At 44.3% G+C, this 62,218-nt stretch overlaps 1 protein-coding gene across 1 annotated transcript; it reads right to left on the bottom strand.

Moving 5' to 3' along the window:
• Window positions 1-1,520: 1,520 nt before the first annotated feature.
• On the bottom strand, window positions 1,521-31,136 carry C1H22orf15 (chromosome 1 C22orf15 homolog). The gene is made up of 5 exons (XM_069745413.1): window positions 30,993-31,136; window positions 30,569-30,655; window positions 17,941-18,063; window positions 13,366-13,440; window positions 1,521-3,642 (listed from the first exon to the last, which is right to left on the bottom strand). Exons 1-5 carry the CDS (start codon window positions 31,018-31,020, stop codon window positions 3,497-3,499), a joined length of 459 nt encoding a protein of 152 aa, XP_069601514.1. The 5' UTR covers window positions 31,021-31,136; the 3' UTR covers window positions 1,521-3,496.
• Window positions 31,137-62,218: the final 31,082 nt, after the last annotated feature.

The following is a 62,218-nucleotide window of genomic DNA, read 5'->3' as shown; positions in this document are numbered from 1 at the left end:
GCTTCTGATTGGCCAAATGGAGACACAATGCTAACTGTTTAGTGCATTTAAATATGAAGTTGAACGACCAGTAATGTTCTGCTCTGGCGGAAATATCAGAATACTCCATTTACCTGTTCTGCCAGAAGAGCACACAACTTTTGTAGATTGTTCATTTTTTTCAGGCTAAAACCTTTACATACGGGCACCAAAGAGCAAAATAGCACATGTAATATACCCAAGAGTGCTGTATTAGATTTCTAAGAAATTGGAATGTTTTGTGCCTTTTCATAACTAATGTTATACAATATTCAGAATAGTTGAACTGTTAAATATTTTCATGTTCTCTAGATAATTAAAAAAATAATCTCTTAGAATAATTTTGTTTTATTTGGTATTAAAAGGTTTACTCTAGTGGATATGTTCTCTTCATATTCGTAGCATTAGTGCAGTCTCTTTCCTGGTTTCTTGCAGGGTGGCCTCTCCTCCTTGAGTGACAGCTTTGGTGAGTAGTAGAAGTGTAGTATTGCTAAATCAAGAATAGCAGCAGGAAATTCAACACAATAAAACAGTATTCATCAATCAAAGCTGACCTAGTGACCCATGGTAAGATAAGTGTTATGCCTATACCCCATAATCCAACTTAAGCATAAAAGAAAAATTGGATAATTGTACTTGTACAAGTAGAGTACAAGTACATAAAATTATGTATACAAACTGTACTATAAAGCTTTGCACATGTTCTGCTATAACCTATTCAGCTATCAGTCATTTGTTCTGAGTCTACACTATTATATCACTATATTTACAGATATAGATAACATGGCATTTGAACAAACACAGGAAAGTGAGAATCGTGGTCAGGAGATCAACTGTAAAAACCGATGATGGAGGATTGTGATTTTGCAAGATTGATAATCGCAGCTTGTCAGGAGCTGAGAGGGAGGTGGAGGTGACAGCTAACTGCTGTATAAAAATGAATGATCTGGAAAGAGGTGGCTGCGATATTACGAGTTATGCCCCCCAGGTACGTAACTATTGAGCACACTCGGCCAGGGTCTGGTCAGGTAGTGGTGGCCATGCTCCCTGGAAGCCAGATGTACACTATGAAAGATAAAATCTGTAATTGCAAGAGAATGGAAGCAGATGAAAAGGAAAGTCAATTGCAAGCCTGCTAGTTTTCATGCCTTCTAACTGACTATAGCAATGTACAGTGATAACTTGAGAACGCTCCTATAATTCAAGCTTTTTACTACAGTACATCTACTAAGAATAATCTGTAATGTATGATGTTAGCAGCCATCTGTGTTGTGAATCTGAATGATGACTATTAAAGGGCAATTCTGTTGGTAGGGTTAATATAAACCATAAATTGCACCACAATTTGCTCTGAATTTGGTGATGTTATTAAACACTTTTCAAAACTGCCTAATAAAGAACAAAAAGTGTCCAAATACTTAGCAAATCTGTTACAAGTCAAGTATTCCATTTTTTGCACATATTAAGGCAGAATTCTGGCTCATTAATTAGAAAATTTTCTCCAATGTGTACATATATACATTTAATGTCTTTTAAAACATCTTTTGTTTTTACTCACAACATTTGTAAAACTGCAACATACAGTCATGCCCAAAAGTATTGACACCCCTGCAATTCTGTCGGATAATACTCATTTTCTTCCTGAAAATGATTGCAATCACAAATTCTTTGGTATTATTATCTTCATTTAATTTGTCTTAAATGAAAAAACACAAAAAGAATTGTCCTAAAGCCAAATTGGATATAATTCCACACCAAACATAAAAAAGGGGGTGGACAAAAGTATTGACACTGTTCGAAAAATCATGTGATGCTTCTCTAATTTGTGTAATTAACAGCACCTGTAACTTACCTGTGGCACCCAACAGGTGTTGGCAATAACTAAATCACACTTGCAGCCAGTTGACATGGATTAAAGTTGACTGAACCTCTGTCCTGTGTCCTTGTGTGTACCACATTGAGCATGGAGAAAAGAAAGAAGACCAAAGAACTGTCTGAGGACTTGAGAAACCAAATTGTGAGGAAGCATGAGCAATCTCAAGGCTACAAGTCCATCTCCAAAGACCTGAATGTTCCTGTGTCTACCGTGCGCAGTGTCATCAAGAAGTTTAAAGCCCATGGCACTGTGGCTAACCTCCCTAAATGTGGACGGACAAGAAAAATTGACAAGAGATTTCAACGCAAGATTGTGTGGATGTTGGATAAAGAACCTCGACTAACATCCAAACAAGTTCAAGCTGCCCTGCAGTCCGAGGGTACAACAGTGTCAACCCGTACTATCCGTCGGCATCTGAATGAAAAGGGACTGTATGGTAGGAGACCCAGGAAGACCCCACTTCTTACCCTGAGACATCAAAAAGCCAGGCTGGAGTTTGCCAAAACTTACCTGAAAGATCCTAAAACGTTTTGGAAGAATGTTCTCTGGTCAGATGAGACAAAAGTAGAGCTTTTTGGGCAAAGGCATCAACATAGAGTTTACAGGAGAGAAAAAAAGAGGCATTCAAAGAAAAGAACACGGTCCCTACAGTCAAACATGGCGGAGGTTCCCTGATGTTTTGTGGTTGCTTTGCTGCCTCTGGCACTGGACTGCTTGACCGTGTGCACGGCATTATGAAGTCTGAAGACTACCAACAAATTTTGCAGCATAATGTAGGGCCCAGTGTGGGAAAGCTGGGTCTCCCTCAGAGATCATGGGTCTTCCAGCAGGAGAATGACCCAAAACACACTTCAAAAAACACTAGAAAATGGTTTGAGAGAAAGCACTGGAGACTTCTAAGGTGGCCAGCAATGATTCCAGACCTGAATCCCAAAGAACACCTGTGGAGAGATCTCAAAATGGCAGTTTGGAGAAGGCACCCTTCAAATATCAGTTTGCCAAAGAAGAATGGTCTAAAATTCCAGTGTAACAAACTCATTGATGGTTACCGGAAGCGGTTGGTCGCAGTTATTTTGGCTAAAGGTTGTGCAACCAAGTATTAGGCTGAGGGTGCCAATACTTTTGTCTGGCCCATTTTTGGAGTTTTGTGTGAAATGATCAATGTTTTGCTTTTTGCTTCATTCTCTTTTGTGTTTTTTCATTTAAGACAAATTAAATGAAGATAATAATACCAAAGAATTTGTGTTTGCAATCATTTTCAGGAAGAAACTGAGTATTATATGACAGAATTGCAGCGGTGTCAATACTATTGGCAATGACTGTATATAATTTATGGAAAAAAATTTTTAAATTGAAATCCAGAATTTAATACTCAGATTGGACATAGAAATTTGTTCCCAGTCATTTAACGGACTAACAAATCCTTGCTCTACTGCTTGAAGTATCCAAGTGTCCAATCTGATGGTCGTATGACGTAATGTGTTAAATACATAAATCAGCATTTCGTACCGCCAAGACTGTGGATTGTGCAGATTTGCTATGTGGGTTACTGCTGCTCTGATGTTTGTTGTTCCATATTCGCTATATTTCTGGATTAGTTCTTCAGACCATCTTGTTCTTTTGCTGAGAAGTTGCTCTTGTTTTTGATGGAGAAGAAAAAGGTGTTTCCTTGGAGGTTCGAATCTTCTTATGAACAGAATTTCGCCATTTGTCTCGTACATGCGGATTAGAAAGCTTCTGCAAACGTTCTGCATGAGAAAAGCATATTTGTTCATCTTGACATTTGCTTAAGAGTTCATTTGAATGACTTTGTTTTATGATGAACAATATGTGATTGAGCTATATGATATACAGTGTATAATGGCTTTAAAGATTTGCCAGCATCTAGACTTTCCCTAACCAATTTTTCTTTGATTTTTTTTTTTTTTTTATTGTATGCATTTAGTTTTAATAAAGCAGAAATCGTAACTAAGAAGAACCACATATGAGTGGGCAACTATAAATACAGTTTGCATGACCCTTGTTTCCACATGTTAGAGTCGTCTGGGAGATACCTGCCAGGGTAGATAGGATAGATGTTGGAGTGATGGTGGTATTGCTGCCAAAATGCCCAGTAACGAAAATACAATAAGTATTTGATACACTGCCAATTTTGCAAAGAATGGAGAGGTCTGTAATTTTTATTGTAGGTACACTTCAACTGTGAGAGACAGGATCTAAAAATAAAAACCAGAAAATCACATTGTATGATTTTTTTTTTTTTCATAATTAATTTGCAATTTATTGCATGAAATAAGTATTTCATCAATACCAACCAGCAAGAATTCTGGTTCTCACAGACCTTAGTTTTTCTTTAAGAAGCCCTCTTACTCTGCACTCATTACCTGTATTAACTGCACCTGTTTGAACTTGTTACCTGTATAATAGACACTGGTCCACACACTCAATCACACTCCAACCTCTCTATCATGGCCATGACCAAAGAGCTGTCTAAGGACACCAGGGACCAAATTGTAGACCTGCACAAGGCTGGGATGGGCTACAGGACAATAGGCAAGCAGCTTGGTGAGAAGGCAACAACTGTTGGCACAATTAATAGAAAACTGAAGAAACACATGTCTGTCAATCTTCCTTGGTCTGGGGATCCATGCAAAATCTTGCATCGTGAGATAAGAGTAATTCTAAAAAGGTCATGAATCAGCCCAGAACTACTCGGGAGGACCTGGTCAATGACCTGAAGAGAGCTGGGACCACAGTCTCAAACATTACCTTTAGTAATACATTATGCCGTCTTGGATTAAAATCCTGCAGGGCACACAAGGTTCCGCTGCTAATGTCAGCACTTATCTAGGTCCATTTGAGGTTCACCAATGACCATCTTGATGATTCAGAGAAGGCATGGGAGAAGGTCATGTGGTCAAATGAGACCAAAATAGAGCTTTTTGGTATCAACTCCACTCGCCGTGTTTGGAGGAAGACGGATGAGTACAACCTAAAGAACACTGTCCCAACCGTGAATCATGGTGGGGGAAACATCATACTTTGGGGGTGTTTTTCTGCAAAGGGGACATAATGATTGCACAATATTGAAGGAAGGATGGATGGGCTCATGTATCATGTATTGTGAGATTTTTTTCCCTCAGTAAGAGAATTGAAGATGGGTCATGACTGGGGTCATTGTCATGCTAGGAGACCCAAACACACAACCAGGGCAACCAAGGATTGGTTCTGTAGGGAGCATTTCAAGGTCCTGGAGTGACCTAGCCAGTACCTACCCAATAAAAAATCTTTGGAGGGAGCTGCAACTCACTGTTACCCAGTGACAGCCTGGATCCTGAAATATTTGGAGAAGATCTGTATGGAGGAGTGGCCAAAATCCCTGCCTCAGTGTGTGCAAACGCGGTCAAGAACTACAGGAAATGTCTTACCTCTGTAACTGCAAAGAAAGGTTTCTGTACCAAATATTAAGTTCTGTTTTTCTATAGTATCAAATACTTATTTCATTCAATAAAATGCAAATTAATTCTGTAAAAATCATACAATTATTATTATTTATTATTATAGCGCCATTTATTCTCAGGAAGTAGAAAGGGCTTGGATATGTGTTTTGAAGGAGAGATAAGTGTCAAGGATTACACGGAGGCAGTGAGCTTGTGGGACTGGGGAGAGTGAGTAGTCATTTACTGTAATGGATAGGTCTGTTGAGGGAGTCAAGTGGTATGGGGGAAAGATGATGAATTCTGTTTTGTTCTGTTTGTTCATATTAAGTTTTAGAAGTCTAGCAGAGAAGAAGGATGAAATAGACAGACATTGTGGGATTCTGGTTAGTAGGGTGGTGATATCTGGTCCAGAAATGTAGATCTGTGTGTCGTCAGCATAGAGATGATACTGAAAGCCGTGAGATTCTACTGTATGAGCTGTCCCAGGCCAAAGGTGTAAATGGAGAAGAGCAGGGGCCCTAGAACTGAACCTTGTGGGACTCCGACAGATAGGGGGCGAGGTGAGGAGGTGGTGTGTGAGTGGGAGACCCTGAATGTCCAGTCTGTTGGGTATGACGAGATCCAGGATAGGGCCAAGTCTGTGATGCCAAGGGATGAGAGGGTCTGTAGTAATAGGGAATGGTCCACTGTGTCAAAGGCAGAGGACAGGTCCAAGAGGAGGACGACAGAGTAGTGTAGCTTGGCCTTGGCGGTTAATACGTCATTGGTGACCTTAGTTAGGGCAGTTTCAGTGGAGTGGTGTGACCGGAAGCCAGATTGTAAGCGGTTGAAGAGGGACAAGAAGAGAGGTGGGAGGACAGTTCAAGATGGATGTGTTGTTCCAGTAGTTTTGAGGCATAGGGGATAAGTGGGGCGATAGCTAGACACAGAGGATGGGTCAAGAGAGGGCTTTTTGAGGATAAGTGTGATTGAGGCATGTTTAAAGCTTGAGGAAAAGACACCAGTTGTTAGTGATAGGTTGAAGAGATGGGTTAGGGTTGGGATGAAGACTGTGGTGAGGTTTGGGATGATGTGGGTTGGGATCGGGTCAAGTGCACAGGTGGTGAGATGTGATCTTGGGAGTGGAGAGTCGATCTTCTGTAATGGTGGAGAAGTTGGTTTTGGAGGAGGAGGCTGGGCAGTTAGGAGAAAAGGCTCTGGGGGTTGTTGACCAAAACTCTCTCTGATATCAATCTTCTGCTTGCAAAAATGAGGCAAAGTCTTCGGCTGAGATGAGTGGAGAGGGAGGGGGTGCAGTGGGACAGAGGAGAGAATTGAAAGTGATTGAATGTGATTTTCTGGATTTTTTAAGATTCTGTCACTCACAGTTGGTGTGCCGACAATATAAATAACAGACCTCTCCATTCTTTGTAAGTGGGCAAACTTGCAAAATCAGCAGCGTATCAAATACTTATCTTCCCCATTGTATGTGCAATGCTTTGTATTGTGGCAAACACATGACTAGAATTACACACTCTTACAGATAAAGAGGATTTGCGGATAATCTCTTAAAGTGAACATGATTAAAGGTACCGTCACACTAAACGATATCGCTAGCGATCCGTGACGTTGCAGCGTCCTGGCTAGCGATATCGTTCAGTTTGACACAGCAGCGATCAGAATCCTGCTGTGCCATCGTTGGTCGGAGCAGAAAGTCCAGCACTTTATTTCGTCGCTGGACTTCCTGCTGACATCGCTGAATCGGCGTGTGTGACGCCGATTCAGCGATGTCTTCGCTGGTAACCAGGGTAAACATCGGGTTACTAAGCGCAGGGCCGCGCTTAGTAACCCGATGTTTACCCTGGTTACCATCCTAAAAGTAAAAAAAACCAAACACTTCATACTTACCTTCCGGTGTCTGTCCTCTGGTGCTGTGCTTTCCTGCACTCACTGTGAGCACAGCGGCCGGAAAGCAGAGCGGTGACGTCACCGCTCTGCTTTCCGGCCGCTGTGCTCACAGCCAGTACAGAGAAGCACAGCGCCAAGGACAGACAGCGGAAGGTAAGTATGAAGCGTTTGTTTTTTTTAACTTTTAGGATGGTAACCAGGGTAAACATTGGGTTACTAAGCGCGGCCCTGCGCTTAGTAACCCGATGTTTACCCTGGTTACCGGTATCGTTGGTCGCTGGAGAGCGGTCTGTGCGACAGCTCTCCAGCGACCAAACAGCGATCGTTGTCGGTATCGCTGCAGCGTCGCTTAGTGTGACGGTACCTTAGGTGTCTTAAAATTGCTAGAGCAAGTCTTCTATTTGTCCTCTTGGTTACTGATGTTAGAGATTGACAGCATGCTGAACACGGTGGTAGCGTGAATAATTATTGGAAGACATAATGCCTCTTTTGGCAACAATGCAGAAAGGTAAAAAAAATCTGTCCATGTTTGGAATTTAGGAAGTACTTTTTTCCAGGAACCATTACACTCCTGAGTTGTATCTCGTATTTAGATATGTTCACACTGAGGGTTTTTTGTGGATCTTGAAGCAGATCTGCTTCATAATCCACAATAAAGAGTATTTGAAACAGTTTTTGATTTGTATTTTTAAGCGCATCTCCTTCAAAACCTTCGTAAAAAACCCTAATTGTGAATATTCCATTATTGATTGTTTTCATTCAGATGATTTAGGTTGAGCTGCTATATAGGCATCGACAGACCCACAACCTTAATGAAAATTACATCATTGAATTTTCTCAGAGTCTGGCATTCTGAGGATGTCATCCATCGGCCTAGTCAGATTTCATTATGCCAAGGCCTGAACATATTTAGCTGGCTGCTCATAGAACGCTATTTATAAAATATATATTTATTTCATTCTATCACAAAATAAAACAACCAATCATTCATTCAGATAGTCAAAATAGTTTTATCTGTCATCCCTTTTCAGCTTTATGCGTGTTTTATGGGCCTGGCATTTCTGGTATATAAATGAATAACATTTGTTTCCCTATTATGACTATACCATTTGGTTATTACCACTGCAAAGGATGTTCATCATCAATATTTTAGGCAGTTTTTTGCAGCACTATTTGTCAAAACCAGGGTTGGATCAACAGTATGGCAAAGGTACAAATTATTATTATTATAGCGCCATTTATTCCATGGAGCTTTACATGTGAGGAGGGGTATACATAATAGGGTATACATAATAACAACAAGTACAATAATCTTAAACAATACAAGTCATAACTGGTACAGGAGAAGAGAGGACCCTGCCCGCGAGGGCTCACAATCTACAAGGGATGGGTGAAGATACAGTAGGCGAGGGTAGAGCTGGTCGTGCAGCGGTTTGGTCGATCGGTGGTTACTGCAGGTTGTCAATTCTACTTTTTTTTCTCTTTTAAGTTTTTTTTTTTGCTTACACATACTGATGCAAAATACTCACCAGAATACTTTCATGTGATAGTGTCTGGAAAAAAACTGAGGAGGAACGCTCATTGTCCCAGCTACTTCATCCTGGCACCATTAGTACACCCAAGACTATAATCACACAGCAGTGTTTTATATACGTGTTCTATACATATTTTTTTTCTGATATTAACCCCTTAGCGACCGCCGATACGCCTTTTAACGGCAACCGCTAAGGGTACTTAAACCACAGCGCCGTTAACGGCGCTGTGGAAAAAGTAAATAGCGCCCCCCAGAGTCGGATGTTCTCCGGGGTCTCGGCTGCCGGGGGTAGCCGAGACCCCAGAGAACATGATTCGGGTTTTTTTTTACCGACCCCGCATTTGCGATCGCCGGTAATTAACTGTTTACAGACGATCGCAAAAAAAAAAAAAAAAAAACGCGATCTCTTTTTAATTTCTCTGTCCTCCGATGTGATCGCACATCAGAGGACAGAGAAAAGGGGTCCCAGATAGCCCCCCGATACTCACCTATCTCCCCCGGTGCTCCTCATGGCTCCCGGTGGGCGCCGCCATCTTCAAAATGGCGGGCGCAGTGCGCCCGCCGGCCGGCACCGGGTGAATCTTTGGGGACTCGGCTGCCGGGGGTAGCCGAGACCCCAAAGAACATGATCTGGGTCGGTTTTACCGACCCCTGTTTTGCCATCGCCGGTAATTAACTGTTTACCGGCGACCGCAAAAAAAAAAGAAAAAAAATCAAAGTGTAATTCTCTGTCCTCTGATGTGATCGCACATCAGAGGACAGAGAAATAGGGGGATTTGGGGACCCTATTATACTTACCGGTGTCCCTGGATCCTCCTGCTGCTCCTCTTGGCTGCCGGGGAAAAGAAAATGGCGGGAGCATGCGCAGTGCGCCCGCCATCTATCGCCATCTGCCGGCCTACAGGAGAAGAGCAGTTGGGGCTAAAATTAGGGTTAGGGCTAGGGTTAGAGCTAGGGTTAGGGCTAGGGTTAGGGTTGGGGCTAAATTTAGGGTTGGGGCTAAATTCAGGGTTAGGGTTCTTTCACACTTACGTCGGTACGGGGTCGTCGCAATGCGTCGGCCCGACATACCGACGCACGTTGTGAAAATTGTGCACAACGTGGGCAGCGGATGTAGTTTTTCAACGCATCCGCTGCCCAATCTATGTCCTGGGGAGGAGGGGGCGGAGTTACGGCCACGCATGCGCGGTCAGAAATGGCGGACGCGACGTACAAAAAAACGTTACATTGAACGTTTTTTGTGCCGACGGTCTGCTAAAACACAACTGATCCAGTGCACGACGGACGCGACGTGTGGCCATCCGTCACGATCCGTCGGCAATACAAGTCTATGGGAAAAAAAACGCATCCTGCGGGCACATTTGGAGGATCCGTTTTTTGTCCAAAACGACGGATTGCGACGGATGCCAAACGACGCAAGTGTGAAAGTAGCCTTAGGGTTAGGGTTGGGGCTAAAGTTAGGGCTAGGGTTGGGGCTAAAGTTAGGGTTAGATTTGGGGTTAGGGTTTGGATTAGAGTTGGTATTAGGGTTAGGGTTGGCATTAGGGTTACGCTTGGGATTAGAGTTAGGTTTGGGATTAGGGTTAAGGTTAGGGTTGTGATTAGGGGTGTATTGGGATTAGGGTTAGGTTTGAGGTTAGGGTTGAGATTAGGATTAGGGGTGTGTTGGATTTAGGGTTTTGATTAGGGTTATGGTTAGGGTTGACATTAGGGTTGTTTTGGGGTAAGGGTTGTGATTATCGTTAGGGTTAGTGATTAGGATTATGGATCGGGTTGGGATTAGGGTTAGGGGTGTGTTGGGGTTAGGGTTGGAGCTAGAATTGGGGGGTTTCCACTGTTTAGTTACATCAGGGGGTCTCCAAACATGACAGCCAATTTTGCGCTCAAAAAGTCAAATGGTGCTTCCTCCCTTCTGAGCTCTGCCGTGCGCCCAAACAGTGGGTTACCCCCACATATGGGGCATCAGCGTACTCGGGATAAATTGGACAACAACTTTTGGGGTCCAATTTTTCCTGTTACCCTTGTGAAAATAAGAACTTGGGGGCTACAAAATCTTTTTTGTGGAAAAAAAAATATTTTTTTATTTTCACGACTCTGCATTCTAAACTTCTGTGAAGCACTTGGGCATTCAAAGTTCTCACCATACATCTAGATAAGTTCCTTGGGGGGTCTAGTTTCCAAAATGGGGTCACTTGTGGGGGGTTACTACTGTTTAGGTACATCAGGGGCTCTGCAAACGCTCAGGGGCTCTGCAAACGCAACATAATGCCCACAGACCATTCTATCAAAGTCTGCATTCCAAAACAGCGCTCCTTCCCTTCCGAGCTCTACCGTGCGCCCAAACAGTGGTTTACCCCCACATATGGCACATCAGTGTACTCGGGATAAATTGGACAACAACTATTGTGGTCCAATTTCTCCTGTTACCCTTGTGAAAATAAAAACTTGGGGGCTACAATATCTTTTTTGTGGAAAAAAAATATATTTTATTTTCACGACTCTGCATTCTAAACTTCTGTGAAGCACTTGGGCATTCAAAGTTCTCACCAAACATCTAGATAAGTTCCATGGGGGGTCTAGTTTCCAAAATGGGGTCACTTGTGGGGGTTTCCACTGTTTAGGCACATTAGGGGCTCTCCAAATGCGACATGGCGTCCAATCTCAATTCCAGACAATTCTACATTGAAAAAGTAAAACGGCACTCCTTCTCTTCCAAGCTCTGCGGTGCGCCCAAACAGTGGTTTACCCCCACATATTGGGTATCGACGTACTCAGGAGAAATTGCACTACAACTTTTGTGGTCTAATTTCTCCTGTTACCCTTGTGAAAATAAAAATTTGTGGGCAAAAAGATCATTTTTGTAGAAAAAATGCGATTTTTTTTTTTTATTTTTTTTTTTTATTTTCACGGCTTAACGTTATAAACTTCTGTGAAGCACATGGGGGTTCAAAGTGCTCACCACACATCTAGATAAGTTCCTTAAGGGGTCTAGTTTCCAAAATGGTGTCACTTGTGGGGGGTTTCCACTGTTTAGGCACATCAGGGGCTCTCCAAACGCGACATGGCGTCCGATCTCAATTCCAGACAATTCTACATTGAAAAAGTAAAACGGCACTCCTTCTCTTCCAAGCTCTGTGGTGCGCCCAAACAGTGGTTTACCCCCACATATGGGGTATCGACGTATTCAGGAGAAATCGCACAACAACTTTTGTGGTCTCATTTCTCCTGTTCCCCTTGTGAAAATAAGGATTTGTGGGCGAAAAGATCATTTTTGTGTAAACAAATGCGATTTTTTTATTTTTTTATTTTCACGTCTCTTTGTTATAAACTTCTGTGAAGCACATGGGGGTTCAAAGTGCTCACCACACATCTAGATAAGTTCCTTAAGGGGTCTAGTTTCCAAAATGGTGTCACTTGTGGGGAGTTTCCACTGTTTAGGCACATCAGAGGCTCTCTAAACGTGACATGGCGTCCGATCTCAATTCCAGCCAATTCTGCATTGAAAAAGTCAAACGGCACTCCTGCACTTCTAAGTTCTGTGGTGCGCCCAAACAGTGGTTTACCCCCACATATGGGGTATTGGCGTATTCAGGAGAAATTGCATAACAAAATTTATGGTTACATTTCTGTTTTTACACTTGTGAAAATAAAAAAAATGGTTCTGAATTTAGATGTTTGCAAAAAAAAGTTAAATGTTCATTTTTTCCTTCCACATTGTTTCAGTTCCTGTGAAGCACGTAAAGGGTTAATAAACTTCTTGAATGTGGTTTTGAGCACCTTGAGGGGTGTAGTTTTTAGAATGGTGTCACACTTCATTATTTTCTATCATATAGACCCCTCAAAATGACTTCAAATGTGATGTGGTCCCTAAAAAAAATGGTGTTGTAAAAATGAGAAATTGCTGGTCAACTTTTAACCCTTATAACTCCCTAACAAAAAAAAATTTTGTTTCCAAAATTGTGCTGATGTAAAGTAGACATGTGGGAAATGTTATTTATTTACTATTTTTTGTGACATATCTCTCTGATTTAAGGGCATAAAAATACAAAGTTTGAAAATTGCAAAATTTTAAAAATTTTCGCCATATTTCCATTTTTTTCATAAATAATCGCAAGTAATATCGAAGAAATGTTACCACTATCATGAAGTACAATATGTCACGAAAAAACAATCTCAGAATCAGCGGGATCCGTTGAAGCGTTCCAGAGTTATAACCTCATAAAGTGACAGTGGTCAGAATTGCAAAAATTGGCTCGGTCATTAAGTACCAAATTGGCTCTGTCACTAAGGGGTTAAATATACCCTCTACGGGCATGTTACGTTTTTTGTTGTTGACTGATTGTTTCTTTAAAAAAAAGATAAAAAAACTGAGACATCTGATTTGTGGACCAAAATCACTCATTCAAGTCAATTTGTCTGTAAAAAAAAAAAAAATATCAGCACATTGATGACATTAGTTACTAGAAAACCAGATGTCACATTGAAGTTAAAAATAAACAGAGATGAAAACTCGGCATGAAAAACTGCTGAAAGTCAATTTGTTTTCCTCCTATAAAATAACAAGCTAAAGATATATAAATACCGTAAGTCTTAAGAAATTGAACTCTTACCTGCTAACTCTGGATGACGTTTCCACAGGTTCTCCAGCAAAGACTCATAGCGGGCTGGCTCAGATCCTTCACCCCCTACAAGTTTAGAGAATTTAAGGGAATATGTCATCAGGTTTTCTTCACCTAACCGGAGAGCAGCATAATATAGACACAGAGACCCTGATTCCAGTAATGTCACTTATTGGGCTGCTTGCTGTAGTTTTGATAAAATCAGCAGTAGATTATCACTAGAGGACTAGTAAACCTGTAGTCCTCCATATTCATGAGCGCTGTATAACCCCGCAGCTTTCTGTGGTGTGTGGCACCCTTGTCTCCTGGCCCAGTAAGGTGCTGTTCCGATATCTCTTCATTCCGTTTGCCCTGCCTGAGCTAATAATGCCTCAACGATCCTGTTGTCATATAGTAACATAGTAACATAGTTAGTAAGGCCGAAAAAAGACATTTGTCCATCCAGTTCAGCCTATATTCCATTATAATAAATACCCAGATCTACGTCCTTCTACAGAACCTAATAATTGTATGATACAATATTGTTCTGCTCCAGGAAGACATCCAGGCCTCTCTTGAACCCCTCGACTGAGTTCGCCATCACCACCTCCTCAGGCAAGCAATTCCAGATTCTCACTGCCCTAACAGTAAAGAATCCTCTTCTATGTTGGTGGAAAAACCTTCTCTCCTCCAGACGCAAAGAATGCCCCCTTGTGCCCGTCACCTTCCTTGGTATAAACAGATCCTCAGCGAGATATTTGTATTGTCCCCTTATATACTTATACATGGTTATTAGATCGCCCCTCAGTCGTCTTTTTTCTAGACTAAATAATCCTAATTTCGCTAATCTATCTGGGTATTGTAGTTCTCCCATCCCCTTTATTAATTTTGTTGCCCTCCTTTGTACTCTCTCTAGTTCCATTATATCCTTCCTGAGCACCGGTGCCCAAAACTGGACACAGTACTCCATGTGCGGTCTAACTAGGGATTTGTACAGAGGCAGTATAATGCTCTCATCATGTGTATCCAGACCTCTTTTAATGCACCCCATGATCCTGTTTGCCTTGGCAGCTGCTGCCTGGCACTGGCTGCTCCAGGTAAGTTTATCATTAACTAGGATCCCCAAGTCCTTCTCCCTGTCAGATTTACCCAGTGGTTTCCCATTCAGTGTGTAATGGTGATATTGATTCCCTCTTCCCATGTGTATAACCTTACATTTATCATTGTTAAACCTCATCTGCCACCTTTCAGCCCAAGTTTCCAACTTATCCAGATCCATCTGTAGCAGAATACTATCTTCTCTTGTATTAACTGCTTTACATAGTTTTGTATCATCTGCAAATATCGATATTTTACTGTGTAAACCTTCTACCAGATCATTAATGAATATGTTGAAGAGAACAGGTCCCAATACTGACCCCTGCGGTACCCCACTGGTCACAGCGACCCAGTTAGAGACTATACCATTTATAACCACCCTCTGCTTTCTATCACTAAGCCAGTTACTAACCCATTTACACACATTTTCCCCCAGACCAAGCATTCTCATTTTGTGTACCAACCTCTTGTGCGGCACGGTATCAAACGCTTTGGAAAAATCGAGATATACCACGTCCAATGACTCACCGTGGTCCAGCCTATAGCTTACCTCTTCATAAAAACTGATTAGATTGGTTTGACAGGAGCGATTTCTCATAAACCCATGCTGATATGGAGTTAAACAGTTATTCTCATTGAGATAATCCAGAATAACATCCCTCAGAAACCCTTCAAATATTTTACCAACAATAGAGGTTAGACTTACTGGCCTATAATTTCCAGGTTCACTTTTAGAGCCCTTTTTGAATATTGGCACCACATTTGCTATGCGCCAGTCCTGCGGAACAGACCCTGTCGCTATAGAGTCACTAAAAATAAGAAATAATGGTTTATCTATTACATTACTTAGTTCTCTTAGTACTCGTGGGTGTATGCCATCCGGACCCGGAGATTTATCTATTTTAATCTTATTTAGCCGGTTTCGCACCTCTTCTTGGGTTAGATTGGTGACCCTTAATATAGGGTTTTCATTGTTTCTTGGGATTTCACCTAGCATTTCATTTTCCACCGTGAATACCGTGGAGAAGAAGATGTTTAATATGTTAGCTTTTTCCTCGTCATCTACAACCATTCTTTCCTCACTATTTTTTAAGGGGCCTACATTTTCAGTTTTTATTCTTTTACTATTGATATAGTTGAAGAACAGTTTGGGATTAGTTTTACTCTCCTTAGCAATGTGCTTCTCTGTTTCCTTTTTGGCAGCTTTAATTAGTTTTTTAGATAAAGTATTTTTCTCCCTATAGTTTTTTAGAGCTTCAATGGTGCCATCCTGCTTTAGTAGTGCAAATGCTTTCTTTTTACTGTTAATTGCCTGTCTTACTTCTTTGTTTAGCCACATTGGGTTTTTCCTATTTCTAGTCCTTTTATTCCCACAAGGTATAAACCGCTTACACTGCCTATTTAGGATGTTCTTAAACATTTCCCATTTATTATCTGTATTCTCATTTCTGAGGATATTGTCCCAGTCTACCAGATTAAGGGCATCTCTAAGCTGGTCAAACTTTGCCTTCCTAAAGTTCAATGTTTTTGTGACTCCCTGACAAGTCCCCCTAGTGAAAGACAGGTGAAACTGCACAATATTGTGGTCGCTATTTCCTAAATGCCCAACCATATCAGAAATATCTATTTCTGATATGCGGTACCTATTTTTGACAAGCTTTTTGACTGGGCTTTCTATCATTATATATCAGTTCTGTACGGTTATGCTAATTGAGAGAGATATATACATTTTCTAGGGCCATGTTTCTGGTAATATTTTTGCTATCTGGCTTTTTTCTGCGTATCTAATTTCTATATATTTATATGAATAGCATAGCTTTGATGTCATTTGTTTTGCCAGCTGATATCACTATCTTAGGGCAATTATTTTGTATTTACTTTGCTACTACACTTATTTGTCTGGCATCTGTCCACGCATGTTACCATACTGTATATAACCTGTCTTTTATATATCTTATTAGCCCTGTGTCTGACTATCCTTGGTATCTGGCGCCCCCTTGTGAAGTCTTATTGTGATGCTATCATCCAATACTTTCTTGCAGAATATCTGACATTAGTTATCTTTACCATCTATCTTTATTCTTTTCCCACCTTATCCTTTATATGCACACTGATGCTGTTTGATATTATTAGACATTTGATACATTTTTAGACAATTTGTGTCCCACCTTTTGTCATTATCTATATACCTTTATCTACACATGTTTGTATATAGTGCATGGTCTCACTATTATTATTTTATTTTTACCTTTAGTAGTTGTCCTTTTTTGTGGTCCAGTGTGGGTTTTATTTTCACATTTATCCAATTTATGTGTACATATTGACCTGTTTCATTGTAGTATCGCCACTCGTTTTCTAAAGTGCCAGCATCCAACCAATTGTCTTTGGTTTTTCACTTCAGACTTTATCTTGCCTTGATCTTGCTTTATGACCACATGGTCGGTGTTCTCTCTTTTGCTTTTTCTATGCAACATGTACACAGACATATGCCGATCGGTGGTATGGGCAGGGTTATATAGCGCTCAGCATTCAGAGGTGATTTTATAAAAATTTAACAAACCGCTCAGTAATTGATACATTGCCGGAATCAGGGTCTCTGACCCTACATCATGCTCCTCTCAGAAGGGGTAGTTAAAACTTTCTGACAGATTCTCTTTAAAGTAAGTTAGAATGTGAGTTGCTATGTGAGCAGATTGATCAGTGCTTCCGTTCTGTAGTCATGCAGTAAGTATAGTAGAGTAGGAAGGGACCTCATGGGTCATCTGGTCCAACCCCCTGCTTAGTGAGTCCTACATTGAGCAGGAGATTGGACCAGATGACCCAGGAGGTCCCTTCCAACTCCACCATTCTATGACTATTGTCCTACTTGTTACAGCATTTTTACAAAATAAATATTACAAAGATGAAATTCTGGATTCTTTTGTCTTTCCACGCCTCCAAGACAGGAGGAATCTACATATAGTTCACTGGTGATATTCTGAAAGCTTATGTAAGCTTCAGCAAGTGGAAAATGAAATGGAGAATAAAGTATTGCGTAGATTCTTCTTCGTTCCTTTCGTCAGATAATCTAAAACCTTTTTAACATCATGTGCCATATGATCATGCCATTATATTCTGTGGTGAACCCTGACTACATGATACTGTAGGTTGCACTGGTTTATTCAGGTAGATAATCGTTATCTTTATTTTTTATATAGCGCTAACATATTCCGCAGCGCTTTACAGTTTGCACACATTAACATCGCTGTCCCCAATGGGGCTCACAATCTAAATTCCCTATCAGTATGTCTTTGGAATGTGGGAGGAAACCGGAGTACCCGGAGGAAACCCACGCAAACACGGAGAGAACATACAAACTCTTTGCAGATGTTGTCCATGGTGGAGTTTGAACCCAGGACTCCAGCGCTGCAAGGCTGCAGTGCTATCCACTGAGCCACCGTGCTGCCAGAATGTATGACATGATATGGAAATCTGGATATTTCTACTTACGGATAATCTTAACCAGAACATAGGTCTGTCGTTCCTTCAGGTAGTTAGTAGCATTGTCTTGAGATCCTTCAAAATCGCTAAGATTTATTAGATTTCCAGACTCGTCAAGGAGATCAATAGCAACTAAAAATAAGCAAAATATGAATGTTGTGTGCCTACCTATATAAAATAACAGTGCAATAATGACATCAGTTACTGTCTGATAATGCTTGATGATATAAAAGTTACAAAAATAAAAAACTGACTGTTACTTCCAAACAGAACTCAGGTGTGTACAGGTGCTTACTTAATATATAACTAACAAATAAAGTGGCACTCTGTAGCGCTATAGCATGCAAGCATCAAATATCTGAAATTTTAATTGCATTACTGCACTAGAAAATATGAAAAATTTGAGAATATTTAACGCATAAATTGTCCAATTCATGTGTACCCGGCAGCCGCGATAAGGCGATTCTGGTTGCTGGGACCTATCCTATTGAGACTCCTCTCATTGGCTAATATATAGCCTACATTTATATGGGAAGGTGCAGCAGAACAGGGGAGTGTGAGGGGAGGCACAGTATAGAGACTGGACAGTACAAGTAGAACACAGTGTGAGGGGACAGTATGTGAAGAGGGGCCAGTATGAAAAGGTAAGGATCATGCAAGGTTATGTATCATAAAAGGGACAGTGTAGGGTTCATATTTTATGCTGGGAGCACAGTGAGCACCAACTATTTATTCAGGAGCACAGCATATGGGAGGTTAAATATTTTTCGGACTATAAAATGCACTTTATTCCCACATTTTTCCGGACGCCACCGCATCGCAGTAATGGATGTGCGTGGAGCCCCCCACACCACAGAGGACCTCCGAAAATGTCACACCAGCCTGGGATGGAATTTCCTGGAGGCCACCACATCACAGCAATGGATGTGCGGGGGCTCCGGGCTTTCAGAAAATGTTGGCGAGCCCCCGCACCACGGGCACCGCCGAACCTGCAGCACCAGTCTGGGATGGGAGTCATATCACCAGAAAACCGAACACCCCCTGTGACCACGCTCCACCAGCTTTTCCGATCCCCCCCGGTAAGCTGAATCCAGACTGTAAGATGGACCACCATTTGACACATTAATTTTTTTCCATGTTTTCTGTCTGAAAATTTGGGGTGCGTCTTATGGTCCGGTGCGTCTTAGAGTCCAAAAAATATGGTATTTTCATTCAGGAGCATTATAATTACGCTGTAATTTGTAAGGTCACCGCCCCGGATGTGCTGCAGAAGACCGGAGAAGATGGAAGTCTGCAGAGACCAGCTTTCGATCTGAAAAGTCATCATAGAGTCTGAATAAGATGGAGAAGAAAAGAAAGCGATTTGCTCCAATCAGGAAAAATGTCATCTATACGGTACCTAGATGTAAATGTTTATTTGTAGTACTGCCTGCTTCCCATTATTACTGTGTTTCTTGTATGTTCCGCACTTTGACGATTGATAACAGCTCCCAGTATCTCCTTACCATTGGAAAGGACATAATGGGAATTTCAGGTTTACACAATACAATTGTATATGGCCAAAACCTAAAACAGAAACAAAAAAGGAACATATACCCTGCTGTAAGTAAATAAATAAAAGCAACAGTGCATATAAATAACACAGAATACTTAGTAAACACATTTTTTGATCAAAAAAAGCGTAAAACCCTTCCCACCAACATCAAGGTGTACCCAAATCGGGATGATCCTAACCTGTAGTATTAAAACCTCACTATGTGTCAAAGTGACATCAATATGAATAAGGGCCGAGCAGGACCAGGTCCCGAATATGGATACACAGCAAATGGGAATCTATATAAATGCAATGTGCAGCTCAAAGAAAAGGAAGCACACCCCCACTTGCACTAGTGCAGAAGCCTGAAATTAAACTGAAAAAAAAAAAATGAACTGGAGTATAAGGAGCTGAGGTATATTGGCCTGACTTGACATTATAATTGATCACATTACTAAGTTTGGTGATGTATTCATGTACTAATGGTGGTTCCCTGGTGATGTATTTTATACTGATGGTGGTTCTGGTGCTGCATTTCTGTACCGATAGTTCTGGTGATGTATTTATGTACTGTTGGTGGTTTTGGTGCTCGATTTCTGTATTATTCTTGGTTGTGGTGATGTAATTCTGTACTGATGGTAGTTTTGGTGCTGCTTCCCTGTACTTATATTGGTTTTGATCCTCCATGAATGTAACAATTGTAAAAAAGCAAGAAGTAAGGTCTTGGATGATAGATATGTTCCACTGAGATGGTTGGCCTCAGTAATGTAAAAGCTGTATCAGTAACACTAGTTAACTGAGAGAGTAAATTTGACTAGATTTTGGGTCCGGGATTTAGGAGCAGCCAAAAGAGTCCGGGTGAAAAAGTGTGTTCCTATAATCCAGTCTAGGGCTTACAGGCTAAATAACAAGCAGCTGGGTTAGCTCAGCAGTGTGTAGTTTGGACTGGAGCTGAACAGAGTTGTGTTTGTCAGCTGAATGCGTTTGAACAGAGGTTGGTGAGGCTGCTATATTTACCTTGTTTCATTGTGCCTGAAGGAAGGACTGTTTATGTTACTCACTTTTACTGGAGAAAGATGGACGAATTTATTAAGCAATTACTCAAGAGCAATCTGCAGCAGCAATTTCAGCAGCAACAGCATCAGCAGCAGATGACTATCTTGTCAGAAATTGTCCAGGCCAGAGAGACGTCACCTCCCGCAAACCGAAGTGATGGTACCCGTGTGAGGTTAACTGTATGGGAGGCCTTGCAGAAAATCACTCTGGAGGATGACGCTGAGGCTTTCCTGACTTTCTTTGAGAGGGTGGTAGACCAGGAGAAACTGTCCCTGGCATAGGTCCATGCTCCATATCTTACTGGGGAACTGCAGAAAGCATACTACAATCTTGCCCTGCAGGATGTCAAGGAGTACGGTAAGTTGAAGGTAGAGATTATGGTCCGTTTGGGTGTAACACTGGCAATGAACATGCAAAAATGGCTGCAGCCTGAGACCTGCTCTTCGGCACAGATGGAAAGAGTGGTAGTGGACTGATTTATCCACTCACTACCTAAGTCTATGCAAAGCTTGGTGGCCCAAGGAAATCCTCAGAATGTGGACTGCCTTGTGAGCCTCTTGGAAAGACACTTGATTGTGGAGTACTCCCATAAAAATCAATGAAGCCTCAGGTCACCTTTTTGGGATACCCAAAAGAGGGGGTCCAAGTACACTTCTGAGGTGCGCACAAAGACCCAGAAGGGTCAGAGCCGGTTTCAAGGGCTGCATCTTGTACCATCATCTGCTGGAGGTGTCAGGCCCCGGGCTATAACGCAGCCTGTTGTCTTTTGGTTCAAGACCCAATGGACTGCTTTGTAGGCAGAAACTTCTTATTTTTGCACATCCCATCTGCAGGGCCATATCTCACCCTGGTCAGGGACCTCAGCTTTGCCAGGTGACGGTGAACGGTGTTATTGTGATCAGACATCTACACTTCAGCATCTGCTAGTCCCTGGGAAGGAGGTGGGGTAAGGTGGATATGCCAAGAACTATCTTATGGCCCAGGTCGACATATGCACAGATATATTCAAGACTTTGTGGTTCAGAATTCTATGTTAGAACCAAGAATTCCTATTCCTGATTTGTTTTTTGGAGATAGAACTAAATTTCTGAGTTTCAAAAATAATTGTAAACTATTTCTGGCTTTGAAACCTCGCTCCTCTGGTGACCCAGTTCAACAAGTTAGGATCATTATTTCTTTTTTACGTGGCGACCCTCAGGACTGGGCATTTTCTCAGGAGATCCTGCATTAAGTAATATCGATGCGTTTTTTCCTGGCGCTCGGATTGCTGTACGTTGAACCTAATTCAGTGGATCAGGCAGAGAAAAATTTGCTGGCTCTGTGTCAGGGTCTGGATGAGATAGAGGTATATTGTCAGAAATTTAGAAAGTGGTCCGTACTCACTCAATGGAATGAAGGTGCGCTCGCAGCTATTTTCAGAAAGGGTCTCTCTGAAGCCCTTAAAGATGTCATGGTGGGATTTCCTATGCCTGCTGGTCTGAATGAGTCTATGTCTTTGGCCATTCAGATCGGTTGACGCTTGCGTGAGCGTAAATCTGTGCACCATTTGGCGGTATTATCTGAGCATAAACCTGAGCTTATGCAGTGCGATAGGACTTTGACCAGAGTTGAACGTCAAAAACACAGACGTCTGAATGGGCTGTGTTTCTACTGTGGTGATTCCACTCATGCTATCTCTGATTGTCCTAAGCGCACCAAGCGGTTCGCCAGGTCTGTCACCATTGGTACGGTACAGTCAAAATTTCTTTTGTCCGTTACCTTGATCTGCTCTTTGTCATCCTATTCTGTCATGGCATTTGTGGATTCAGGCGCTGCCCTGAATTTGATGGACTTGGAGTATGCTAGGCGTTGTGGGTTTTTCTTGGAGCCCTTGCAGTGTCCTATTCCATTGAGAGTAATTGATGCTACGCCTTTGGCCAAGAATAAGCCTCAGTACTGGACCCAGCTGACCATGTGCATGGCTCCTGCACATCAGGAGGTTATTCGCTTTCTGGTGTTGCATAATCTGCATGATGTGGTCGTGTTGGGGTTGCCATGGCTACAAGTCCATAATCCAGTATTAGATTGGAAATCCATGTCTGTGTCCAGCTGGGGTTGTCAGGGGGTACATGGTGATGTCCCATTTCTGTCTATTTCGTCATCCACCCCTTCTGAGGTTCCAGAGTTCTTGTCTGATTACCGGGATGTATTTGATGAGCCCAAGACCGATACCCTACCTCCGCATAGGGATTGTGATTGTGCTATCGATTTGATTCCTGGTAGTAAATTCCCAAAGGGTCGACTGTTTAATTTATCTGTGCCTGAGCACGCCGCTATGCGGAGTTACGTGAAGGAGTCCTTGGAGAAGGGGCATATTCGCCCGTCATCGTCACCATTAGGAGCAGGGTTCTTTTTTGTGGCCAAGAAGGATGGTTCGCTGAGACCTTGTATAGATTACCGCCTTCTAAATAAGATCACGGTTAAATTTCAGTACCCCTTGCCGTTGTTATCTGATTTGTTTGCTCGGATTAAGGGGGCTAGTTGGTTCACAAAGATAGATCTTCGTGGTGCGTATAATCTTGTGCGTATTAAGCGAGGCGATGAATGGAAAACTGCATTTAATACGCCCGAGGGCCATTTTGAGTATCTAGTAATGCCATTCAGACTTGCCAATGCTCCATCAGTGTTTCAGTCCTTTATGCATGACATCTTCCGAGAGTACCTGGATAAATTCCTGATTGTGTACTTGGATGACATTTTGATCTTCTCGGATGATTGGGAGTCTCATGTGAAGCAGGTCAGAACTGTGTTTCAGGTCCTGCGTGCTAATTGTTTGTGAAGGGATCAAAGTGTCTCTTTGGTGTTCAGAAGGTTTCATTTTTGGGGTTCATCTTTTCCCCTTCTACTATCGAGATGGACCCTGTTAAGGTCCAAGCCATCCATGATTGCACTCAGCCGACATCTCTGAAAAGTCTGCAAAAGTTCCTGGGCTTTGCTAATTTTTATCGTCGCTTCATCTGCAATTTTTCTAGTATTGCTAAACCATTGACCGATTTGACCAAGAAGGGTGCTGATGTGGTCAATTGTGTTGTGAATTCTGTGGCAGAGTTCACTCCTGTGGTCACAAGTGGTACTTCGGCTGATTCTCTCTGGGATCTTCCGTTTGTGGAGGAAAGTGGTACTGCAGCTTCTGAGTTTCCTCCCTCAGGTGATCTGGTGAGCTCGTTAGCTTCTTCTCTACTTAACTCCACCTGATGCTTTGATCCATGCTTCCTGTCAATGTTCCAGTGTTGGACTTGTTTTTTCCCTGGATCATTCCTGTGGCCTGCTGCTCTGCAAAGCTAAGTTTTGCTTATGTTATTTTGTTGCTATTTTTCAGTCCAGCTTGCTTTATTGGTTTTTCTCGCCTGCTGGAAGCTCTGAGACGCAGAGGGACCACCTCCGTACCGTTAGTCGGTGCGGAGGGTCTTTTTGTCCCCTCTGCGTGGTTATTTATAGGTTTTTGTGCTGACCGCAAAGTTATCTTCCCTATCCTCGTTCTGTTCAGCTAGTCGGGCCTCACTTTGCTAAATCTGTTTCATCTCTATGTTTGTGTTTTCATCTTACTCACAGTCATTATATGTGGGGGGCTGCCTTTTCCTTTGGGGAATTTCTCTGAGGCAAGGTAGGCTTATTTTTCTATCTTCAGGACTAGCTAGTTTCTCAGGCTGTGACGAGGCGCCTAGGTTCTGGTCAGGAGCGCTCCACGGCTACCTTTAGTGTGGTTTGATAGGATTAGGGATTGCGGTCTGCAGAGCTCCCACGTCTCAGAGCTCGTTCTATTATTTTGGGTTATTGTCAGATCACTGTATGTGCTCTGACCTCTATGTCCATTGTGATTCTGAATTGCCTTTCATAACAGTACAGGAAGCCAAAAGTGCTAATGATTCTCAATAGAGGGAAAAAAGAAGTTCTGAGACCATTTTTTTTTCTTTGCAGTGTGTTTTGTCTTTTTTTTCCGCTAGACATTTGGGTGGTTCAGGACACAGGTGTAGCAATGGACATTAAAGGTCTGTCTTCATGTGTGGATCAGCTCACGGCAAGAGTTCAAAATATTCAAGATTTTGTGGTTCAGAATTCTTTGCTAGAACCGAGAATTCCTATTCCAGATTTGTTTTTTGGAGATAGAACTAAATTTCTGAGTTTCAAAAATAATTGTAAACTATTTCTGGCTTTGAAACCTCGCTCTTCTGGTGACCCAATTCAACAGGTTAGGATCGTCATTTCTTTTTTGCGCGGCGACCCTCAGGACTGGGCATTTTCTCTTGCGTCAGGAGATCCTGCGTTGAGTAATATCGATGCGTTTTTCCTGGCGCTTGGGTTGCTGTACGATGAGCCTAATTCAGTGGATCAGGCAGAGAAAAATTTGCTGGCTCTTTGTCAGGCTCAGGATGAGATAGAGGTATATTGTCAGAAATTTAGAAAGTGGTCAGTGCTCACTCATTGGAATGAATCTGCGCTGGCAGCAATATTCAGAAAGGGTCTCTCTGAAGCCCTTAAGGATGTCATGGTGGGATTTCCTATGCCTGCTGGTTTGAATGAGTCTATGTCTTTGGCCATTCAGATCGGTCGACGCTTGCGTGAGCGTAAATCTGTGCACCATTTGGCGGTATTACCTGAGCTTAAACCTGAGCCTATGCAGTGTGATAGGACCTTGACCAGAGTTGAACGGAAAGAACATAGACGTCTGAATGGTCTGTGTTTCTACTGTTGTGATTCCACTCATGCCATCTCTGATTGTCCTAAGCGCACTAAGCGGTTCGCTAGGTCTGCCACCATTGGTACTGTACAGTCAAAATTTCTTCTGTCTGTTACCTTGATCTGCTCTTTGTCATCGTATTCTGTCATGGCATTTGTGGATTCAGGCGCTGCCCTGAATTTGATGGACTTGGAATATGCTAAGCGTTGTGGGTTTTTCTTGGAGCCCTTGCAGTGTCCTATTCCATTGAGAGGAATTGATGCTACGCCTTTGGCTAAGAATAAGCCTCAATACTGGACCCAGCTGACCATGTGCATGGCTCCTGCACATCAGGAGGTTATTCGCTTTCTGGTGTTGCATAATCTGCATGATGTAGTCGTGTTGGGGTTGCCATGGCTACAAGCCCATAATCCAGTATTAGATTGGAAATCCATGTCGGTGTCCAGCTGGGGTTGTCAGGGGGTACATGGTGATGTTCCATTTCTGTCAATTTCGTCATCCACCCCTTCTGAGGTCCCAGAGTTCTTGTCTGATTACCGGGATGTATTTGATGAGCCCAAGTCCAATACCCTACCTCCGCATAGGGATTGTGATTGTGCTATCAATTTGATTCCTGGTAGTAAATTCCCAAAAGGTCGATTGTTTAATTTGTCCGTGCCTGAGCACACCGCTATGCGCAGTTATGTGAAGGAATCCCTGGAGAAGGGGCATATTCGCCCGTCATCGTCGCCATTAGGAGCAGGGTTCTTTTTTGTAGCCAAGAAGGATGGTTCGCTGAGACCTTGTATAGATTACCGCCTTCTTAATAAGATCACGGTTAAATTTCAGTACCCCTTGCCATTGTTATCTGATCTGTTTGCTCGGATTAAGGGGGCTAGTTGGTTCACAAAGATAGATCTTCGTGGTGCGTATAATCTGGTGCGAATTAAGCAAGGCGATGAATGGAAAACTGCATTTAATACGCCCGAGGGTCATTTTGAGTATCTAGTGATGCCATTCGGACTTGCCAATGCTCCATCAGTGTTTCAGTCCTTTATGCATGACATCTTCCGAGAGTACCTGGATAAATTCCTGATTGTGTACTTGGATGACATTTTGATCTTCTCGGATGATTGGGAGTCTCATGTGAAGCAGGTCAGAACGGTTTTTCAGGTCCTGCGTGCTAATTATTTGTTTGTGAAGGGATCAAAGTGTCTCTTTGGTGTGCAGAAGGTTTCATTTTTGGGGTTCATCTTTTCCCCTTCTACTATCGAGATGGATCCTGTTAAGGTCCAAGCCATCCATGATTGGACTCAGCCGACATCTCTGAAAAGTCTGCAAAAGTTCCTGGGCTTTGCTAATTTTTATCGTCGCTTCATCTGCAATTTTTCTAGTATTGCTAAACCATTGACCGATTTGACCAAGAAGGGTGCTGATGTGGTCAATTGGTCTTCTGCTGCTGTGGAAGCTTTTCAAGAGTTGAAGCGTCGTTTTTCTTCTGCCCCTGTGCTGTGTCAACCAGATGTTTCGCTTCCATTCCAGGTCGAGGTTGATGCTTCTGAGATTGGAGCAGGGGCTGTTTTGTCGCAGAGAAGTTCTGATTGCTCGGTGATGAAACCATGCGCCTTCTTTTCCAGGAAGTTTTCGCCTGCTGAGCGAAATTATGATGTGGGAAATCGAGAGTTGCTGGCCATGAAGTGGGCATTCGAGGAGTGGCGTCATTGGCTTGAAGGAGCTAAGCATCGCGTGGTGGTCTTGACTGATCATAAGAACTTGACTTATCTCGAGTTTGCCAAGCGGTTGAATCCTAGACAGGCTCGTTGGTCGCTGTTTTTTGCCCGTTTTGACTTTGTGATTTCGTACCTTCCGGGCTCTAAAAATGTGAAGGCGGATGCTCTGTCTAGGAGTTTTGTGCCCGACTCTCCGGGTTTATCTGAGCCGGCGGGTATTCTCAAAGAGGGAGTAATTGTGTCTGCCATCTCCCCTGATTTGCGGCGGGTGCTGCAAAAATTTCAGGCTAATAAACCTGATTGTTGCCCAGCGGAGAAACTGTTTGTCCCTGATAGGTGGACGAATAGGGTTATCTCTGAGGTTCATTGTTCGGTGTTGGCTGGTCATCCTGGAATCTTTGGTACCAGAGAGTTAGTGGCTAGATCCTTTTGGTGGCCATCTCTGTCGCGGGATGTGCGTACTTTTGTGCAGTCCTGTGGGATTTGTGCTCGGGCTAAGCCCTGCTGTTCTCGTGCCAGTGGGTTGCTTTTGCCCTTGCCGGTCCCGAAGAGGCCTTGGACACACATCTCTATGGATTTTATTTCAGATCTTCCCGTCTCTCAAAAAATGTCAGTCATTTGGGTGGTTTGTGATTGCTTCTCTAAGATGGTCCATTTGGTACCCTTGTCTAAATTACCTTCCTCCTCTGATTTGGTGCCGTTGTTCTTCCAGCATGTGGTTCGTTTACATGGCATTCCAGAGAATATCGTTTCTGACAGAGGTTCCTAGTTTGTTTCGAGGTTTGGGCGAGCCTTTTGTGCTAGGATGGGCATTGACTTGTCTTTTTCCTCGGCTTTCCATCCTCAGACTAATGGCCAGACCGAACGAACCAATCAGACCTTGGAAACATATCTGAGATGCTTTGTTTCTGCTGATCAGGATGACTGGGTGTCCTTTTTGCCTTTGGCTGAGTTCGCCCTTAATAATCGGGCCAGCTCGGCTACCTTGGTTTCGACGTTTTTCTGCAACTCTGGGTTCCATCCTCGTTTCTCTTCAGGGCAGGTTGAGTCTTCGGACTGTCCTGGTGTGGATACTGTGGTGGACAGGTTGCAGCAGATTTGGACTCATGTAGTGGACAATTTGACCTTGTCCCAGGAGAAGGCTCAACGTTTCGCTAATCGCAGACGCTGTGTGGGTCCCCGACTTCGTGTTGGGGATTTGGTTTGGTTATCTTCTCGTCATATTCCTATGAAGGTTTCCTCTCCTAAGTTTAAACCTCGTTTCATTGGTCCGTATAGGATTTCTGAGGTTCTTAATCCTGTGTCTTTTCGTCTGACCCTTCCAGATTCTTTTTCCATTCATAACGTATTCCATAGGTCATTGTTGCGGAGATACGTGGCACCTATGGTTCCATCTGTTGATCCTCCTGCCCCGGTTTTGGTGGAGGGGGAGTTGGAGTATATTGTGGAGAAGATTTTGGATTCTCGTGTTTCAAGACGGAAACTCCAGTATCTGGTTAAGTGGAAGGGTTATGCTCAGGAAGATAATTCCTGGGTCTTTGCTTCTGATGTCCATGCTCCCGATCTTGTTCGTGCCTTTCATATGGCTCATCCTGGTCGTCCTGGGGGCTCTGGTGAGGGTTCGGTGACCCCTCCTCAAGGGGGGGTACTGTTGTGAATTCTGTGGCAGAGCTCCCTCCTGTGGTCACAAGTGGTACTTCAGCTGATTCTCTCTGTGAGCTTCCGTTGGTGGAGGAGAGTGGTACTGCGGCTTTTGAGTTTCCTTCCTCAGGTGATGTGGTGAAGTCGTTAGGTGCTGCTCTATTTAACTCCACCTAGTGCTTTGATCCTGGCCTCCAGTCAATGTTCTAGTATTGGACCTGTTTCCTCCTGGATCGTTCCTGTGGCCTGCTGCTCTGCATAGCTAAGTTCCGCTTTTGCTATTTGTTTGCTGTTTTTTTCTGTCCAGCTTGCTTTTTTGTTTTTTCTTGCTTGCTGGAAGCTCTGGGACGCAGAGGGTGTACCTCCGTGCCGTTAGTTCGGTACGGAGGGTCTTTTTGCCCCCTTTGCGTGGTTGTTTGTAGGGTTTTGTGTTGACCGCAAAGTTACCTTTCCTATCCTCGCTCTGTTCAGAAAGTCGGGCCTCACTTTGCTAAATCTATTTCATCTCTACGTTTGTCTTTTCATCTTAACTCACAGTCATTATATGTGGGGGCTGCCTTTTCCTTTGGGGTATTTCTCTGAGGCAAGGTAGGCTTATTTTCTATCTTCAGGCTAGCTAGTTTCTCAGGCTGTGCCGAGTTGCATAGGGAGCGTTAGGCGCAATCCACGGCTGCCTCTAGTGTGTTGGAGAGGATTAGGGATTGCGGTCAGCAGAGTTCCCACGTCTCAGAGCTCGTTCTATGTTTTTGGGTTATTGTCAGGTCACTGTATGTGCTCTGACTTCTATGTCCATTGTGGTACTGAATTACCAGATCATAACACTAGGCCACTCCAAGACCTTCATATGCTTCTTACAACGCCACTCCTTTATTGCCCTGGCGGTGTGCTTGGGATCATTATCATGCCAAAAGACCCATCCATGTTTCATCTTCAATGCCCTTGCTGATGGAAGGAGGTTTGCACTCAAAATCTCAAGATACAGCGCCCCATTCATTCTTTCATGTTCACGGATCAGTCGTCCTGGTCCCTTTGCAGAGAAACAGCCCCAAAGCATGATGTTGCCACCCTCATGCTTCACAGTAGGTATGGTGTTCTTAAAGAAGAAGTTACAGGTCTGCGAGAGCCAAAAATCTTGCATGTTTTTAGGTGACCAATTAATTATTTTCCACCATTTTGCAAAACAAATCTTGCCAAATCAGACAAGGCGATTTTCTGGATTTGTTTTTTTCATTTTGACTCTCATAGTTGTGGTCTACCTATGATGTCAATTACAGGCCTCTCTCATCTTTTTAAGTGGGAGAACAGGGTCCCTGACTAAATACTTTTTTTCCCCACTGTAAGCCTATTCCTTTCCAACCTATGGTATTAAAGAGTTCCTAGTCACAGCATTTTAATTTCACGACTGAGAGCCTTTTAATATGATACATTTGAAATGCATAGTGTTATACGGCTATATATTTTTTTAACTTTGATTATGTGCAATTTTTTATCATATTGGATTTTAATATCATGGAATAAAGAATCAAAGTTTTTTAACCTAGAAGATGAGTGCTGGAACTACGTTTTATTGCTTTCTACAACTGGTATGCAGTACCCACTATCTCGGTGGGACATGTTAATCTGCACTGTCGAGAAACCAAAATGTTACATGAACTGTCTTCAAAATATCTACTTTTAAAAAGGTGAGCAGAGAAATAATATTTTTCTTTTTTACACTTTAAATAAGACCTTTGAGATGACAATGGTTGTCAAGGACTAAAAAGTGGTCAGCTATTACCAGAAATGGTGCCATATATGTCCATGGCCAGTCTCCAGTTATGCAGCTCACCATCTATAAGTCAATAGTGCTGAGCAATATGTGGCTTTTTATGGATAATAAAGCTGTTTTTTCCCTAATCCTGAACGACTAATTTATATACGATATTTGAGTTAATTGATAACCATGCAGTTTTCCTCCAAATCAACAGTAACATTACTCACCCTCAGGTCCACATTGGCATCTTTCTCTTAAACTTTCCGTTAAATTGATAGCTTTGCAGTTTGGATTTAATAAAATCTGATGATCATCTGAAAAACACATCTTACAGTTAGAACGTGGTAAGGTAAAGAGCGGCTGTGTTTTATAAATTGATCTAGAATGTCAGCGGAAGATTTGCTTTAGGTAATAATAATTAATGACTGAATTGCTAACATTGTGATGCCTTAATATAAGATCCAAAAGACGAGCTTCAGCAGAAAGCCTGTAACACAAGATTTTAGACATTTCACTCAACAATTTCTCACTATTTGCTTTGATTCTCTCTGAAGCCCCCACAGTCTGCCATGTACCTTGTGTGCATTGTGCTCAGTTAGTAACACAGCACTTATGGAAAGAGCTGAAATGAAATACAATCTCTTACTTTACCTCCAAATTTCACGGTGACAAACATCATCCACACTGTTGTGGTCTTCACGGAGAAGAGTTTTATATACGTGATGTGTTTCTATTACTAAAATCTCCTGTAACTAAGGAAGGACTTCTAGGGTCCAGGACTGTTAACAGCTCAGCGAAGAGTTGATCCTTTTGTCTTGGTATCTAAGAGGCAGCAAAAGCTTGTGCCAAGAGGCATATAATTAGCCCCTATGGAAGCTTACAATGACACACTGGGCGGAAGATGTCACACTAGTCATTAAATCACAACTCACCAGACGTGTAAGTGATGGAATGTCGGCAACTGAGATGACAACACTTGTCCTTTTATTCTGACAATATAACACTAGTTGTGTAATGGAGAAGGAGGAAACACAACTTGCTGTATTATTCTATTATTCTACGTTACATAATTGTGATATGGAACAGGTTTCTTTACCTTCTTTTACACAAAGTTCAGTAGCGCTGCTTTAAACCTGTATTTAAAGGGAACCTGTCACCCTAAATATGAAGTCCAATTTGCAGGTGCCTTGATATAGAGCGGGAGGAGCTGAGCAGATTGATATATAGTTTTGTGGTAGAAGATTCAGTATAAGGCCACGTTCACACATTCAGTATTTGGTCAGTTTTTTACCTCAGTATTTGGTAAGTCAAAACCCGTAGTGGAACAATCAGAGGAAAAGTATAATAGAAACACCTCACCACTTCTGTATTTATTTTCCATTTCTGGTTTTGGATTACAAATACTGATGTGAAATACTGACCAAATACTGAACATGTGAACGTGGCCTAACGTGTTTTACTCATTTAAACCTTTGCTGTTTTGGGAGTTTTCGGTTGACCTGTTCTGAGGTTTTGTTTCTGATATTGTCCTGATTGCTCTGGTCGCTTCCTCTCCCATAACATTTTAGTCCTTCATGTGGCCGGGAATGATCTCTGCTCTTTCCACCTAGCCAAGCTCCTCAGTATAATGCGTACAGACGTGAATAAATTTCATGGCTTCTTCACAGAACTAACCTTGGTCTGGCCAATTACATTATATTCTGGGAGGGTGGGGGGTTACATCACACTATATGGGGTGGGCAGCATTATGCCTTATGACTACAGTATACTCTATGGGGGGCTGCATTGTACTATATGAGGGGGGCTGCATTATACCCTATGAGGGTGCTACATTATATTCTATGGTGGGGACTGCATTATACCTTATGAGGGGGGTTGCATTATATTCTATGAGGTGGGTTGCATTATATTCTATGAGAGGGGGCTGCATTATATTCTATAAGAGGGGCTGCATTATATTCTTTGAGGGAGGCTTAATTATTTTATGAGGGGGGCTGCATTATATTCTATGAGGGAGGCTACATAATATTCTATGAGGGAGGCTACATAATATTCTATGAGGGAGGCTGCATCATATTCTATCAGGGGGGGGTGTTACAGAACCCCCCAGCACCAAGAATATGTTATGCAGTATATGTATGTATAATAGTTTCCATGTGAAATGCATCAGTCCACAGACTGCGCCCCTGGACAAGATATTCTCTTTCTGACCTCCCCCACCTTTGTAATTCCCACAGTAAATATTGGCAGGCTCCGGCCCCCTGCGGCTATTGTAATGTATGTCTGGCCTGCTGTTTTCCTATTGGCCTGCCCTGTGTATCTGTGTTATATATTCTGTGTGCTGTGAATAAAGGGTGTTCTTTAGACTGGAAATACGTGGAGAAACAGTCAGCTTTTATATGCTCTCATGTAATCAAGAAATTTCTGCCAGCGTCATTCATTCAGAATCTAGCAAAAGCAGAGTGGACCTCCTGAAACACGGGGGGTGCTGAAAGAGGGATGTGATACCCCTTCTACAGGAGAAAAGGAATGAATGGAAGAAAACTACCAGAAGTTAAAGAGGACTACATTAAAAGATCTGGTGGAAGCCCGAGGGTTAATCGCCAGCAACAAAACAAAAGCGGATTTGATAGCAGCCATCATGGAACACGACAGTGCAGCGCCCCCCAATGTGAATGTGGAGAAGACTGAATTCCAGAGGGAGGTAAAGAACAGAATGGCGTTCTATGGCCCAAACCCTGCAGTAGAGATCATATGAGAGGTGATGGCTGATGTGCGTACTGATCTGAAGGAAGAGATGGCCGAGCAGACCAGGATAGAGCTAACCAAAATGGAGTTGGCAGAGCGGACCAAAGTGGAGCTGGCCAAGATGGAGATGGCAGAGCGGAGAGAGGAGAGTCAGCGAGCAAGGGGAGCTCTGGCCTCCGCCCAGGTACCTTCAACAGTAAGCCACCAAAAGATCCAGTATAATGCCTTCCAACAGTTGCTGGAGGCAGAGGAAGACATTGACGGCTTTCTGCAGGACTTTGAGCAGCAGTGTGCCCTTCATCAAGTGAAGCTGGAGGAACAGGTTCAGATTCTGGCCAGCAAGCTGACAGGCCGGGCAGCGGACACCTATCGCACGGTACCTGATGAGGACTGTATGGACTATGAGCGGATCAAAGAAGTGATCGTGGCCCGGTATGCGCTGACACCAGAGGCATACCGCCAAAAGTTCCGCGGACTTATAAAACGAGTAACCGATACCCACGCTGAATGGGCCTGTAAATTACGGCGGTCACTGCTACAGTGGGTACAAGGGAGCCAAGCAACCACTAAGGAGGACGTCCTCCAGCTCTTCTTGTTAGAACAATTCTTTAATGGACTAAACCCCGAGACACAGGAATGGCTTCGGGACAGGCGGCCAATGACTCTTGAGGAAGCCGCTCGTCTGGCCGATGAACACATTGACGCCAGGAGGCCTCAGTTGTCCGGATCAAAGTGGTCACTAGGGGTCCGCCCATAGACCTGGAGGGCCCCAAACCACCGAAGATTGTAGGGGGACCAGCTAGAAACCCTGCCTACCACAGTTCCCCTGGGGCGCGATGCCACACCTGCCATCAGCTGGGCCACCTGCAAAGACAATGTCCCAACCGGACTCAGCATACCCAGTGGCCAAAGGCGAGAACAGCTACATCCCGCTGGGCCGCTGTACACTGCTACCAAGGCGAAGCTGACCCGGCATTGGCGGCTACAACTAACCAAGGGGTGGAAGACATGGAGGAAGTGTTGCATGAAGTAGACCCCGTGCAGGCAGCCCGGGCAGATAATCGACAACAGCATCGACAGGTCGTGTGGGTTAATGGGAAACGCATGCAGGGACTAAGAGATTCCGGAGCAACTTTGACCCTTGTGAAGCCTCACCTCGTCCGGGACCAAGAGAAGACGGACCGGACAGTGGCAGTCCGTGTAGCAGGGGGAGCCATACACCGACTGGCCACTGCCTGGATTCACCTGAACTGGGGAGTTGGGGATGGCCTTGTTGAGGTCGACTTGGAGGATTTGCCTGCAGACGTTTTGCTGGGAAATGACTTGGGGCCCATGTTGTCTGCCTTCTCGGTTGCCCCTCTGGCTGAGACATATCCTGTGACCACCCGGAGACAAGCTCGAGCTGCGGAGGCGGAATCACACTCAGAGGAGGCCCAGGTAAGACATCCCAGCCCTACACGTATTCCCATAGCCAGACACATTTCTTGGGCCAACCCAGATGAATTTAAGAGGGAGTTACTTGAGGATCCTTCATTGGAGGGATATCATGGGAAGGCACAGGAGGGGAGAGGGGTACTGGAAGGGGAACAGTTTATATGGAAGCAGGGACTCCTCTACCGGATCACAGAGCAGCACCACACAGGGACGAGCCCCACTATAAAACAACAGCTGGTAGTTCCCAAGAAGTATAAGCAGGAGTTACTGCGAATCTCTCATGACATACCCTTGGCTGGGCACTTCGGCGTCAGTCGCACCCGGCATCGTCTGACACAAAACTTCTTTTGGCCGGGGGTAACCTATGATGTTCGTCAATACTGCCAGACCTGTGACAGTTGCCAGCGCATTGGCAAGAGGGGAGATTGATGCAAGGCCAAATTATGCCCCCTCCCCATTGTGGAGGAACCATTTAGCTGAGTAGCGGTCGATCTGATAGGGCCGTTAGCCAAACCCAGTCAGTCAGGGAAAAGGTATATATTGACAGTGGTAGATTATGCCACATGGTATCCAGAGGCGGTTACGTTACCTAACATACTGGCAGAGACGGTGGCGGCTGCCCTGCTCCAGGTTTTCTCACGGGTTAGATTTCCCCGGGAGATTATCTCAGACCAGGGTACCCAGTTTACAGCAGAGGTGACCAACCAACTGTGGAAGCTGTGCAGCGTAAAGTCCATTAGAAGCGCCCCGTACCACCCGCAAACCAATGGGTTGTGTGAACGCTTTAACGGGACGTTAAAACAACTCATTGGGACTTTTACCAGGACCTACAGGGACTGGGAGAAATTCTTGCCTCACCTCCTGTTTGCCTATCGAGAGGTGCCCCGAGAATCCACGGGGTTCTCCCCATTCGAACTGGTATACGGGAGACGGGTAAGGGGACCCCTAGACTTAGTGCTAGAACACTGGGAAGGGGAGGGCATCATAGAAGGGGTACCTATTGTACCCTATGTGCTGGAATTCCGGGACCGCCTACAGGAGCTGACCCAGGCTGTACATGGGAACATGCAGGTGGCCCAGCGGCACCAGCGCGTATGGTACGATCGGAGGGCCAGAGAGCGCACCTTGGAAATAGGGCAGAAGTGTTGTGAATTCCGCTCTTGGGCTCCCTCCGGTGGTTGTAAGTGGTATGGCTGCTCCTTGGATTTAGCAGTCTGCAGCTGCTTACACTGATTGTCTTTCTGCTCAGCTATTTATGCCTGGCTCTTCCCTTCAGCCAGTGCCACTTGTCAATGGTTCCTGGTTGGATTCACATCTCTTTTGGATGTCCCTGATATCCTGACCAGTTCAGCAAAGATAAGTCCTTGCTTTGCTCTTTTCTGTCCACATGTTGTGGACTTATTCGTTCTGTGCATTCTATGTTTTGTCCAGCTTGTCAGTATGGATTAATTCAGTTAAGCTGGAAGCTCTGGGAAGCAGATTTACCCTCCACACCTTTAGTCAGGTGTGGAGATTTTTGTAAACTCTGTGGATTTTTGTAGTTTTTAATACTGACCGCACAGTATTCTACCCTGTCCAATCTATCTAGCTAGACTGGCCTCCTGTGCTTCATCCTGGTTTCATTCTGTGTATGTCTTTTCCCTCTCCACTCACAGTCATTACTTGTGGGGGGCTATCTATCCTTTGGGGATTTTCTCTGAGGCAAGATAGTTTTCCTGTTTCTATCTTTAGGGGTAGTTAGTTCTCAGGCTGTGACGAGGTGCCTAGGGAGTGACAGGAGCATCCCACGGCTACTTCTAGTGTTGTGTTGAGCTTAGGGACTGTGGTCAATACAGGTACCACCTCCTTCAGAGCTCGTCCCATGTTGCTCCTAAACCACCAGATCATAACAGTACAAGTGGCCAAAAATGAATTAAATGCATCTCAAAAGAAGGAGAAAAAAATTCTGAGCCATTTTTTTTTCTGTGCTCTGTTTTGTCTTTTTTTTCCTCTTGATCTCTGGGTGGTTCAGGATTTATGCTCTGGCATGGATGTTCAGGGTTTGTTTTCTCGTGTGGATCAACTTGCTGCAAGAGTACAGAGTATCCAAGATTATGTTGTCCAGACTCCTCCTTCAGAGCTCATCCCATGTTGCTACTAAACCACCAGATCATAACACAGAAGGTCCTGGTGTTAGAGCCCACTAAGCAGAACAAGTTCCAAGCTGCATGGCAGGTGCCCTACCAGGTAGTGGGGAAAATAGCTGACACCACCTATAATGTCGCCGATTGTGATGACCCCAGGGTTATCCGCATGTTCCATGTGAATATGCTGAAGCCCTATCGGGAGCGCCCTGAAGAGGTAGTGGCCATCTGTACACCTGAAGCAGAGGATTTAGCCGGACTTCCCTTGCCTGATGTCTTAGGGGAGAGGACTCAGTCTAAAACATGGGACCAGGTACACTGGGGTGAAGACTTAGGTCCCCGGGAGAGACAGCAGGCGGAGGAGTTGTTGAGGCAGCGACAGAGGATGTTTTCGGGGAGACCCGGGTACACTCACCTGGCACAACACAAGGTTGAGACCCAGGATCAGACCCCCCTGCGACAACCCCCCTTCCACATCCCTGAGTCTGTACGAGAACGGATGCGACAAGAGATACAAGAGATGTTGCGTTTAGGGGTCATTGAAGAGTCAGATAGTCCCTGGGCATCCCCCGTAGTGTTAGTGCCCAAGAAGGATGGGACTACCCGGTTTTGTGTTGACTATCGTAAGCTCAATGAGAAAACAGTGACGGATGCGTATCTCATGCCGCGTGTGGATGACTTGTTAGACCGGCTGGCAGGGGCAAAGTATTTGACCACCATCGATCTATGCAAAGGCTACTGGCAGATTCCCCTTAGTCCTGATGCTATTCCCAAGTCGGCATTTGTCACCCCGTTTGGCTTATTCCAGTTTCGAGTTATGCCATATGGGTTGAAGACTGCCCCAGTGACTATCCAGAGGCTGGCTGATCGGCTTCTGGATGGTCTTTAGGACTATGCGTGTGCCTACCTGGATGACATCGCCATCTACAGCGCGACATGGGAAGAGCATCTAAATCACCTAGAGACAGTATAAGACAGGATACACAAGGCCGGAATCACCCTGAACCCAAACAAGTGTCACGTGGGCAAGGCAGAGGTTCAGTATTTGGGGCATTGGATGGGAAGTGGGAAACAGAGACCAGAACCAGCCAAGATTGAGGCCATAGCCAAATGGCCCACCCCACGCACTAAAACCCAGGTCATGGCATTTCTAGGGACAGTGGGGTATTACAGGAAATTTGTTCCCAATTACAGCAGCGTAACCAAGCCCCTCACTGATCTGACCCGTAAGAACCAACCCCACCAGGTAACCTGGACCCCAGAGTGCGAGGAAGCCTTCCGCCAGCTAAAGGACGCCCTCACCAATACCCGTGTATTGGCCGCACCCGATCCAACTAAACGTTTCCTGGTTCACACAGACGCTTCTATGTTTGGATTGGGGCAGTACTAAGCCAAGTCGGGCCGGACAGCCAAGAACACCCGGTAGCTTACCTTAGTCGGAAACTACTGCCCCGTGAAGTGAGCTATGCGGCCATCGAGAAGGAGTGTCTGACAATAGTATGGGCGCTCAAAAAGTTACAACCATATTTGTATGGATGACAGTTTTCCCTCCTAACGGACCATAATCCCCTAGTCTGGCTTATTCGGGTCTCCGGAGACAACGCCAGATTACTGCGGTGGAGTTTAGCCCTACAACCTCTGGACTTCACCATCCACTACAGACCCAGCAAACAAAACAGCAACGCCGATGGACTAAGTCGACAAACAACTCGTACCAACCCCATAAACTTCGGTCATCCCCAAACTGATCCGTTAAGGATCAGACTGTGTATGCCGATCGCGTCGCTGAAAAGGGGAGCCGTGTTACAGAACCCGCCAGCACCAAGAATATGTTATGCAGTATATGTATGTATAATAGTTTCCATGTGAAATGCATCAGTCCACAGGCTGCGCCCCTGGACAAGATATTCTCTTTCTGACCTCCCCCACCTTTGTAATCCCCACAGTAAATATTGGCAGGCTCCGGCCCCCTGCGGCTATTGTAATGTATGTCTGGCCTGCTGTTTTCCTATTGGCCTGCCCTGTGTATCTGTGTTATATATTCTGTGTGCTGTGAATAAAGGGTGTTCTTTAGACTGGAAATACGTAGAGAAGCAGTCAGCTTTTATATGCTCTCATGTAATCAAGAAATTCCTGCCAGTGTCATTCATTCAGAATCTAGCAAAAGCAGAGTGGACCTCCTGAAACACGGGGGGTGCTGAAAGCGGTACTACAGCACAGTAGACCCCGTTACAGGGGGCTACATTCTATTCTATGAGGCGGCTACATTATATTATATGAGAGGGGTTCCTTTATATTCTATGAGGGGGGCTACCCCAACCCCTGCTAAATAATTAAGACATGTACTTCCTTATATTATACCCTGATATTAGCGTGTTTTACCACACAATTGGTGGTCTTGTATTTATTTCTATGTAGCTACCTAGTGGGCCCCAAGAATGATTTTTTCTCGTGGGCTCAAGGTGCTCCAGTCCAATGCTGATGAGAACACAAAACATCCAAATGACCCTGATCTAAAGTTCATATACCCTGGTAATTTTGGCCTGATAACATGCATGGAAGTTGACACAAATGGGTTTCAATGACTACCAAGGGTAACAACCTTACATGTGACCTGTTTGTTTGTAAACAGTGTGTTTTCATAAAAGCTGAGTGAGTTTCTGGGATCGAGACAGACTCTTGAATCTTTCATCCAGCCACTGATGTTTCTGTATTGTGAATCATGGGGAAATCAAAAGAATTGTCAACGGATCTACAAGAAAAGACGGGGGAACTATATAAAACAGGAACGGGATACAAAAAGATATCCAAGGAATTGATAATGTCAGTCAGCAGCGGTCAAACTGTGATTAACAAATGGAAAATCAGGGGCTCTGTAAAAACAAAACTATAGTCAGGTAGACCAACTAAAATGTTGTCCACAACTGTCAGGAAAATTGTTTGGATGCAAACAAAAACCCACAAGAAACATCAACTGAAATACAGGACTCTCTGGAAACTAGCAGTGTGGCTGTTTCAAGATACACAATAAAGAGGTACTTGAAGAAAAATGGGCTGCATGGTCAAGTTGCCATAAAAAAGCCATTCCTGTGCAAATGCCTCAAAGTATCTCGCCTACAATACACAAAACAGCACAAAGACAAGCCTCAACACTTCTGGAGCAAGGTAATTTGGAGTGATGAGACCAAAATTGACCTTTTTTGGCCACAACCATAAACGTTACATTTGGAGAGAGGTCAACAAGGCCAATGATGAAAAGAACACCATTCCTACTTTAAAGCACGGAGGTGGATCACTGATGTTTTGGGCATGTGTGAACTGCAAAAGCACAGGAAACTTGGTCAAAGTTGAAGGAAATACTGGTGGCAAATTTGCACTTAGCAGGCCATAAGCTACGCATGGGCCATACTTGGACGCTCCAACATGACAACTTTCTAAAACATAAGGTCAAGTAGACCTGTCACTGGCTACAGCAGAACAAAGTGAAGGTTCTGGAGTGGCCATCTCAGTATCCTGACCTCAATGTCATTGAGCCTCTCTGGGGAGATCTCAAGTGTGCCCAGGAATTTACAGGAACTGGAGGCTTTTTGCCAAGAAAAGTGGGCAGCTTTACTATCTGAGAAAATAATGAACCTCAACCACAAAAACTTCAAGCTGTCATTGATGTTAGAGGGGACAATACATGGTATTAAGAAATGGGATATGTAAACTGTTTATCATGGTCATTGTTCCTAATTCCATTATAAATCTCACTTCCTCCCTTCCCAATTCCCCACACCCCTCATTATCCTCCTCCACCTGCACCACATTATTGTCCTCTCCCTCACCCCCATCATTGCCTGCTCCACCCCCTCCATCATTGCCTTTTCCCCATCAACCCATCATTTCCCTTTCCACCACCTCTATCATTGCTTTCTCCAGCACCACCCAATCATTGCCCATTCCACCATCTCTATCATTACCTTGTCCCCACCACACCCATCATTGCCCATTTCACCACCACCCACCATTTTCTTATCCTCCTCCACCCCATCATTGCCCTTTTCACCACCATCATTGTCTTTTCCTCTACAACCATCATTCCCTTTTCCACCACCACCCCATCATTGCTCATTCTTCCACCTCAATCATTTCCTCCTCCCCCACCACCCCATCCACCCCTTTCCACCTCGACCATCATTGTCCTTTCCACCACCACCATCATTGCCTTTTCCCCACCATCCGATCATTGCCCTTTCCACCACCTCCATCATTGCCTTCTCGCCCACCACCGGCATCATTGCCCATTCAACCACCTCCATAATTTCCTCCTCACCAACCATCCCCATCATTGCCCTTTCTACCACCACCATCATCCTTTCCATGACCACTATCATTGCATTTTCCCCCACCATCCCCATCATCCTTTCCACCACCTCCATCATTTCCTCCTCCCCATCACCCCAAAATCAATGTCCTTTCCACCACCATTATTGCCTTCTCCCCACCACCCCATCATTGTCCTTTCTACCACCTCCATTACTGCTTTCTCCTCCACCACCTCCATCATTTCATCCTCCCCCACCATTCCCATCATTGCCCTTTCCACGACCACATCATCCTTTCCACCACCACCATCATTGCCTTTTCCCCCACCACCTCCATCATTGCCCATTCCACCACCTCCATCATTTCCTCCTCCCACCACCCCAACATCATTGTCTTTTCCACCACCACCATCATTGCCTTCTCCCCTACCACCCCATCATTGTTCTTTCCACCACCTCCAATATTGCTTTCTCCCCCATCACCCCCATCATTACCCTCTCCTCCACCTACACACACACAAACACACCTCACCATTTACCCCTCTGCACGTTCCCCTGCTACGCACAGACACACACACCACCACTCATCTCTACACACACCCACACAGTCACAGCGCCACTCACCTCTCCACACGCTCTTCCGCAGCTGCAGCATCACCGTCACCAGCAGCTTCCTTTGTCTGGCACAGCTGTCCGCCGAATGATGACGTCATCCAGCCGCGCTGCTGTATAAAAAAAGAAGCACGGCCGGAAGCAGAACGGATCGCTGCAGCTCTGCTCAGCTGCCATTTTCTCTTGTAGGCCCGCCACACATGAGGGCAATCTGGCCAGGAGCCCCCCAGAGCCAGATAAACAGGCCAGATCGCCCTAATTATTAGCCGCCCTGCAGGGGCCCCACTCCACCTCTGGGCCATGGTGCAGCTGCACTGGATGCACATTCGGTATGTCCGAACCTGCCCATATGTAATTGGCCCCATATATTGCTTCATATATAATTGGCCCCATATACTGCTCCATATGTAATTGACCCCATATATTGCTCGAAACTAGAGTTGAGCAAATTTATTCAGGTCCCTGCTTATTTGGCAAGCTATAGCGCTTACCGAATAAGCTTCATTGGGAATCCAGATACATAGAGCGTGCTGGCTGATCAGCGCCACAGCTGCATGGTTCACAGCTGTGTTACAGTCACAACACCAGCATGGAGAGCCCAACAAACGCTCAACTGTACTCCAAATATTAAAAAAATAAATAAAATACTCACCTGTCCTTGCTGGTGGTTGCTCTGCTCTGGACTCCTCAGCGTCTTCCGGCTCTCTGCACTGTGACTGCTCAGTCAGAGAGCGCACATTAGTGATGTCATCGCGCCCTCTGACCTGAACATCACAGAAGATGGAAAACACTGCAGCGCACACCAGGGCCCAGAGCAAGCGGCGGGGGGCCCACTTGTGAACGCTGGCACAGGGCCATCATAGGGCACCGGTGTCCCCGACGAGTGGGCCCCCTCGCCCAGGGCCCCCGCACTTGCCTGGGAACGCCGGCTGCTGATGCCGGCCCTGATTACAATCTCGGCTTAGATCCCTGAAATACGCTGCTTGATATGTTGAATTAAAGGGAACCTGTCACCAGGTTTGGCCGATACCAGTTACAGCCATCGCCTTTCAGGGCGATAAGCCCCCGATCCGACCTGCAAGAGAAGAAAAATAAGTTTGATTATACTCTCCTGTGGTGCAGTCGGTGCCTACCATCTTTTTGCGATGCCGCCCTTCAGCCTGCTTCACAGGCTCCCTGGCATCGCGCTCCTGCGCAGGCGTACTTATCTGCCCTGTTGAGGGTAGAGCAAATTCCTGCAGTGTGCAGGCGCTGGGCCTCTCTGACCTTTATGGGCGCCTGCTTACTGCAGTACTTTGCTCTGCCCTCAACAGGGCAGATCAGTACGCCTGCGCAGGAGCATGATGCCGAGGAGCCTGTATGGATGACACAGGGATGTGTCATCCACATAAAGCAAGCAGGAGGGCACATTGCAAGAAGATGGGAGGCGCTGAACCAAGACCTGCGTCACCGATCGGACTGGACCGCCTGCAGGTACAGTACAGACCAAAAGTTTGGACACACCTTCTCATTTAAAGATTTTTTTTAAATTCACACTGAAGGCATCACAACTATGAATTAACATGTGTGGAATTATATACTTAACAAAAGAGTGTGAAACAACTGAAATATGCCTTATATTCTAGGTTCTTCAAAGTAGCCACCTTTTGCCTTGATGACTGCTTTGCACACTCTTGGCATTCTCTTGATGAGCTTCAAGAGGTAGTCCCCGGGAATGGTCTTCAAACAATCTTGAAGGAGTTCCCAGAGATGCTTAGCACTTGTTGGCCCTTTTGACTTCACTCTGCGGTCCAGCTCACCCCAAACCATCTCGATTGGGTTCAGGTCTGGTGAGTGTGGAGGCCAGGTCATCTGGCGTAGCACGCCATCACTCCCCTTCTTGGTCAAATAGACCTTACACAGCCTGGAGGTGTGTTTGGGGTCATTGTCCTGTTGAAAAATAAATGATGGTCCAACTAAACGCAAACTAGATGAAATAGCATGCCGCTGCAAGATTCTGTGGTAGCCATGCTGGCTCAGTATGCCTTCAATTGTGAATAAATCCCCAACAGTGTCACCAGCAAAACACCCCCACACCATCACACCTCCTCCTCCATGCTTTACATTTTGAACCAGGTATGTAGAGATCATCCGTTCACCTTTTCTGCGTCTCACAAAGACACGGTGGTTGGAACCAAAGATCTCAAATTTGGACTCATCAGACCAAAGCACAGATTTGCACTGGTCTAATGTCCATTACTTGTGTGCTTTAGCCCAAACAAGTCTTACCATGAAGGCCTGCTGCACAAAGTCTCCTCTTGCATAGAATGTATAGAAGGCTAGCACTCGACAATTGTGGGAGTGACGGTGCAAATAAACGGAACCTGTGGTCCTCTCAGTCATAGAATATATAATCACTGCACTCGTACGATGAAGATGCTTGGTTCATGTGAATAATTTTATTGAATAAATGTACAGGTGAAGCGATAAGCACAAAACGTTTCGGCCAACCCGTGGCCTTGATCACTAAATCGCCTTAGGTAGAAATTCCTTCCTTCAAAAGTGTAAATAGTGCTGCTGGAGTGTCAGCCAAAAAATAAAGGTAGGCAAGCCTTAATATTAATGATGCTGTAACCGCCGTAGTGAAGCGGAGATTGGTATATGTACCAATGGCTGTTCGTTTGAGAAACCAGCCAGAGCAAATATTTGATACTTTAGAAGAGTTCAACCAGCAATGTGAGGGAATCAATATAGCTGTTTGTTTGTTGAGCCAGCCAGAGCCGATGTATGATAAGATAGACCAGCGGTGTGAGGGAATCAATACAGATCCGTCCTCTGGCTTCCGTGGATCAAGTGGCCGGTACCAGCGTTGGTGGGCAAGTGGGATGAGCAGACACTAGCCGTGTCAATGCATAGGGTAGCGCTATATATAACTAGGTCAATGTCCTTCGAGCGTGAGAAAAAAATCAGAAAAGTTCCCAGGCTCGAGTTCATATGAGGACAACCAGCAGAGGGCGCCTCACCGCGAATGAAGGTAACTACAGGTCATTGACCTAGTTTCCATTCATTCGCTGGGGTTTTACAGTCAGGAACACAGCTGCATTATAGCAGAGCTCCTGGCTGTAAAAAAAAATTAACCCCTTCCGATGGATTTACATGGTGGGACGTGACAGATCCTCGGAAGGTATGTATATTGTTGGTTTATTATTTTTTCTTTGTCACAGAGTGAGGGTCTTCAGGTGGTTTACCAGAATAATAAAATATTCAAACAACCTGTGTTTTTATTTCATTAAAAGACTTTTTAATAATGTGTTTGTGTTTTTTTTAACCATTTTGTACTATTGGATTAATAATGGATAGGTGTCATAATTGACGCCTCTCCATTATTAATCTGGCTTAATGTCACCTTACAATAGCACGGTGACATTAACCCTTCATTACCGCATATCCCACCGATACACGGGAATGGGAAGAGAGTGGCCAAGTGCCAGAATAGGCGCATCTTCCAGATGTGCCTTTTCTGGGGTGGCTGGGGGCAGATGTTTTTAGCCAGGGGGGGCCAATAACCGTGGACCCTTTCCAGGCTATTAATATCTGCCCTCAGTCACTGACTTTACCACTCTGGCCCACGCCAATTTTTTCCGCCATTTAACCCTTTAATTTAATAGCTAGAACGGCCAAATTTTGCACATACACACTACTAACATTAGTAGTGTGGAATATGCAAAAAAAAATGGGAATATGACATAGTTTACTGTATGTAAACCATGTCTCATATCATGTCGGGTTTAGGAAGGAGATAGCAAAAGCCGGCAATTGAATTACCAGCTTTTAAGCTATCTAGCGCTGTATGAAATAAAAATATATATACATATATGTATCTCACTGACATATATATATATATATATATATATATATACCTATTCTATTTTAAGCTGTCAGTGTGATTTTACTGTACACCGCACTGAATTGCCGGCTTTTCTCTCTAACACCGCTGCGTATTTCTCGCAAGTCACACTGCTGGTCCGTGTTTAATCCGTATTTTTCTGGCTTCCATAGACTTTCATTGGCGATTTTTTTGCGCAATACGTTGACAAACGCAGCATGCTGCGATTTTCTACGGCCGTAGAAAGCCGTATAATACGGATCAGTAAAATACGGCAGATAGGAGCTGGGGCATAGAGGATAATTGGGCTGTGTGTAATGCGTGTTTTACGGACGTATTTTATGCGCTTATACGTCCGTAAAACTCGCTAGTGTGAGGCCGGCCTTATCTGGGGGCCAACAAAGATACCCTCTTTCAACTTTGTATGACTTAATTAACAAAATTTTTTATGTAAAATACTTTGAACCTTCCCTTTCTTGTTGCTCTTTACAAACTTTTTCATTAGTTCTAGTTTGATGTGTAGCGGAGGGAGTAAAATTTTCTTAGACTCAACTAATTGTTAATTGTGTACATTTATTGTATCAGGCTGAAGTGTTTCTCTACCCCGGATATTGCCAGCCTAATAAACCTAATAATACAACCTAATATGAAAAAGTGCATTCGCTTTCATTCTTTTATTGTATTACAATTCTCCACTATTGACACTTGTAAAATAAAAACTAGAGCTAATTTTCAATTTCGGATGTAATTTTCATTTTACGTACCATCAATTCTATACGAATTAGCTACTTTTGTTCAATTTACAATTTTGTTGTTGAACAGCATAATTATTAGGACCACTGTGTCATCCTGAATTTCTAGAATAAATGACAATATATTTCCTAGCTGGTTTTGCTTACTGGGAGGAGCTGAGGACTATATATAATTGCAGAGTGCTGGTGAAGAGATAGAAGAAAGTTCCACCTGTGGCTGTCTCATCTCTGCCTGTCTCATCTCTGGCTGTTTCATCTCTGGCTGTCTCATCTCTCACTGTCTCACCATGATCAGAGCACTCACCCTTTGTCTCCTGACTGCGCTTATCACAGGTACAGTATAGTGAATTATAAATATGGACATGTTAGATGACGTATGACACCTTGTACAACAAGACCTGACTGTTTTGTCTTCTGCAGTGTCCCAGGCTCAGCATTCAGTGACTCTGGAACCATCTGTGATTACGGCATCTCCTGGGCTTAATGTCAGACTGTCCTGTACCCTAGGAGGGGGTCTCACTGTCAGCGCCAATTCGGTGATTTTTATACAACAAAAAATTGGGAACAAACCCACATTCATTCTTAATTATTTAACTCCATCCAACAACAGAAGAGGAGACGGGGTCCCAGCACGATTTGTGGGATCTGCCTCTGGTAATGTTGGCTATCTAGACATTAATGGGGTGCATCCAGAGGATGATGCTGTATATTACTGTGCTACATGGACAGGCAGCCAGTATCACAGTGATGGTAAAGAATGAGGAAGGAACATAAATAATGACAGAGCTGTACACAGAGAGAACGGCCCCTGCTACATACAAGGCATCATTACTAGGAGATGATCACCATCCTGTAATAGACAATAGAAAGTACACCATTTTGATGTCTTGGTTGATAAAACTGTTCTCTAGGGATGAGCAAACCTGAACTGTAAAGTTCAGGGTTCATACCGGACACTTAGTGTCCTGTACCAGACCCTGAACACAGACTTTTTACTGGAAATCAGTTTTACTGTTCGGGTTTGGAAGCCGAAAAAAGTTTATTGAAAGGCTGCAGCCCCGCCAATCAACAATCTTTTAGGCTGTGGGTACTTATGAAGCCATCAAAGCCATATCAAGTATTGGCATGGCTGTGATTGGCTGGCGCACCTTGTGACCCGGCGAGCATAAATTCGGATTCTGCTCTGCTTAACATAGGGACTAGTGATGAGCGAGCATTAAAATGCTCAGGTACTCGTTACAAGAGTCAAGAAAATCGTAATGCTCGGGGGCTTGACCCGAGAAACGAGTATAATGGAAGTCAATGGGAAACGTGAGCATCTTTCTGGCAGCTCCAATAGAGGGTCTACAAATTGCTGAAAACTATGTAATGAGCACTGAAATGGCATGGGAACAGCATGGGGAAAAGCATCTCTGAATCTCAGGTCAATGCTGAGAGCAATGTTATCAGAGTATTACGCTACTTTTACGGACTGACAACAAAACAAACAAATGCATGTAAAGAAGCTGCGGAGACACCATCACGTGTTTCTCAACGCAAGCAGTGAATAGCCAGGCCTTTCCCTGGGAAGGAACAACCACGGGAAGGGCAGCATCCTATGCAGGAAAGCCACCTATGCCAAGCATGGTATCCATCCACAGACAGCTGTTTCGGGGTTTTTGCCCCTCATCAGTGTGGAGTAGGAATCTGGCTATTAGGAGCAGTGCCTAGTAAAAAGGCTATAAAGGCACAGATGATTGGCCTCGGGGAGACCAAAACATCCAACACCGCGGAGACACCATCACGTGTTTCTCAACGCAGTGATTCCAGAACACTGCCCCCATCCCTTATGGGAAATATGCAGATGCATGTAAAGAAGCTGCGGAGACACCATCACGTGTTTCTCAACGCAAGCAGTGAATAGCCAGGCCTTTTCCCGGGAAGGAACAACCACGTGATGGTGTCTCCGCGGTGTTGGATGTTTTGGTCTCCCCGAGGCCAATCATCTGTGCCTTTATAGCCTTTTTACTAGGCACTGCTCCTAATAGCCAGATTCCTACTCCACACTGATGAGGGGCAAAAACCCCGAAACAGCTGTCTGTGGATGGATACCATGCTTGGCATAGGTGGCTTTCCTGCATAGGATGCTGCCCTTCCCGTGGTTGTTCCTTCCCGGGGAAAGGCCTGGCTATTCACTGCTTGCGTTGAGAAACACGTGATGGTGTCTCCGCAGCTTCTTTACATGCATCTGCATATTTACCATAAGGGAAGGGGGCAGTGTTCTGGAATCACTGCGTTGAGAAACACGTGATGGTGTCTCCGCGGTGTTGGATGTTTTGGTCTCCCCGAGGCCAATCATCTGTGCCTTTATAACAAAACAAACAAAATCGCACTTAAATTGGATTTGACTGAAAAAAAAAAAAAGGTTAAAGAAGCATGATAATGAATTGTTTATAAGGCAAAATAAATAAGAGAAAAAAATGCTCCTCCACTCCTTGGGCTAAGTTCACACACACAGTGTTTTTGCTGCATCTTTGCATTGCTTTCAATGGTGAATAAAACATTCCACAGGAAATGTAATCTTATCATTTTAATACCTTATCTGGCCATGTGGTGTGTGAAACATGATCAGACACATTAAAAGTCATTGTTTGTTCAGGGTCATGAGCCGGCCATCACTATTTGTAGAGAGCCATCAGGCGACCCTATTTCTATTGTTAGAGGGCAGCAGGTGTCTTATAGACAGATGAAACCGAGATAGAAATTTTTGGAAAGAAAGCAAATAATTTTACTGTTTAGTGTAAATGGAACAAGGCCTACAAATGAAAGAACACAGTAGTTACAGTCAAATATGCTGGAGGTTCAAATATATTTTGGGTTGCTTTGCTGCCTGTAGCCCTCGGCACCTTGAAATGTAACTGTGAATGGACACAATAAATTTAATTTTACCTGCTTAGATATTCATCTGTATGGCTCATGATCCTTCACTGACCTGCCTCCTATTTTACATGCTGCATAGAATTACGGTTTTAAAAAAAATAAAATTCACATTCATCAGGTAGGCACTATAGCATGATAAGGTGGATAATATGGCTATTTTCATGTTATTTAGAAATATAGTTTTGTTGTTAAAAAAAATTCTTAATCAAAATGGTGCCGGTGGCCGTTTCAAAGGTATGAACTGGGATAAAAACAGGAGTGCATGCAGTGTGTAAGCGCACGTTCACACTGGCCACTGAACAGAAAAAAAAGCCAGAAACATAATGATTAAATACCTTGCAGTAAATAAATAAATAGCATAGTGCATGAAAATAATATACGGTACTTAGTTAACATGTTTTTTGATAAAAAAAAAATGCGTAAGCCATCTCACCATTCCACGGTGACCGTAATTGGGACTGTGAAGAGCAGAAAAAAAAGAATTTGTGATAAATATTGACCTGTCCATTCAAGGACATTTTAGCTATAGTATGAAATCCTGTTTTTCCTGTGTGTGGAATTGCCTTTGTACTGTTTGTTGTGAAACTGCCGCCCACGAAACTGTTTTCTTTTCTTTTCTTTCTTTCCTGTTTTGTCTCTTTGTTTAAACATGAAAAACTTGTATAACCACTAAACCTACTGAGACAACTATATAAAGAAGGGATAGCACATTGAAGGCAGGCGTGCTTCAGAGACTTCCCAGTGATACACTATACAAGACGTGTCTTGTGTATTATTTCTGGTGATTCTCCACTTCCAAAGGCTGCTCCGACTGCGTGTGATCCCGACATTTCCTGGCGCCTGAACAGGGACCCGAGGTCTGTGTATTCCGTCAAGAACACCGGCAGAATACGTACGAAAAGAGAATCTGGGATAATGGACGGCAGATGAACAAAAACCTGGCCAGGTAAGAGACACTGTTAGATCTCTTATATCTGCCCTGCACTGTCCGTAAGATTTTCTGTGTCGTGTTCTTTAGCGGGTAGTTCTAGTAGAGGAGGATACCTATAGCTCGGGTTCTTGAACTATTTAGGAATTGATCACCTCACGGAGTACGGCATTGAATGAGAGTGAATGTGAATAGAAGGTGTGTGGAAGTTGGGAATAGCCCTATAAGCCGCCCAGGGGGTTGAAACAGAAGAAGTGACTGTCCTACTGGGCAACGTGGTTGCGTCCTTTCGGGGAGACCTCCGCGCCTATGTTCAATCTCTGATCCTGTCTTTGACAAAAACCTGGTGACGGATAAGTGTATGATAGTATGAGCCCAGGACAGATAAATTAGCCTGGGACAAGAATACATTGTGTGTGATAGTATAAGCCCAGGACAGATAAATTAGCCTGGGACAAGATACGTTGTATGTTCTTTTTCTTTTTCTGTCTGGTTGCATTTGTGTTGTTTGCTATAGGTGTAGGAATCAGGATTTTCTTACATCAACACAGTTTAAACATCCTAGCTCCTTAGGAAGAAGGTAACGAGGTATTCTCATACCCAAACGCCACCTAGGGCAAGAAAAAGACATCCTAGCTCCTTAGGAAGAAGGTAACGAGGTATTCTCATACCCAAACGCCACCTAGGGCAAGAAAGCTCAGGATAAGAAAATGGGGAATAAGCAAACAAAGTCGGAACCAGAAGAATTAGATATCTATACTATCATAAAGGAGAGAAGTGGTGAAGATGCCACTAAGGGGCTGAAAAAGATTTTTAGTAAGTTTGGAGTTACTAGGGCAGAAGCTTTTAGTAGAAAACTATGGGAAGGAATTCAGGAAAGGAAAAAAGGCATAATCAGAGACAAGAAATGGATAGATCAGATCCAAGCATTGATTGATGTCTCTAGGGTAGCAGAAAATGAGGGATGGACATATAATCAACAGAGTAAAAAGTGGTGTATTAGACCCACAGGCTGTGGAGAAAAACAAAATGTGGAATCTAAAAATACCCCACCCCCATACCTTAACCCACATGCCCCATCTTTTCTCCAAACACCACCTCAAAGTTTAGCCGGACCAGGAGGATGGGTATGTCCGCACTGTGGACAACAAAATCCAGACTGGAAAAATGATTGCCTAGCCTGTGGTACACCTAGACATGGCGCTGTACTTGCCCCTGTTAGGGTAGTACCAAGACCCTTTAGGGAACCTGGTGCTGACGGAGTAATGGGAACTAGATATCACCAAACTCGACAATATTTCCCTTGGTCCCCCGCTGAAGGCATGTCTCTCTTGCATAACGCACCAGATCCCACCCAGTGTCCAGTTAGATTTGCACAATATATACAGCAAATTATGCAGACTCACGCTGGAGTTTGGGCAGATGGAGAAGAATTATGTAGAATGAAAATGACTCCTGGACTCTTCCAGGAGCTATTAGCGAATCTACAGGTACATAGGCCCCAAGCAGGAGATGGTGCCTTACAAACGATAGAATCAGGTACACAATTTGTAGATCACTTAATGGTTTTCATGATGGAGAGACAGAGGCAGAGAGGAACAACGGGAGTGGTGGCTCAGAAATCTGGACAATCAGTAGACGAATATTATCTAAGTGTAGAAAATAATTTCAGAGATGAAGGCATGGATCTAACCGCTCCAGGAATGATGAGGTTAGTTACAAAAACCTTTATAGATGGATTGTCTCCAAAAGTGAAGGAAAAGCTTAAGGCCGCAACCCCTGATTGGAGAACCTTGGGAGACCCACACCTGGCTAGACAGAAAGCTGTAGGGATAGAAATGGACTTAAGAGAAAATTCTAAGCCAGTAAGAATTGCACAGGCTAATACTGGCTCTGCTAATCAAAAGTTTACTTGTCATTACTGTAAGAAGCCAGGACATTTCCAAAGGGAATGTAGGAAGAGAAAAGCAGATATAGATTCAGGAACCTTTGTACCCAAAAATAGGATAAATAACCCAGTGCCTGATCAAACAGACAGCTCAGAATGACTGAAAGTTATGCAGGTCTCTCTTCCTTCTAGAAGACCAATAATACAAGTTGAAGTTGAGGGTAAAAATGTACCTTTTCTGATAGATACGGGAGCAACATCCTCCATTTTAAATCAGGACTTTTTACCATATCCTGACAATATATCCTCAAAGGTTACATATGCAGAAGGGTATGATGGTAAAATTCAGGCGTTGCCCTTTACAAATCCTTTAAATGTGAGCTTTGGCCCTAAAACTTTTGTATCCAAATTTTTATTTGCTAAAGGTGCACCTACCTGCTTGTTGGGTACTGATGTCTTAAGTAAAATGCATGCAAACATCCATTTTAGAGAAGATGGCACAGTTATGCTGACCATCCCTGAAGATGGAGAAACTCTGGAACCATATGTTAGAATACAGGCAATGGAGGATTTTCCCGAAATTTACACTCAACAAGCAAAAATTGACTTGTCTCGGGTTCCTGACAGCCTATGGGCAAAAGGAGACACTGATGTAGGATTTTTATCAGTAGCTCCTATACTGTTAGAAACTGCCCCGGGAACCATATTACCTCAGCTTAGGCAATACCCCATCAGCGCCCAGCAAGAACAGGCGATTTCTCAACAAATTCAGGATTATGTGTTACAAGGTGTTTTGGTAGAAATCAGGTCACCCGCCAATACACCCTTATATCCTGTTAAAAAGAAAGTGTCCTCCAAAGAAACTATGGTGAAATATCGCATGGTGCACGACTTACGGGAAATCAATAAGGTTTTTTGCACCGGTCACCCCTGTGGTACCGAATCCTCATACCTTACTGTCTCAAATTCCCAGCACTGCTGCATATTTTACGGTAATTGACTTATCAAACGCATTTTTTTCTGTGCCACTACATAAGAACTGTTGGCATTTGTTTGCCTTTACATTCAAGGGTAAACAATTAGCATGGACAAGATTGCCACAAGGTATGGTACACTCACCAACTTTGTACTCTGAAGCAATGCAGACCGTGCTAAAAAAATTTCATCCCAGAACCAGGAGTAGTCATTCTACAGTATGTAGATGACTTACTTATTTGTTGCCCTGATGAGCAGACGGCAGTTACCTCAACTGTTAATTTCTTAATTTTCCTAGCGCAAGAAGGCTGTAAAGTAAATAGACAGAAACTCCAGGCTTGTCAACAAACAGTCGTGTTTTTAGGTCACTGCATATCACAGGGCATCAGACACCTCACACCTCAACGTACGGAAGCCATACGTAACATGCTTGAACCCAGGAATCACAAACAGCTGCGTGCTTTCCTAGGTATTGTTTCACACTGTAGACAGTGGATCATACATGCAAGTCAACTCATGCAGCCTTTATATGACTGTATTGCCAACACACCATATTCACTCAGTGAAGAGGCTAAACAGTCATTTTCCTCTTTGAAAACAGCACTGGTATCAGCTCCGGCTTTGGGACTCCCAGACTACACTAAACCTTTTCAATTGATGGCAGCTGAGATATCCTCACATGCTACAGGGGTGCTCACACAAAAACATGGAAACAAACAGAGACCTGTGGCATACATATCAGCTCATCTGGACCCTGTAGCTAGAGCCGCACCTTCTTGTGTAAAGGCCCCTTCACATTTAGCGACGCTGCAGCGATACCGACAACGATCCGGATCGCTGCAGCGTCGCTGTTTGGTCGCTGGAGAGCTGTCACACAGACAGCTCTCCAGCGACCAACGATGCCGGTAACCAGGGTAAACATCGGGTAACTAAGCGCAGGGCCGCGCTTAGTAACCCGATGTTTACCCTGGATACCATGCTAAAAGTTAAAAAAAACAAACACTAGATACTTACCTACCGCTGTCTGTCCTCCAGCGCTGCGCTCTGCTTCTCTGCTCTCCTCCTGTACTGTCTGTGAGCCGGAAAGCAGAGCGGTGACGTCACCGCTCTGCTTTCCGGCTCACAGACAGTACAGGAGGAGTGCAGAGCACAGCGCTGGAGGACAGACAGCGTTAGGTAAGTATGTAGTGTTTGTTTTTTTTAACTTTTAGCATGGTATCCAGGGTAAACATCGGGTTACTAAGCGCGGCCCTGCGCTTAGTTACCCGATGTTTACCATGGTTACCAGTGAAGACATCGCTGGATCGGTGTCACACACGCCGATCCAGCGATGTCTCCAGGGAGCCAACGACGAAATAAAGTTCTGGACTTTATTCAGCGACCAACGATCTCCCAGCAGGGGCCTGATCGTTGGTCGCTGTCACACAGAACGATTTCATTAACGATATCGTTGCTACGTCACAAATAGCAACGATATCGTTAACAATATCGTTATGTGTGAAGGTACCTTAAGAGTAGTAGCCGCAATTTCACTGTTATTAGATAAAGCTTCTGAGATTGTTCTTGATCACCCACTTCTAGTTCAGACCACTCATGATGTACATGGCATTCTTAACCAGGTCCAACCTAAACATATTTCAATGGCCAGACACCTCCGTCTCCAATGTTCCCTACTACTGCCGCCCAACATTTCCTTTGCCAGGATTCAGACTCTTAATCTCGCGTCTTTGCTCCCTTTAGAGTCTGAGGGGGGTACCATACCTGAGGAAACTGCAACTGCACTCTCCAACTCCTTTGACCCATCAAAGTCAATGCATGATTGTGTACAATTAATGGAACAAGAGACTCAGGGCTTATGTAATGTACGTGACAAGCCACTCTGTAATGCTACATTTGAACTTTTCATAGATGGCAGTAGATATGCAGATATGAATGGACAATTTCATACAGGTTATGCGGTAGTAACTCAGCATGAAGTGCTGAAAGCAGAACCTCTCCCTGCTAATCAGTCTGCACAAGAAGCAGAACTTACGGCATTAGTTGAAGCTCTAAAAATAGCCAAAGATCAGACAGCAAACATATACACTGATTCTAGATATGCACATGGCATTATTTTCGATTTTGGCGTAATATGGAGAGCCAGAGGTTATATGACTGCTTCAGGCCAACCTGTTAAACATGCCTCCCTCATTAGACAGATTCTGGAGGCAGCACAAGAAACTAAAGAAATAGCGGTGATAAAGGTAGCTGCACATGTGAGACTCGACACCGAGGAAGCCAGGGGTAACGATAAAGCCGATAAGGCAGCAAAACAGGCAGCACGTAAACCCTTACATCATGCCCACACACTAGATAGCTCTGAAGATGATGAGGAAAGATTGAAGGAAGCTCAGAAACAGGTAGACGACGAAGAACGAGGGCAGTGGCAGAAAAAAGGGGCAGAAAATCAGCAAGGATTATGGAAAAAAGGAACTTTGTTGTGTTTACCCAGAGCCTGGTACCCCGCAGTGGCAAGTGACCTCCACCTACCCACGCATGTGTCGGCAAATGGTATGACGCTCAAGGTAAAAGAAAGGTGGTTGGCTCCAGGTTTTGGTAATTTTGCTCGGAACATGTGTGCTGCATGCGCTATATGCCTGGCACACAATCCAGGTCAGGCCATTAAAACCCCAACCAAGCATCATGTAAGACCACTGTATCCCTTTCAAAGACTCCAGATCGACTACATCCAACTTCCTAGGTACAATGGATACGAATATGTGCTTGTGTGTGTGGACATGTTCTCAGGGTGGCCAGAGGCTTATCCAGTTCGTAGAGCCTCAGCAAAAACTACTGCCATTAAAATAGCACATGAACTGATACCCCGTTACGGCATGCCTGAGGTGATCGAGTCAGATAGGGGTACCCATTTTACTGGGGAAATATTCCAGAATGTTATGAAAATGTTGGGAGTAGAAAACCAGTTTCACACTCCATATCATCCATAGAGTTCAGGTAAAGTGGAAAGATTAAATGGGACAATAAAATTAAAAATCCAGAAGGCCATGGCAGACACAGGAAAGCCTTGGACCGAGTGTCTACCACTTGCCCTGTATTCCATCCGAAACACCCCAAGGGGGAAGGCTAAGCTGTCACCACATGAGATTCTTTTTGGTAGAGCAGCAAATTTGGGTTGTTATTTTCCACAACAACTGATGTTGAATACTGAGACTTTAACTGCTTATGTACAAGAATTACAAAAACGTTTAACTAAAGTGCATTCGCAAGTTTTTGCTTCCCTTCCAGATCCAGAAAATCTCGAAGGAGGCCACAAGTTGGAACCTGGTGATCAAGTCTACGTGAAAAGACACACCAGAAAGACTCTGGAACCGAGATTTGACGGACCTTTCCAAGTCCTGTTAACAACTCCAACAGCAGTCAAGCTTGAAGGAAAGGCATCATGGATACATGCAAGCCATTGCAAAAAAGCAGTATAAGACTCATGATATTGATGTTAATAATGTTAACACAGATGTGGGATAAATTAGTTAGAGCCACGGATTATCTAGATGATCAGATTTGGGATATATTGGACATATTAAATACTAGTATAGCTGTACAGAATCAGCTTATAATAGTCACTAACCAACATACCCTGGTATTGGATTACCTAACTGCCTCACAAGGGGGTATGTGTCAAATCATCGGACCCACCTGCTGTCATTATATAGACCCGAATAGTACTATGAGTATGAGATTTAAATTAAAAGACGTACAACGACTCAGGGATCAGTATGACAAAGACAATGACCAAAATAAGGATAGCTGGTGGTCAGATACCTTTTCTTTTCTTAACCCGGCCAATTGGTTCAGAGGGATCGGTGGGTGGGTTACCGGGATTATGCAAAGCCTAATACATACAGTTATGGTTATTGTAATTATATATGTATTGTTCAAGGTTGTACTCAAGGGTATCTCGGTATGCACAAATAAATTTTGTGTAATGGATGCGAGAATATAAAGTTTTTTTTTTGTAATATCACAAAAAGAATGACTAAAATGATCGACAAGGTTTTGAATGGAATATGTCAAAGGGGGGATTGTGAAGAGCAGAAAAAAAAAGAATTTGTGATAAATATTGACCTGTCCATTCAAGGACATTTTAGCTATAGTATGAAATCCTGTTTTTCCTGTCTGTGGAATTGCCTTTGTACTGTTTGTTGTGAAACTGCCGCCCACGAAACTGTTTTCTTTCCTTTTCTTTCTTTCCTGTTTTGTCTCTTTGTTTAAACATGCAAAACTTGTATAACCACTAAACCTACTGAGACAACTATATAAAGAAGGGATAGCACATTGAAGGCAGGCGTGCTTCAGAGACTTCCCAGTGATACACTATACAAGACGTGTCTTGTGTATTATTTCTGGTGATTCTCCACTTCCAAAGGCTGCTCCGACTGAGTGTGATCCCGACAGGACATTCCTAACTGTAATATTAAAAACCTTACCGTTTGTCAAGTGACATGCATGTGGATAAGGACTGAGAAGGACTGAGCCCAGCTAGTGGACACACAGCCATGGAAGACCACATCAATTATGCCTAGCTCACAGTAAAGGCAGGCCACACCTTTACATGCACAAAATGCAAACAGACAGAAGAAAAACAAAGGTATGAACTGGGACATAAACTGGTGTGCATGCAGCATGAAAGTGCAAGTTCACACTAGCCATTGAACAGAAAAAAACAAAAACAGAAACATAATGATTAAATACCCTGTAGTAATTGAATAAGTAGCATAGAGCTTGAAAATAATATACGGTACTTAGCATGTTTTTTGATAAAAAAAAATGCGTAAGCCATTCCACCACTCCACGGTGACTGTAATTGGGACAGTCCTAACTCTAACATTAAAAACTTTACTGTTTGTCAAGTGAGCTGCATGTGGATAAGGGCTGAAAAGGACTAGTGGACACACAGCCTAAAGGTACCGTCACATTTAGCGACGCTGCAGCGATCAAGACAACGATGCCGATCGCTGCAGCGGCGCTGTATGGTTGCTGGAGAGCTGTCACACAGACAGCTCTCCAGCGACCAACTATGCCGGTCCCCGGGTAACCAGGGTAAACATCGGGTTACTAAGCGCCAGGCCGCGCTTAGTAACCCGATGTTTACCCTGGTTACCAGTGGTAAATGTAAAAAAAAAAAAAAACACTACATACTTACATTCCGGTGTCTGTGGCGTACCCCGGCGTTCTGCTTCCCTGCACTGTAAGCGCCGGCCTTAAAACAGAGCGGTGACGTCACCGCTGTGCTCTGCTTTACGGCCAGCCGGCTCTGACACAGTGCAGGACTGCAGAATGCCGGGGGACGCTACAGACACCGGAATGTAAGTATGTAGTGTTTTTTTTTTTTTTTTACATTTACACTGGTAGCCGGGGTAAACATCGGGTTACTAAGCGCGGCCCTGCGCTTAGTAACCCGATGTTTACCCTGGTTACCAATGAAGACATCGCTGAATCGGCGTCACACACGCCGATTCAGCGATGTCTGTGGGAGATCCAGCGACAAAATAAAGTTCTGGACTTTCTGCTCCGACCAACGATGTCACAGCAGGATCCAGATCGCTGCTGCGTGTCAAACACAACGATATCGCTATCCAGGACACAGCAACATCACGGATCGCTAGCGATATCGTTAAGTTGGTCAGTGTGAAGGTACCTTAAGGCTTCTTTCACACTTCCGTCAGTAGTTGCCCGTCATGAAGCGTCGGCGCGACGTACCGACAAAAGTCTTTGCTTTCACATTTCCGTCTGCGTTGCCGGGCAGGAAAGAGTCAGAGAGAGACATTTTCTGTTGGGCATGCGCAGACGGGAAAACTGGATGCGACGTACAGAAAAACGTTCAGGGGACGCAATCCAACGCAATCCAGTGCACGACGGACGCAACGTGTGGCCATACGTCGCGATCCGTCGGCAATAAGTCTATGGGAAAATGCAGGATTCTGCACATTTTTTTGCAGGATCCTGCATTTTCAAAAATCGACGGATTGCGACGTGACACAAAAGACGGAAATGTGAAAGGAGCCATAGGAGACCACATTAATATAACGCCCAGCTCAAAGGAAAGGCAGGTGTCAATCTGCAGCTATGCAGGTAACTGCAAACTCCACTAGATGGCAATAAAGTGGAAGGATGGTACCAAGTCTGCAAGAACAGACCTGCAGTGCTGCAACAAAGCTACCACCAGGTGGCAGCAGAATGGTAAAACAAGCCAAGTCAAAACCTAGACCATCACGCAGTACAAAGGGAAAAAACAAGCATAGAGTCAGCGGAGAGCCAGGGGGCCAATACCAGACAAAAGGCAGAAGTACCAGGGACCAGAGACAAAGATAAGTCAGAGTCAAAGCCCAGTCAAAAACAGGGAAATCCAAAAGCAATCAGGAAACACTAAGAGGGGATGGGCAGAGAGGGAGGAATGTACACGGGCAAGATTAGAAAGCACAGCAGGACAAATCAGGGTACTACCAGAGTCAGATACTCATGCCGTAGGCAGAAACTATAACTGACATGACCTGCAGGATGCAGTAGGAAGAAATAGCAGACCTGAACCCAAAACGAAGCCAGGCAAAGTTAACCCTTGACATGATCAGCCCGGCAAAGGGGCAGACAGCATTCAAAGCCCGGACTGGATCATGACAGCAGGCCACACCTTTATATGCACAAGATGCAAATAGACAGAAAAAAAACAAAGACTGTAATTGGGACAGTCCTAACTCTAGTATTGAAAACCTTACCATTTGTCAAGTGACATGCATGTAGACAAGGGCTGAGAAGAACTGCACCCAACTAGTGGACACGCAGCCATGGGAGACCACATTAATATAATGCCTAGATCAAAGGAAAGGCTGGACACTCCTTTATATGCACAAGATGCAAACAGACGGTGCCATTTTGCTAGAGAAAACAAACAAATTAGGTTCCATCAAAAAGGTGCCGGCGGTGACTATGCAGTAGCATCTATTGGAACATGATAGATGCTGCTACGTAGGTGCTGCCACCAGCGTCATTTTGGTAGAGAAAACAAAATTAGGCTCCATCAAGATGGCACCAGCGGCATACTGACAGATGCTATTGCGCCGTCCCCGCCAATGTAATTTTTTCTTTAGCAATATTGTGCTGGCGGCACCTGCGCAGTAGTATCTATCGGAGCGTAATATATGCTACTGCGCAGGCGTGGCCTCCAATGCCATTTTGATTAAGACTTTTTTTTTACAACAAAACTATATTCCTAAATAACATGAAAACAGCCATATTATCCACCTTATCGTGCTACAGCACAGGCGCCTGCCTAAAGAATGCAAATTTTAAAAAAAAATGTAAAGGGCAAAAAATAAATAATAAAGGGCAGGTCACTGATGGATCAGTGACCTGTCATATGCCATACAGATGAATATCTAAGCAGAGCACCACATAAAGACCCCCCCCCCACCCCACAATCCTCCCGAAGCACAAGAATCTCATTAAATGAAAACTACAAATAAACATTAACGCCTTCCCGACCTGTGACACAGCGTATGCGTCATGAAAGTCGGTGCCAATCCGACCTGTGACGCATATGCTGTGTCACAGAAAGATCGCGTCCCTGCAGATCGGGTGAAAGGGTTAACTCCAATTTCACCCGATCTGCAGGGACAGGGAGAGTGGTAGTACAGCCCGGGGGGGTGGCTTCACCCCCCCGTGGCTACAATCGCTCTGATTGGCTGTTGAAAGTGAAACTGCCAATCAGAGCGATTTGTAATATTTCACCTATTAAAACTGGTGAAATATTACAATCCAGCCATGGCCGATGATGCAATATCATGAGCCATGGCTAGAAAAACTGGTCTGCACCCCCCCACCACCGATCTCCCCCCCAGTCCTCCGATCAGTCCTGTACGCAGCTCCGCTCCCCTCTGTCCTCCTGTCCACTCCCCCGTGCTCCAATCCACCCCCCTGCACTCCGATCCACCCCATCGGTGCTCCAATCCACCCCCCGTGCTCCGATCCACCCCCGCGCTCCGATCCACCCCGCCATGCTCCGATCCACCCCCCCATGCTCCGATCCACCCCCCCGTGCTCCTCCCCACCCCATCATACTTACCGAGCCTCCCAGGGTCCGTCCGTCTTCTCCATGGGCGCCGCCATCTTACAAAATGGCGGGCGCATGCAGCCGGGCGGCAGATTCGTTTCAAGTGCATTTTGATCACTGTGATAAAACCTATCACAGTGATCAAAATAAAAAAAATACTAAATGACCCCCCCCCCTATGACCCCCAAAATAATTTTTTTTTTTTCCCCACTAAGGTTGGGGTAAGAACTAGGGTTAGGGTTAGTGTTTCAGTATGTGCACACGTATTCTGGTCCTCTGCGGATTATTCCGCAGCGGATTTGATAAATCCGCAGTGCTAAACCGCTGCGGATTTATTACGGATTTACCGCGGTTTTTCTGCGCATTTCGCTGCGGTTTTACAACTGCAGTTTACTATTGGAGCAGTTGTAAAACCGCTGCGGAATCCGCAGAAAGAAGTGACATGCTGCGGAATGTAAACCCCTGCGTTTCCGTGAAGTTTTTCCGCATGTGTACAGCGATTTTTGTTTCCCATAGGTTTACATTGAACTGTAAACTCGTGGGAAACTGCTGCGGATCCGCAGCGTTTTCTGCAGTGTGTGCACATACCGTTAGAATTAGGCTATGTGCACACTGTGCGGATTTGGCTGCGGATCCGCAGCGGATTGGCCGCTGCGGATTCGCAGCAGTGTTCCATCAGGTTTACAGTACCAAGTAAACCTATGGAAAACCAAATCCGCTGTGCCCATGGTGCGGAAAATACTGTGTGGAAACGCTGCGTTGTATTTTCCGCAGCATGTCAATTCTTTGTGCGGATTCCGCAGCGTTTTACACCTGTTCCTCAATAGGAATCCGCAGGTGAAATCCACACAAAAAACACTGGAAATCCGCGGTAAATCCACAGGTAAAACGCAGTGCCTTTTACCCATGGATTATTCAAAATGGTGCTGAAAAATCTCACTTAAATCCGCAACGTGGGCACATAGCCTTAGGGTTAGGGTTGGAATTAGGGTTGTGGTTAGGGTTGTGATTAGGGTTATGGCTACAGTTGGGATTAGGGTTAGGGGTGTGGGGGGGTTAGTGTTGGAGGTAGAATTGAGGGGTTTCCACTGTTTAGGCACATCAGGGGTCTCCAAACGCAACATGGCGCCACCATTGATTCCAGCCAATCTTGTATTCAAAAAGTCAAATGGTGCTCCCTCACTTCCGAGCCCCGACACGTGCCCAAACAGTGGTTTACCCC

Source organism: Ranitomeya imitator, chromosome 1 (genome assembly GCF_032444005.1).
Source record: "Ranitomeya imitator isolate aRanImi1 chromosome 1, aRanImi1.pri, whole genome shotgun sequence".
Classification (NCBI taxonomy): domain Eukaryota; kingdom Metazoa; phylum Chordata; class Amphibia; order Anura; family Dendrobatidae; genus Ranitomeya; species Ranitomeya imitator.
This window is presented reverse-complemented; position numbering and strand designations above follow the sequence as displayed.

Excerpts from the sequence above, each read along its gene's own strand:
- C1H22orf15 (XM_069745413.1), bottom strand. The coding sequence starts at position 31,020 with ATGATGTTTGTCACCGTGAAATTTGGAG. Across the intron at positions 18,064-30,568 it reads ATGCCAATGTGGACCTGAGG|TTGCTATTGATCTCCTTGAC; the intron begins GTGAGTAATGTT and ends GCTTATTTTTAG. Across the intron at positions 3,643-13,365 it reads ACGTCATCCAGAGTTAGCAG|AACGTTTGCAGAAGCTTTCT; the intron begins GTAAGAGTTCAA and ends TTTCTCATGCAG.